The 72,089-nt window shown below is 38.0% G+C and overlaps 2 protein-coding genes across 3 annotated transcripts; one reads left to right on the top strand and one right to left on the bottom strand.

Annotated features, from left to right (window-relative positions):
- Positions 1-1,922: 1,922 nt before the first annotated feature.
- Positions 1,923-8,691, bottom strand: LINS1 (lines homolog 1). 2 transcript variants are annotated; one of them, XM_065872237.1, is made up of 6 exons: positions 8,293-8,691; positions 8,101-8,190; positions 7,119-7,260; positions 6,068-6,658; positions 4,665-4,836; positions 1,923-2,810 (listed from the first exon to the last, which is right to left on the bottom strand). In XM_065872237.1, the coding sequence occupies exons 1-6, from the start codon at positions 8,689-8,691 to the stop codon at positions 1,925-1,927; spliced, it is 2,280 nt and encodes a 759-aa protein (XP_065728309.1). In that variant the 3' UTR covers positions 1,923-1,924. The 2 variants fall into 2 exon arrangements, with proteins under 2 accessions (XP_065728309.1, XP_065728311.1); XM_065872239.1 differs by having other exon boundaries at positions 4,665-4,728; positions 8,101-8,188; positions 8,336-8,691.
- Positions 8,692-24,549: 15,858 nt separating this feature from the next.
- ASB7 (ankyrin repeat and SOCS box containing 7) lies at positions 24,550-71,335 on the top strand. Its single transcript, XM_065872475.1, has 6 exons — positions 24,550-24,958; positions 25,129-25,223; positions 31,858-31,982; positions 33,889-34,150; positions 55,316-55,921; positions 70,109-71,335. The coding sequence occupies exons 4-6, from the start codon at positions 33,940-33,942 to the stop codon at positions 70,246-70,248; spliced, it is 957 nt and encodes a 318-aa protein (XP_065728547.1). The 5' UTR covers positions 24,550-24,958; positions 25,129-25,223; positions 31,858-31,982; positions 33,889-33,939; the 3' UTR covers positions 70,249-71,335.
- Positions 71,336-72,089: the final 754 nt, after the last annotated feature.

The following is a 72,089-nucleotide window of genomic DNA, read 5'->3' as shown; positions in this document are numbered from 1 at the left end:
TATCTGTTATTTTGATTAGCCATCCTGTTTAGTTCCACTGATCTTCCCATTTCTACCTGAATGAGTACTACCCTGTTTTGATTAACACAGCCTTAAAATATATTTTAATGTCTGACAGGTTCAGTCTCCTTATATTTCTCTATAAAAGGATCATTTAAAAAATATTTTAAGGACATTTCAGACTGTCTTAATGACAGACTGACCAGCGCAATATAGTTATGCTCTCAGTATATAAATCCATCACAGACCTTGGAGATATTGTGGATTCAGTTCCAGATCACCACAATAAAGCAAATATCACAAGGTGAGTCACATGGATTTTTTGGTTTTCCAGTGCATATGAAAGTTATGTTTACACTGTACTGTAGTCTAGTAAGCGCGCAATGGCATTATGCCTATATATCTTAATAAAGAAATACTTTATTGCTAAAACATGCTAACCATCATCTAAGCCTTCAGCGAGGTGTAATTTTTTTGCTGGTGGAGAGTCTTGCCTCGATGTTGATGGCTGCTGACTGATCACGGTGGCTGTGGCAATTTCTTAAAATAAGACAGCCATGAACTTTGCCCCACTGATGGACTCTGCCTTTCATGAACCATTCCTCTGTAGCAAGCAATACATTTGACAGCAGTTTACCCATAGTAGAAGTGCTTTCAAAATTGGAGTCAATCCTCTCAATCCCTGCCGCTGCTTTATCAACTAAGTTTATATAATATTTTAAATCCTTTGTTGTCATTTCAACAACCTTCACAGAATCTTCACCGGGAGCAGATTCCATCTTAAGAAACCACTTTCTTTGCTCATCCATAAGAAGCAACTCCTCATCCATTAAAGTTTTATATTTGTAACAAATAATGAAAAAGTTTGAAATACTGCAATTACTAAAATGTGACACAAAGTGAGCAAATGTTGTTGGAAAAACGGCACCAAAAGACTTGTATGACACAGGATTGCCACAAACCTTCAATTTGTAAAAAATGCAGTATCTACAAAACACAATAAAGTGAAGCACAATAAAATGAGGTATGCCTGTAATGACATGAAAACTTGAATTTACTGCCTCCTCTCAAAAAGACAGAATATAATTATCCATATCACAACAATTTTAAATAGAATTACCTATTAAAACTCTTCTTAAAGAATACACTTGTGTTCGTAGACCACATATATACATATAGAGCTAATCACCTCTTTAAAAAACTGCTAAGATTCAAGTTTTTTACATATTACATTACACGTAAATACCTCAGGAGGAAATAATAACCATACTGGCTTAAACAGCATCCCTCCCCAAATTCACATCTACCCAGAACCTGTGAATGTAACCTTATTTGGAGATAGGGTACCTGCTGATATAATTAAGCTAAGATGCGGTCACACTGGATGAGAGTGGGCCCTAACCCAGTGACTGGTGTCCTTACAAGAGGGAAACTGGATACAGATAGACACACAGGGGAAATGTCATGTGACAACAGAGAAAGAGACTGGAGTGATGTCCAGGAAGCCCAGGAATACCAAGGATTGCCAGCAATGGCCAGAAGCTAGGAAGAGGCAGGGAAGGATTCTCCCCTAGAGCCTTGAGAGAAAGTGTGGCCCTGTAGCCATCTTGATTTTGAACTTCTAGCCTCCAGAACTGTGAAAGGATAAAGCTCTGTTGTTTTAAGCCACCAAGTTTGTGGTAATTTTTACAGCAGCAATAAGAAACTAATACAATAACTATCCCAAATTTGTGTAAGTTGAACTACCATAAATTTTGAGTGCTGTACTTGTATCAAGTGACTTATCATTTGATATATCTTTTTCAGTTACTAGGCAGCTTCCAAAAGGCAAAGGAAAAGCATGTTAGAAAACCCTTTTGAACTTTTTTTTTTTTACTGTTACCTCATTAAGGCACAATTATATTAGGGAAAACCAGTTCCTGTTTTACAAAGGAGTCATACTTCTATTATATATTGTCTCAATATGTTTTAACAACTTCAAAAGTGCTGTTGGATTATATGGGAACAGATTTTTCTTCTGCAAACGATAAATGGCACCTTGTAGCTCTTCAAAGCACTTTACTGTTCTATAAGATATTCCCACTTTAGAAGCAATGTTATTTGGGCCTATGTCACAATCAACAGAGAAGGGAGTATTAGATTCTTTGGGAACCAGAGACCTTGACTGAGACTCCAGGCTAAGTTCTTTTTTATCCCTACTTGTTCCAATTGTGTCCTGAATTTTCTTCATTGCTTCTTGGTGTAAAGACGTTAGTCTACTGTTTGCTAAACGCTGGTCTGTGGATTCTTCTTCAGAATCATCAGAGGTTTCGTAATCTACCAGACTTTGAGAAGTTCGTTGGGGAGACAGACTATTAGCCTGGAGTGTGGCCTGGGCCTCCTCAGACATCACAGCATGGTTCAGTGGTTCAGAAGATGCTTCAGAAGCCCAGGAGACCCAAGCATGAGCATCTCTGTGATTACCAAGAACAGCCAAAGGACTAGGCTCTGTTTGGTTGCTGCTTCTGTCTTGGACAAGTGAGGAGATACAACAACAAATATTTACGTTATCTTTAGATTCAGTTATATCAAAGTACTTGCAAATAGTGAAAAAATTATCCCAGTCTTTTTGCAATAATTTTAAATACCTAACAAAATACTCAAGAAAACAGGTTTCTGATGAAATCAAAAAATCAAGAAGAACGGTAGAATCAAATCCTATATTTTTTAAAAAGAATAAAAAAATACAGTGTGGATTATAGCCATTTTCATGTGTGTGATGGTTCCACATTTCTTTTTCTTGGGTCAAGCTTTCAGTAGCTTCACATTCTCTGAAAACAAAGAGAGCAGAGACTTCAGATTAATGACTGTTTACAAATACAAGTTTTGACAGATGTAATTCACAAACCATAAATTCTCCTATCAGATTTCTTTTTAATGTATGCATTATTTTAAAAACAAAAAAATTTCAAAACAATCTCTTTTTCCACAAACTCCATATAAATCTGATTCAATAAAATAAATAAAATCCATTGACTTTGGTAGTTCTAGTTTCTACCTGCCCAATTAAAGTCCTCTGTCTTCCTGTCTCTTGACATCAGAATTCCTTGCTCCTACAGGTAACTAATTCCCTGTGGTAAGGTGGGAATTAACCTCCTTGCTTTCCTTCCACACTTGCCTCAACAGGGGTGGGCATGTGACCCAGAATGACCAATCAGAGTACCCAAGCTCCTGGCCACCATGATTCCAACATGAATCTGTGACCCATGTAGGCTAATCAGATCTCTCCAGGACTTCTGCTGGCACCATTAAAGATTATAACTGTAAGGCTGCTGTAAGCCTGGCACTGCTGGTGGCCCTGTCTGAGAATTAATTCAGAGCCGTGAGATAGAAACAAAGAGAAATAATCAATGACATGGTTTGAGTCATATACAGTTACATCTGATGCCAGTTTGACCCCTTAGAATTCCCAATTAAGAGCCAATAAATTCCATTTTTTTTTTTGCTTAGACTAATGTTGATTTCTATCATTTATAGCCAATCACTCTTAACTAATACAGTTACATTAAAAAAAAATACATGTGACATGAGCACATGCCTCTGCGAGCACACTACATTCAAGCTAAGGAAGTTAGAAATTCACATACAAAGTAAATTTAATTCAGAGGCTTCCTCTTTCTTGAGGAGTAAGAAGTCAGCTTTGAATACAACTAAGATATACTCTACGAGGCATGTGCATTCAGACAGAATTTGTATTTGACCGTTTCTAAGCCTAATTCAAATCGCATGCAGGAATTCTGTGTTCTTGATTAGAACCTTTTGAAAATTGGCCCCAAACTCTTACAGTCTGAAAGCAGCCACTGCCAGCAGTGTCATAATACAAGTAAGAACTGGCAGCACAACACTGCACCGACAGTCATTAGTAAGAAATCCCTTTCTCTGAAGCCAAGAAAGAAATGGAAATAAAGCAAATACTTTAAGGTTTTAATAAAGCAGAAGCAGAAACAGTGTAAAAGGTCTTCAGTTATTAACTTCATTACCAATTACAGATATTTGCCACAAGAAGATTGACCCAAGATTGACCAAGTACAGCTGTTTTAATAAACAGAAATAGGATCAGTATAAAATGTCATCAGTAACGTAAGTTCATAATCAATTTCAGATATCTGCCTCAAGATGATATCAATCCCAGTTCAACTGTACACTAAAATGAAAATTTACAACAGCTCCTTTGATTACTTACAAGATTGTACTCACCTTTACAAAGGCAAAAATCACCTTACAGAAGTTCAATACAGATAAGTTAGTCTTAGAGGTGAAGAGAGTTCTTAAACATCAATTAAATTAAGACTTAGACAAGTGTATTAACTTATTCCTGATCACACAGGTAAAGCAAAGGTGGTGACTCAGCCAGAACCCATGCTGTCTAATACCAGTCTAGTTCTAATCCCTAGATAGATCTGCCTAGCCAGCCAAGTTTTCATAATCAGAACTCAAATGTAATCTATTTTCATGTAGGGCAGGGTTAAAGAAAGGAATTGGAACTTATAAGGAAACCACAAGATTGTTAGGGATTTTTTTTTTCCCCTAATGATGGAAAGTAAATAGTATGTCCAACACATTATTAAAAATGTTTTCTGCTTTCCTGGCATGTAGTTAGTATAATTACTTTAAAATATACGAACCTGGTCAACTTCAGGTAGATGCCCATTGCTGTTTTGGCAGCCTCCAGCATGTCATCGTCTTGTTCTATGAAGACCCTAGACAACCACTCACAAAGATTGTGTGATCGCAGAGACGGCTGAAGGTGAGGCTTTAAGAAGGTCAGTAACTCAGACATGAACCTCTGTAAATCAACTTCAAAAAAATGCAAATTTCAAAGAGCAAGCAACAGTTTATGAATGCATTTATAATAACTTGCCTATATATAAATTTATAATATCTAGAGTACTTTAAAATTCATTTTCATAATTCACACTTTCAAAAAGTTTGTGAGTTAGGGATTATCTCCACTCTGTATATTAGGAAACTGAGCTTCAGAGAAAAAAATGACCCAGTCAGTAGGATACAGTTAAAATGTATAGCCAGATCATCTACTTCCCACGCTGCCAAATAACTAATTATCTCTGAGAAATAAAAGTTACATAAATTCTTGCTAAAAGCATATAAATGAATGAGTGGTAGGCAACAGAAATCACTTCACTGGATGTCACATGGTTTGTTACTAGAGGCAACAATGCACCCAAACAAAAATAATTTGCCCTCAAAATAACAGAAAAAAATTTTTTTGTTTGTTTAAAATTGTTTAAAGTATTAAATGAAAGTACTACTATTAAGCACAAAAGTCAAAAAGGTTTTGAGGAGTTTTAACTGCAATTTAAAATTCTTGACATATAACACGCGCCATCTAGTGTTGTAACTGATAACTGCACAGGATTATATCTTGGATGTTGTTACTACAAGCTAAATGTTACCTAAAGCAATTCAGGGAAGTCACTGCTTACAATTCAGACCTTTCACTGAAACTCTATGCTGCTTGCTTAGAGACGTTTACTATTCATTTTTCTCAAATGAAACAGAGGACATAATCTTCCCCAGCACCTATACTGAATACTTTAAATGGCTCTCTTTGGACTCTAAGTTAACATCCTGGAAATTTTATACAAAAATTTCTTCATCACTATAACTTCTGACGTAATAGTTTCGATTCAACTCCTAATTGTCAAAAATCTGTATTAGTAGATATACCAATTTTATGAAGGAAAATATGAATAATATACTACAAGTAACTGAATATGAATTGACTTACATTGCTTACTTCGAAGTGACTCAACAGCATCTTTATTTTTTAAACACAATTATTAACTATACTATGCAAATTCAGTTTAGAGCACAAAACTGAAACTTTATTTCTTAAGGTAATTCTAGTTTTTTCTCTTTTTTTTGAAGAAAATTAATAAATTATAACTAGAATAACATATAGCTTAAATTGTGAAATTACAGTCCTGAGATTTGATAATTATGAATAATTTTACTTCAGTAAATAATTACCCATTACTTTGCATACAGAAGGAGTTGAGAGAGTTACCTTTCATTTCATTTGCTGAAGCACCATTTTGAAACTTGATTTCTAAGGATCTAATGATAAGTAAGCTCGCTGCTCTAAGGATCACATGATCTGGACCAGGGACACACTCACATCCAGGTTGGACTTCATCGCCTCCAAAGCAGGAAGGTTTTCCATAGACAGACAGTGTCCTCAAAAAGCCCAAATCCACAGCTTGCAGAACAGCATCAGCCAAAGCCAACAGGTCCACATCTAAAGGATGATCTGGTGCCATGAAGGTAGGGACGGATCCCCGACAAAGGTCTTCACCCACTTTGCAGAGAAGGCACTTTTTGATGAATATGATGAATTTCCTTTTGACAAAAGCCTGAATAGGCCAGGTAATAACATCGAACACACAAGAAGGTTTCAAAAATAACATCCTCTGGCAAGTGAAATGTAACTTCAGGTGGATTCTGGAGGCTATAAGAAGTTCAAGCAATTCCAGGAAACATATCAAGCTGTTTATTAGTTTAGAAGTATCTTGGTGGTTTTCAAAATGCTGAGAAAATAAGGAATTGTAAAAGACTTCAAAAATAGTGTCAAAAGGAGTCAGGAACTGCTTTAGAATTTCTGTGATAAAAAAAAAATAGTAATTATAAGCAACAGGAAAAACAAAGACTTCTTAAAAAGCAATTTTACAATTCAATTTTTATAATTATTATCCCTTTATAAGATGAAGAAATGGATTGGATTGTTTATCTCTAACATGAACAAATGAAGATATGCACACTAAGTAAGAGCTAATAACCATGGCTAATACCCATTTTACAAATATCAGTAACATCAGACGATACAAAGGATATATAAAAATGAAAAGCTTTAATTTCAATTTTTAATAATAGTGAAGTTTTACTTTTTTTCCTTTTAAAAAGGTATCCTCAATCAAAAAATATGGGGCACAATTCTTTAGTTTTTCATACTTCAAGACAGATCAGACGTTGTAAAGTAAGTTTTACTCTTCATTATATAAGTATAATGCTCCTTGGGAACAAGATAATGACCATTGTTTACAGGGAAACATAATTCATACCTGTTTTTTGTGAACATGTATCTTTAAAGATTTCTTTTATTACAAAGGTAAGCATCCAGAGGCAGTGTACTACTTTATCACTTTCAGAATATTCAGAAAGATTTTTTTGGCAAAAAGAAATCCAGGAATTACTCAATGTTATCTAGAAGTTAGAAAAAATTTAAAGGAGTAAGTTATAATACAATATTTTCTTTACAATTACAAATTACCTATTATATACAACTCAATACAACATTGCTTACTCCTTTCCAAAAAAAAAGTATGATAATATTTGTTAAAACAAGGACACAAATATCCTAATATTCCTTAAATCAAGAAATTCAATATGCCATAGAAATAAAAGATCAAAGGGAACATGAAAATATTAGCAGTGATTATTATCTCTGGTAGCTGGAATGATATGTAATTTTTATTTTGGTCTTTATACATTTTCTCTTTTCCCAAATTTTCTACTGTAAATACTGCCTTTTTTAATTCAGGAAAGAATGTTATTTTAAGAAAGGAACAAGCAATTATAGCTGAAAGAAGTCAGTAAATTTAGATTTGTTTATTAACTAATTCAGAGATAAGAGAAAAATCTGATAAGTTGTTCATATTTTTTCATTATGCTGAGGACCACTCTTAGAATTTATTTATGTTAAACCTGTGAAAATGGTCTTAGTCTCAAGCAGGGGTTCCTAAACCTTTTTTTGGAGGGGAGAAAGGAGGCCCACCTACTTCTTTGACAATCTGAAGAAAGTTATGAACTCTCTGACGTGAAACCCATCTTTTGGGTTAAAAATCTGATTTGTGAAGATTTACAACATATTTAAGACTCTAATCCTTGATATAAGCCATCATCATATTATTCTATTCTTACACTTTTGTGGATTTACACGTTATTGTGTGAGCAAATATTTTATTGATAAAATATTGAATGCCAGAGAGCAATTTTAAAGAAACTATAAAAGAAACAGTAACATAATTTGATTACTTATCTTACCTTTTCCTTCAATTGGAAATACAGAAGTAGTGCAAGGCATTTTGCAGCCATGTGAGATAACAATTTATCCGAGTTTTGGAATATACAGGTCTACAAGAAAACAAATAAATTTACCTACTGTTACTGAATGTTAAAACTTATATTTTAAAAATCTAGATCTTAAAAAAAAAAAACAAAAGCAAATGGGCTTACTAATTTAGAATCGACGTCAGATGATTTTAAAAGAATTTTAATTATATCTCTATATTTCTCCTTTGCATGCAATTCAGTTTCGACAGATAATATTCTGGTCATCATCACTTTAATCACTGTTAACTGAAGGAGCATTATTTCTCGGGTACTGTTCATCTGAAAATGTCTCTGCAAACACACAGGTGCTACAGAAGGGGTAGCCAAATTGACAGAGGATGGCTGATGCTTGCCCTGAACATCAAGGATGTTTGAGCAGTCTGAGGAGTTGGTTGTAGAGCAATCTTGATCTGAAAATGCTGGGTTGAGATAAAAGATGTAATCATGGCTGTCATTTTCAAGTGTGGCTCCAAGAAGTACTTTCCTGTATAATTGTTCTAAAACTTCAAAGAAAGCTTTCATTTTGATTGCCAAACATATCTTACAAGAAGGTTGACAAATCCAAATTGTAAATATTAATCTTAGAAATGGGATGAATCTCTGTTTCTTCAATAAAACCTAAAACAGGAAAAATAATTTAAAAATATAAGTGTTATATACATTACATTACAAGGGAAAGGCATCTATTTCCACTTAAACATTTAGTCTCTCAAGTTAAAGGTAATACTGATGGCTTAATTTCTAAAAATGAAAAATTGGTAATAAGATTATTTTAAAACAATAAAAATAAAATTTATGTTTTTCATATAGATTTAAGATCATAAAATTATTTTTAATTTTATTACAGTAAAACTTTAGCTTTCCTCTAACATTTTTCAATGGGTTGTCAGAGTTTCTCAACCTTGGCACTATTAACAGTAGGAACTGGGTAATTTTGCTTTGGGGGAGCTGTCTTGTACATTGTAGGAAGTTTTAGCAGCATTCCTGGCCTCTACCCACTAGATGCCAGTAGCATGCCCTTGGGAGGCAAAATCATCCAGGTTGAGAACCATTTGGCTAATAATTCAAATTCATTAACTTTTACCTTCAACTTATAGAGGGAAACCTAAAGTTAGATTGCTATGTGGTCAAACTATTATGGTTATTGCTGATTAACTCCCAACTTAAAATTATATGATAATATAAAGAAACCCTGGTTATCATTTATAACATTAAATTAAAAAATTTTAAATGCCATCCCAAGAAAAAGACAAGACGTTAAGCAAAAGCAATCCAAACGTGAGCAAACTGTATTTTGTATTTGTAGCTGGATATAAATTTAGACATCCTGGTTGCCCCAGGCTCCTTTGACTTGATGGAGACCAGAAAGAGTAGGGAGAAAGGAAAGGATCAGACGTGGCTTTTAAAGCAGAGAAATGGGCAATCAACTGATAACTGAATATTAGAGAAAGCATGTAGTTACTATACAGCAAGAGTGGCTAGGAAAAATGAAAGACTTTGGTGCAAGCAAAAGAGATTACTGAATATCCTTTCAATGGAATACTGGAGCCTCCGGGGAATTATCGGATCCTACTAGGGTTTGGTCTTTTCACTGCCTTTGAGCTATTTTACACCTTGGTAAATTGTAGGTGACTGATAGCAATGCAAATAATTCTTGTCTGAGGACATGCTCATAATTGTCTGGTGAAGGGGCAACCCTTCCTGCAGTGGGAAAAGCCAGTTTTGCTTCCATCTGTAAACTCATTTCAACATTCCTTTACTCTATATAAAGTCAACTTTTCTTTTAAAATGGATGTGACATTTGTCTAGTTCTTTCATTAATTAACTAGTTAAATAAAATCGTTGTTCCGCGTTCATTTTATATGGGTCATGATTTTGTCCTTTTAAAATTTATATTTAACAAAATCCACGAAATTCCCTCCTTTACCCGGACCCACTTATAAATGCCCATCTTTAACCTCCTTCCTTCCTCACTGGAAGAGACCTCATAGGGAGGGCTGTCACTTTTATCGGGTCTCACTTTTACTATAGGGCCTACTGGCCTGCCCTTGGTCTTCAAACCTCCCTCTCCACTGGTTTGTTCCCCTTGCTTAGCTTGTGAGGAATTTCAATTCCTGGTCACCCCTACAAGACAAAGTCGCCCTGTTCTAGTCCTCCAGTGCAGAAATAAATATTAAGAAACCTATAGATTTTAAGGTTACAAATGAAGCTTCTGTAAAGTTTTCACTGAATTCTATTTTCAAACAGTGGTGTGTATCTCACACAATTTATAAACACAACTTAATACGGTAATATCAGTAACCTTGTTCCATCTGACAATGTTAAAATTTACCTGAGCCCTGTGCTCCCAGAAAGCAGCCATGGTTAAGAAGCACTGAACCTTCTGTGTTCCAAGAAAGGGCTGACTGTATTTCCAGATAGGACCCACCTTCACCCTTCCTTACTGACTCCCTAGTTTTATAAAACTCCCCATTTTTTCCTTCTTTGAGAGGTTTTTCCATTAATATTCATTCTCCCTGTTGCAATAGCTTGAATAAAATCATCTCCTTAATTGTCTGGTATATTTTGTCTGTCGCATACTAGAAATTAGTTTTCATATTCTACTTCGAAGATGAATTCCATCATACTTATTTTACTTTATATTTTAGTTATAACATTTCTTCCCAATAAAACTACTGACATTTTTATATATATTCTATTACATAAAATATTCTGTGACAATATTTTTTATTTTAAAACTAATTTAATCAGTAAATCTATCTAATTAGGTTTTAATATTATATGCTCAACTCTATTAATATAATTTTCAACCACAAATGGATTTTTATTTCAATGTTATAGCAATAAAAATACTTCTAATAATATTCCTATACATCTTAAGTCCTTAAATTTTACCACAAATGAGAATAAAACTGCTATTTCAACTATTTTTCAACCTATAAAAAGACCCATTTCAAATGGTTCAATCATTTCAGCACACAAAACTAAAGTGAATGCCAATAAATAGGTAAACAAAAAAGCATTTTGGGGGTTTGGCGGGGGGGGGGGGGGTTGGAGGAGAGGATGGGCTGTTTTCTATCACGGTGGGACCCAGGACCTTGATAAGAGTGGTTATGAGAAATCAGATTGAAAAGTTATAAACTTGAAGATACAAAGAGTCAAAATAATGCTTTATAGACAGAAAGAAAAACAAAAGCATCAGCTAGGGGTCACAAATGCCAGGCAGATAACAAATGAACGAAGACAATAGGTGCTAGGCTGCTTCTACTGTGACTATTATAAACCCTTCCTAATTACAGTGTCTTTTAAGATATTAATGCTGGCCAAAGAAACCTGCATTGAAACAAATGTCTATGGTAACCCACTGAGAATTGAGAACTGCAGTTGTTGTTTTAAAGCAATCATAGCACTAAAGGAAAGGACAAATCCTGAAAAAACGAACTAGGGGATTAACCAACCACACTTTTTTCCTTGTAGTGGCTGCTAAGAGATTGGGACATCTCAAGCTGCATTACCATGCTGGTCTGGAGGAAGGCATACCCCTCGGACACCAAGCTCTTACGAGACATCGCCAAAGCGAAGTGTCTGGGGAAGGATGCTCAGAATGCTGAGAGGCTGTGGAGCCAGCTATCCTGGATAAATGAGAGAGATCTGTCTAGCCTGTAAAGGACACAAACATTAGGAGAGACCTAATTAGGAAAAGTGAATGAGCAGTGCTTCTCAGAGTTCTTTCAGAAAACACCTCCTGGAAAAGGAAAGTGAATTCCCACGTCAGGGGGCCTAAGGGGGTGCCCATTACAAGCACAAAATTTGTTTAAAGTCTCTCTTTTATAGTTTAAGGACTGTAAACTATCTGAATTTTGCAGTCAAATCCTAATAGAATCATGCTTAATATAAAATATATATTCCCCACCCATCTTCACATAAAATCAACGATTTAGGGATAATAATTGCTGAAGTTTATCGAGCGCCCACTATGTATCAGAAACTGTTTTCAGTGAGTAATAGCTTCATAACAACTGTAATAGGTGGGTACTTAATTACCACACCCATTTTATGATAAGGAAACTAAGGCACAAAGAGATCAAGTTAAGTGGCAGAATCAGGATTTGAACCCAGAAAGTCTAATTTCACAGCCAGTGCCCCTTCTCAAATTTCTTCTGATGTTCCAAAGCCTCAGGGCAATGGGTGAATAGAAGTTCTCTAATAAACTTCTCAAGTGTAAGGAGTAACTCGCACAGCCTAATCTTTAACAGTTTCTATAGGTACTCTCACAATACCTTAAAGCAGAATACTGATCCTCAGAATCATTTCTACATGCTGCACAAATTCTAAAATCAAGGCCAATTACTATACAACTTCCCAACTATGCAACTTCCCAGTGCAAACTACAATTAATTTTTTCAAATGATAGTCAGCAACCAAAGGTTGAAACATTAATCAGGACACCCATTTGACTGATTTTTACATTAAATTACTTTTAGTAGCTACATCAAACCCAGGGTGAAAAGCCTAACTATCATACTTTGATATCAGTTCATCAACAGTTTAAAGGCAGTATAAATAGAAGTGACTAAGACCTTGATTTAACTTCATTTAAAATAATTTCAACCTTTTACAACAATTAACTCAAGATGGATCACAGGCTTAATACTTAAAATTAACCTTTTAGAAAAAAAAGGAGAAAATCTTTGGGATCCAAGGCTAGGCAAACAGCTCTTTGACTTGGCCTTCAAAGCCCAATCCATAAAAGTAAAAACTGATAAACTGGACCTCAACAAAACTAAAAACTTTTGCTCTGTGAAAGACCCTATTAAGAGGATAAAAAGATAAGTACAGACTGAGAGAAAATATTTGCTAACCACATTTCCAACAATGGACTCGTATCTAGAATATATAAAGCACTCTCAAAACTCAACATTAAAAAAGATAATAATAATTAGGAAATGGGCAAGAGACATGGACATGTTCACTAGAGAGGATACAGAGCAAGTAAGTACACAAAAAGATGTCCAACTACATTAGCCATTAGGGAAATGTAAATTAAAACCACAGTAAATACCACTATCAATATGATTGAAATAAAAATTAGTGACACCAAATTCTGGCCAGAACATGGAGAAAGTGGACCACTCTACATTGCTGGTGGGAACACAGAATGGTACAGTCACTGGAAGACAGTTTGGCCGTTTCTTAGAAAACTAAACATACTCTTACCACGTCGTTCCAGCAACTGCACTCCTCGGTGTTTACCCAGAGGAGTTGAAAACTTATGCCCAGAAAAAAACCTGCATGTGCATAATTGCCAAAACTTGGCAGCAACGAAGATATCCTTAAGTAGGTGAATGAATATATATAAACTGTGGTACATCCACTCAACGGAATATTATTCATGCTAAAAAGAAAGTGCTATCAAGCCATGAAAAAGACATGGAGGAAACTTAAAAGCATATTACTAAGTGAAAGAAGTCAATCTGAAAAGGCTACATAGTGTATGATTCCAATTATATGACACTCTGGAAAAGGCAAGACTATGGAGACGGTAAAAAGATCAGTGGTTGCCAGAAGTTGGGGGATGAGGGGAGGGATGAATACATGGAGCACAAGACTTTTAGGGCAGTGAAATTACTCTGAATGATACAATGATGGATACACGTGATTATACATTTGTCTATTATAGTGTAAACCCATAGGATGTAAAACACCAAAAGTAAACCCTAATGTGAACTATGGATTTGGGTGATTATGACGTGTCAACGTAGGCTTATCAACTGTAACACATGTACCACTGTGGTATCCCATCTGCAGATGCTGATAATGGAGGAGACTATGCATGGGGGGGGGGCAGAAGGTATACAGGAAATCTCTGTACCATCCTCTCAATTTTGCTGTGAACCTAAAACTGTTCTAAAAAATATAGTCTTTAAAACAAAACAAAAAAGCTAAACATGCTACCATATGACCCAGTAATTACACTCTTGGGCGCTTATTCCAGCAAAATAAAGACTTATTTTCACACAAATACCTGTATGTGAAAGTTCGTAGTAGGTTTATTCACAGCAGCCCAAAACTAGAGACAATCCAGTTGTCCTTCAACGGATGAATAAACTGTGGTACATCCATACTACTCAATAATAAGAAGGAAAGAACTATTGATACATGCAATAATTTGGATGACCCTTAAGGGAATCATGCTAAGAGAAAAAAGCCAATGTCAAAAGGCTGCATACTGTATGGTTCAATTCTTGAAATGATAAAATTAGAGAGCTGGAGAGCACATCAGTGGTGCCAGAGGTTAGTGAGGGCCCCTCCCACTTGGTGGGTAGGGTCATAATGGCCTTGTGATAATAGAACTGATGCGGAACACGCTAACCTATATATGCGATAAAATTGCATTGAACTAAATACACACACGTAAATTAACAGAAGTAAAAGGGGAATCTGAGTTGGAGCAGCAGATTGATTGTATCAATGTCAATATCCTGGTTGTAATACTGTACTACAGTTTTGCAAGATGCTACCATTGGAGGAAACTAGTTGAAGGGTACACGAGATCTCTCTGTATTATTTCTTACAACTTCACGTGAATTTACAATTAGCTCAAAATAAAAAGTTAAATTAAAAAAAACAATTTCAGCTATAGACATCAGCCTTCTGATCCTTAGCAACAATATGCATAAGACTTCATTAATATCAACTAAAATATAAATGTAAACTCATTAGAACTTTGATTTTAAAAATTTCTAGACTGAAAACTGAGAATTTAAAAATATTTTAAAATATTTTCTTAAAAAGTATTCCTAAGAAATAGAGCTTTTAAGTGCATAGTCTATTCACTAGAAGACATTCTCCCACAACTTAATTTTAAAATTATCAGAAAACAAGCTGCTAGTAATTTACTCCTTTGTCTAAAAAAAAAAAAAAGATGACATTACTTTTAGGGAGTTTTTTTTTTTTTTTTACATAAACTCTACATTAAATTCAGAATACAGAAAAATAATTACTTTCATGGTCAGTATGTAAAGTAAAAAACTGCTTTTCTTTCTATGAGAAGCTAATGGTTTGCTAAGTGACTAGACTCTCTCAATACTGGGCTTTGGCCTAACGGAACAATAGGTTCAAATCTGACCACAGCCAGAAAGGTTACTTAATCTCTCTCTCCAATAACAAGGCTGCTGTGATTCTTGAGGCAGAAGTTGAGGCACTCTAAACAAAGGCTGCTTCTAAGATTCCAGTTCCTTCCCCCAACTGAGATGGCATTTACTTTGTCCAAAAAATTAAAGTGGGTCTGGTTAGACTCCACAGAAAGTTGGGAGGGGGCGGGGAACCTGGGTGGCAGTGCCAAGATTAGGAAAGTCTGAGAGGGCAGTGAAGGCACTGAGAAGGCCCAGAAGATGAAAGGACAGAGGTTCCCATCATCCATGTCCACCATCAGGGCCATCATAGCTGGCCAACTCTGATTTCAAGAGCACCTCTCTACCCTAGTGACAAGAGGGGGAAGGATATGTTCCAACAGCACATCCTGTGTTAGGCACCTTCCCTTCCCTCTGCTAGTTCTACTCTTCCCCTTTCTCTGCGTCCCAACATGCTCCTGCAGTAGATGGGGGTGGGAGGGGGGAGAGGGAGAGCAGGAGACTGTTCTTTCCAGTTTCAGGAACGGCTCCTTCTACTTACCTCCAGGCCTAGAGCAGGTACTGGCAGTTACCAGCCCCCAGGGTACACCATCCCTTGCTCATTTCCTTAAAATAAGTTTTAGCTGCCTCAGAATCACTGGCCAAGGCACGTAAAAGCAGACTGCAGGCCTTACCCCAGGAGTTTCAGATATAGCAGTTCTGGGATGGGGCCCTCAAATTTTTATTTCTAACAAGTTTCCAGGTTATTGTTAAAACACTAAGAACACTTAGACCCTGCCTCATGTTTGTAGATTGTCCTCCTATTAAACTCTTGTTGGCAGGACTCTGATCCAGGTCAGGCATTTTTTTTAGCATAAAGAAAAAGCCTGATAATTAAGTTATAGATAAAAGATAAAATGTATGATTAAGACAATACGTAAAAGTGTTTTTCTGTCAACGTGGTATACTGGTAAGAACCTGGGATCTGGGATCTAGAGTCATATGTCTCTACCACATCAGGGTCACCATGGGGCAAGCTACCACCTCAGCTTCAGTCTCCTTCCATGTTCAAGGGCATAATGACGCTGGGAGGGTTAAATGATTGCCTCCGTAATAATCCCCAGTGCACATCTGTCAGTGTTTCCTACGCCCCAGGTGGCCCTGTTAAACAAGATAACACACTGCAGGAATGACTCCAGGCCCTGCCCACCCCACTCCTTCCTTTTAATTCCTTTGCACTTCTATTTATGGTGTGAAATTGTTAAAAAAATGAATGAACATGATTTATTTTGAGAAAAAACAATGCTCCTCCCCCATTTTTTAAAGGAGTGGCAAGTTAAGAAAGGCGCAAATAGGAGACACCGTTTACCAGATTCTTTTTTTAATTGAGGTATAATTGATATATAACATTATATTAGTTTCAGGTGTACAACATAATGACTCTATATATATATTGCAAAATGATTACTACAGTAAATCCAGTTAACATCCATCAACATAGTTTCAAAAATTTTTTTGTGTGATGAGAACCGTTAAGATCTGCTCTCTTAGCAACTTTCAAATATGCAATACAGTATTACTAACCATAGTCACCATGCTGTACATGACATCCCCATGACTTATTTATTTTACAACTGGATGTTTGTAACTTTTGATCCCCTTCACTCATTTGCCCTCCACCTCCCCCCACCCCACCAATCTCTAACAAACACCGATCTGTTTTCTGTATCTATCTATGAGCTTGGTGTTTTTGTTATTTTCTTTATCATCCATCGACACATACTTAGGTTGTTTCCATTAACTGCAAGCAAAGGAATCAAGCAGCAAATGCAAAGGCAACCTACAAAATGGGAGAAAATATGTGCAAACCATATATCTGATAAGGGGTTAATATCCAAAATATATAAAGAACTCATATAACTTGATAGCAAAAACAAAAAAAAAATGGATTAAAAAACGGGCAGAGGATCTGAATAGACATTTTTCCAAAGACATACAGATGGCCAACAGGCAACACTAAAAGATGCTCAACATCATTGATCATCAGGGAAATGCAAGTCAAAACCACAATGAGATACCACCTCACACCTATCAGATTGGCTGTTTATCAAAAAGACAAGAAATAACAAGTGTTGGGGAGGATGTGGAGAAAAGGGAACCCTTGTGGGAATGTAAATTAGTGCAGCCACTATGGAAAACAGTATGAAGGTCCCTTAAAAAAATTAAAACTAGGACTATTATATGATCCAGCAATTCCACTTCTGGGTATATATCCAAAGGAAGTGAAAACGCTAACTTGAAAAGATATATACATCCCTATGTTCACTGCAGCATTATCCACAATAGCCAATACATGGAAGCAACCTAAGTGTCCATCAATGGATGAATGGATAAAGAAAATGTGATATCTATATATTTATATATCTATAGATATAGATATTATTGTTCAGCCATAAAAAAAGAACAAAATCTTGCCATTTGTGACAATGTGGATGGACCCTGAGGGCATTATACTAAGTGAATAAGTCAGATTAAAAAAGACAAATACCATATGATCTCTTTGATATGTGGAATCTAAAAAAAAACCCAAATTCATGGATACAGAGAACAGACTGGTGCTTACTAGAGGCAGGGGGTGGGAGGTGGGAAAAATGGTTGAAGGTGGTCAAAAATAAGTAAGTCATGGAATGAAATGTACAGCATGGTGACTATAGTTAACAATATTGTATATCTGAAAGCTGCTAAGGGAGTAGATCTTAAAAGTTCTCATCACACAAAAAATCTGTAACTATGTGAGGAGATGGATGTTAACTAGACTTATTGTGGTGATCATTTTGCAGTATATACAAGTATTGAATCATCATGTTGCTCACCTGAAACTAATAATAATGACTTTCTCCATCAAGGTTGGGTCCTCCTGAGATACTCTCAGTCTCCCAGCACCACTGCTGTCTTAAAGAATGTGTCACAATTGTACTTTAAGTTATCTGTGCAATAATTTGTTAACACTCCTGCCTTAAGAGGAGTCTGGTTCATCACTTCTTCCCCAGCTCCTAGCACAATGCCAGGTACACAGTAGTATTAACAAATATTTATTGAATATGTTCATGGCTGAATATTCTGCTTCAGTCAAGTTCTCAGGGATTTATTAACTTCATTCATTTAGTGTCCATGAGTAGTGTGTATGTCCAAAATAATCCTAAAATCAGTTCCAAAGTTCATTTTAGTACTGTTTTGATCTCAAAAAAATTTTTAACTGCTGTGTAATTTTTAACTTATGAATTTTAAAATACAATAAAAATTTCATGTCAAAAAATTATAAATGCAGTACTATCTATAGCAGGGCGTGAGTTCTGAGCTCGTTCAGTCTTTACTGTGTTACACACCTAACAATGTGCTCGAGCTGCACACGTTGAAGTCACAATAAAGTGCAAATTAAAACTACCGTTGAGGGAAAAAAATCCCTTAAATTAGCAAAATCAGGGCTACAAGAAGCTCAAGAGCCAGTAGTTAGCTTCCTTTCTTTCAGCAATTTTTTTTGCTGGGACCGTGAGGTCAAAGTGGAATTTCTCTATCCATCCCCATCCTCCTTTCCTGCCAGGTACTGCTGAACAAAGTTAGGCTAAAAGGCAGATAACGGGACTGCGTGTCTGGTGGCCCTATTTACAACACACAGGTCCCGATCTCCCTGCAGTCCCAAGAATGGTGTCTGCTGTCATCAGGGCATAACCTGCTTACCCTCTCCACCAATACTGCGTGCTTTAAGACACAGCCTCCTGGGCAGTGATTCTGGACTTCAGTCACACACTGAACTCTCTGGGGCACTAGGAAAATGCCTGAGCCCTAGGCACCAACTGAATCAGAGTTGCTGCAGTGGGGCTTGAGCATTTTTCCAACGATCAAGTCTGCTTCCATGCAGGGTATAAACTCAATTCAGGCTGAGTCAGGGTTTTATAAACTAAAACATCATAAGCGTTGATCCTGAATTATTTCATTTATATGTTGTAAAATTAGTGTTTCTATTTGTGTGAATTTGATATCACCTAACTGAATGGAAAATGAAGTATGTCTGGTGAAATCTAATCAATTTTAACTTGTTAAAAAATATTATGCAATCTAAACTTTTAAATCAATGAAAAGTTATAATTTAAGAATTACCAAATTTGAGAGCACCAATACAAGAAAGCAACTTAGAATTATCTAGTAGCACATTCTGTGAAAGTGTGGTAATACCATGTTCCCTGGTTGTGATATAATTGTATCTGTCAGTAATCTTAAAAATTGTTGCAACCTGAACAAAGGATTTCAAGTGAAAAATAAATGACCAGAGAAGTGGAAAAGCTAGGAAAAATTAGGACTCAACTCAGATACCAGTTTCTGTTAAGCAGCTCACAGACCTTCATGTCTTGGTTGAAGCAGCATTTTGCAAACACACTATCCAAACTGCGTGGGTGCTGAAGATGCTGTAAGACTGAATGTGTTCTCCATAACTATTCACATATTTATTCATTCCTTTCATTCTTTTTGGAATTCAAAAGTGCCTGATTCTATAATCAGTAAACGTTATAAAACTGAACTTATAACTTACATTCATACTAGTAAAATACCACTTTTAATAGACTTTTTTACATTGGAGTCCCACTGCTACGAAAATTTGAAAATCACTGGACCAGGAGATTCCTAAAGCCTCTACGCAATTCCAGAAACCAAGAGTACTAGGGATGTCAGGTAGCAATCCAGGTTCCCAAGAAGGAAGCAGTAATTATTTACGCAGAATGCACAAAGTCTAGAAATTCATGAGGTTTTTTTTTTTTTTTTTGGCCACGCCATGTGGCTTGTGAGATTTTAGTTTCTCAACCAGGGATCGAACCTGGGCCCTCCGCAGTGACAGTGTGGGAGTCCCAACCACTGGACTGCCAGGGAATTCCCCATAGCACAAATAATGTTGGAACCGTGTGAAATGTCTGAAGACAAAAAGAGTATGCAAAAATACAGTTGGGGTCTTCCCTGGTGGCGCAGTGGTTGAGACTCCGCCTGCCGATGCAGGGGACACGGGTCCGTGCCCTGGTCCGGGAAGATCCCACATGCCGCGGAGCGGCTGGGCCCGTGAGCCATGGCCGCTGAGCCTGCGCGTCCAGAGCCTGTGCTCAGCAACGGGAGAGGCCACAACAGTGAGAGGTCCGCGTACCACCCCCTCCCCCGCAAAAAATACAGTAGTTGGTGGTACTGAAGTTGAGGTATTGTAAGTTGTTTTCCAAACTTTTTGTGATGTTATTTTGTTTTTATAATAAACCAGTAAGAAATCATGGCAGAATTGAAAGATCAGAAGTTGCTAATATGTAATATCATTTAATATGTCTGAATATAACTGGTTTCTAATTATAATTCAGCTACGTACTTCAAGGAGGAAGGGAAATTTAGAAATTCAAAGTTATGAAATATTGCTGAGAAGTATAAAGATATAAAAAATAGCTTATTTTTTATTTATTTTATTTATTTATTTTTTTTGCTGTATGCGGGCCTCTCACCGCTGCGGCCTCTCCCGTTGCGGAGCACAGCCTCCGGACGCGCAGGCTCTGCGGCCATGGCTCACGGGCCCAGCTGCTCCGCGGCATGTGGGATCTTCCCGGACCGGGGCATGAACCCGCGTCCCCTGCATCGGCAGGCGGACTCCCAACCACTGCGCCACCAGGGAAGCCCTAATTTTTTAAAAATTGGAAATTATACACCCCAAAATATGTAGTAGCCTTCAAAGTAGTTTTTTTATGAAGTTACCTCCAAATAGAGTACCTCTGTTCCAGGCTCTTGTTGAAACCCCTTTGGAAACTGCTCGCGGAGTTTTGCACTGTATATTCTTTTGAATATACAGTTAGATATGATACTTTCTGGGTGGATTTGGTTTAAAGAAACAGCCAGAAGTAATTAAAAACTTTTCTTGTATAATTTGCAGCCTGGCTTTTAATAATACACAACTTTAATTTTTTCTAATCTAAGCAAATGTTTAGCAAGAATGTTCTTTTAAGAATTTGTATTTTCTGAAAAGCCTTACACAGGACAAGGGAAAGAAGTCTTTAGGGCTCACCAGATGTGAATATTAATTTAATCATCAATCCATAGAATTTCAGTGCCTTCTCTATCATGCATGAGGGTTCTCACTTTATAATGCATCTTTTCATTCCCCTCCCCCTGCAAGTCTCCAAGTTTTCTTCTTAAAAGGGGCTTCTGCTTACAATTTCATCAGTAGACTTGCTGGCCAAACGGGTATATTCTTTAAAGGAAAAATGGGCACATGTTCACACAGATAATAATTGTGTAGTCCTTCCATTAAAAATATTTTTGCCTTTTTCTAAACACACACTAATCCTTGACAAGTCAATTTCTCTTGGACTTCCTTCTTCCTCTCTGGAGATTCCTTCTCAGACACAGTCATTTCTGGGTATGAGACTGGTTCTGGACCCCTCAGGGATACCAAAATCAGTGGATGCTCAAGTCCCTTACATAAAATGGCGTTGTATTTGCATATAACCTATGCACATCCTCCCTTATACCTTAAATCATCTCTTACTTACAATACCTAATACAACATAAATGGTATGTAAATAGTTGCTAAGCTGGTGGCAAGTTCAAGTTTTGGTTTTTGGAACTTTCTGGAATGTTTTTCTTTTTACAAATATTTTTGATCTGAGGTTGGTTGAATGTGGAACCCTTGAATATAGAGGGTTGACTGTAGTCCCTTAAATGTTTCATGGACTTTCAATGTCTTCAATTAATATCTACATGCTAACAACTCAGAATCCACAGTTAGGTCTAGCTCTCTTCTGGGCTCCACACTCATGTATCTAAATGCCAGTGGAAAGCTGTACTTGGAGTTTCCACAGCACCTTCAATACAAACTCAACTCAGTCTATGGTCTCTCAAACTTGCCATCTCAGTGTACGGCACCTGTATCTCACAGTCACCCAAGTGAGAAACCTGGCTATGTCCCTGGACCCTTCCTAACCTCACTTCTCTCTATCCTCATTGCCACTGTTACAGTACACCACTCCTATCCTGGACAACCACAACAGAGTCCGTGCTAAGCGGCTGTTTCTTCGCCCACCCTACACCCACTTCCTTCTGAAAAACATCTCAACTTTCATTCGGATAAAGTCCAAATCCTTGAACATGGCTTAGCATGTCCTTTGAGATCTGGCTCTTGGGGTCTTCTCACCTCTGTGCCCCACAAACTTAGCTCCAGGCTTTCTCTGAGGGCCTCAGAAACTCTGTGCACTTTAAGGATTCCCAAGTTTTGCTTGGCCCATTCTTTCTAAATCACACTCAACCATTTCCCTCCCACTCTCAACCTTCAACTAGGAAACCTCCAGTCTTGGGGAGCCCTCCACATATCCAAGTCAGGATTAGAGGGCCCTGCCAAGTGCTCCCTCAGCCTATACACAGTATTTCTCTCACTGAATTGTCCATAACTGTTTTCTAGTTTGGTTCCCCTACGCTTGACTATGAGCTTCCCTGGGCAGGCCTGAACCCAGTTTGCCCACCTAAGCCAATAAGTAGCTCATGTAGAAGGCACCAAAACTAGTATTCTTGATAAATGAATGATAATGTACAATAAAATACGAGGATATCAATTTAAAGTGTTTGCAGTGACCCCCATCTGCCACAAAACATCTTAATATATTTTATTAAACAAAAACAGCTGATATGTTGAAATGCATACTTCCTTTATACCTTTCTTTGAGGACATCGGTGGTAGTCAAACGTCTGCTGTACTGGGTGGCTTAGTTTAAGGTAATGTCAACTACTGCCTGGACTACTACAACAGTCTTTCACATTTGCCTTAACCTCACTCCCAGCTACAGTCTTCTCCACTGAGCAGCCAGTGATCTTTTCAAAACATAAACAGATACGATAACTTTCCGACCACCCCGCTACAAGGTCTTGCAAGATCCGCAGCCTGTCGCACCCCCCTCCCCCACCCTCAACTTCATTACTAACCATGCTCCCTCTTACGCTGCTTGACTACCTGGCCTTCTTTCTTGCAGTTCCTGTCAACAGCAAAGATTATTCCAGCGTCAGAAGCTTTGCCCTTTTGATGTCTCTGCCTGAAAAATTCTTCCCTCAGTCCTTGGCATGGCTAGCTCTTCCTCACTCAGATCGATACTCAAATGTCACTTCCTCAGAGGCCTTTCCTATCTAAAATAGCCATCGCGCCCTAGCCAATCTCGATCCCATTATTCTGCTTTTCTTTACATAACCTATCCCTATCTGATAAATAATTTTGTTTGTCGGTCTCTCTGTTAAAGTGACGAGGGCAAATGATTGCATCTATCCTATCTTGTTCACCGTTGTCTCCCTAACGGCTAGAACAGTGACCGGAGAGTAAATACCGGCTAAACGAAAAAAATGCACTTAATAAATACGTCCATCTCCCATACTTTCCACTCTTTTCCCTTTCATTCACAGGAATTCGTGAGGGTCGCTGTTCTGGCAGGAAAGCCCTTGAAGCGTTACCGTCACCCCACAGAGAGTCCTCTTTGCCACGCTAGGCGAGGCACGCCCAGCCTGGGAGCTAGCGTAGCCTCAGGGACCGAGAGAGGAACCCAGGACCCGGCAGTCGCGTCTAAAAAGCTCTGAGGAGAGCGGCAGGACAAGGCGCCCCTCTCCTGGCTTCCTGGGGACTGAGGCCTCCGCAATCCTAAGCCCTGGAACAGCCTCTCAGTCGGCCGCACACACGCCTCCCCCGCCGCCGAGGTTAGCGGCTGCGCCCACTTACCTGCCAGGGATCTGACTCAAGCCACTCTGCTTTTGCACCGCCATTCGAGCGAACCCCGGCCCCTTCCGAGACACCGTAGTTCGCGGAAAGTACAAGGCGTTTCCTCTTCCGCATGCGCAGAGGGCCTGTTCGGCCTACAGTGTTTCTTAGCAACCGCTTCGAGTCCATCCGCCAGGGGCGGAGCAGCGGAAGCCAAGGGGAGGGGGAAGTGACTGAGACCAATCGGAGACGAGTCCTAACCTGATCGGCACGCCTCCTCTTACTGTCGCGAATGCATAGGCGGCTTTACGGCAGGCAAGGGGTGGGTGCTGCTGGGGTAAGGAGGAGGGAAGGAAGCAACCAACCAACCAAGTCGCCTCCACCCCCCACCCCCACCCACCCCGGACCTAGTTTACGGCTCCGGGCTCAGGCTCCAGTGCGGCCACTGATTGGCTGTTGAAGGCTTGGTCCCATCCCAGTGACCCCAAAGTGCTGGAGGGAGGGGGCGGGGGTGGATCAGTGCAAAGTGCATCCCGAAAGCCCCCTGCCTGGATACCCCGTGGCTGGCACTTCGGACCCTGAATGACCTGGGACCTTGCTGCCCCGAGACCTCCCGTGTCCCCTCGTAGCTGGGAGCCTCCGGCCCGGAGCGCGGCAGCCCCCTGCTCCGAGCCCTCAGACGGGGACTGCCCCCCCACCCGAGCCGGGACTTCCTCCCTGCACCCCTGCCCCGAGGCTGCCCGGCGGCCAGGACCGCCGCCTCCAGTCTGCTCGGCAGTCTGGATGCTAGCCGGGCTGGGGCCGTGAGGCATCGAGGAGGATCAAGAACACCCGTGTCCGGCCCTGCCTGGGCTGTTTCTTCAATGGAGAAGTTGGTGAGTGTGGAGGAGGCTGAAAGAAAGAAGAGAAGCAGCAGCTGAGGAGACAGGTAAAGTCAGTTACCTCCCCTGAGGGGAAGGGGGCTGGCCTGGGAGGGAGGAGAATCACTGCTTCTTCCTGCTTGCCTTTTACCAGTCTCTTCCTCTGCTCCCCCTTCCTCAGAGCCCCCTCCTCCTCGCCCCCGGGGTACTGCACGACTCACAGGTTTCTGATTTCCAGGTTTGAGCTGGCTAGGGGAGGCGAAAGAGCAGGAACGGGGCTGCCCACCCACCAGAGAAGCAACAGAGAGCCTCTGACCAGCATCCTCCATAAAGGTAATAAGCCAGCCCTCCCCTCCCCCACTGTTTATTCCTGGCCCCTACTCATTAAGCAGTGCTTTATTTTCAGGATGGTTACCTGGGAATGCAACGCTTTCCTGGTTCCCAGTTTCCCAGCAAAAACAAAAACACTGTCCGTGCCCCAATCCTTAACATTTTAATAACTTTTCTTTCCCAGGAACGTTTTTCCCCTTTCTCTCTGTACAGTGTGTTTCCGTGTTTTGCTTTATCTTTTGGTGCACTGTACCATTTACCCAGCTCAGAGACTTTGAGACCTTTTTGTAGCTCCCCCTGCTCCTCTTACTCTCATAGGAATTCCTCAGTTCCTTGTTAATGGCTTGTTAGTTCTGAATGACTCTGCTTTTCAGTTAAACCACAATTTTCTGTTTTCCCCTGTTCTTTCCTATCATCTTTCCTCTACCTCCATCAGAAAATCTTTTGAGTTACCTAACTGACAGGGGTTTGGTAGAGGATGGTACAGTAATAGCTTGAAATTTGTGAGTTTCAGAAAATAATGTGACTTTTTTTTCTCTAGTAAAAAGTGAATCTGTGTACCTTAGTAGTATGAATGGTATGAAAGCAATACTCCCTCCCGAAGCACTTATGTATAATTAACTCTTTGGGCTTCTGTGTGTTTCTGTGTGACAGATGTGGATGGGCTCTGAAACTCTTATAAAAAGATAAATCGTATTTGTTATACCTCATTTTCTAATACTTATAAAACTTTACAGAATATCTTGTTAATCATTTGACAGTCAGGAATTTTAAAACAAAAGAATGTTTTGGTGTGTTTAGAATCTAGGGTTTTATTTTGGCACTCTTCATAAGATTTCTCATTTCAAAACCTTTACAGAGAATTTGTTAAATTGAAATTTAAGCATCTAATTCATGTGATCACATTTCTGCTGCTGTATTTCGTTGCTGCCTCTGAAAATGCACTAAAGGTAGGTTTAGGACATTCATGTAAGTCCTAAAGAGGGGATATGAACAGGGAAATTCTGTAAGAGTTAATTCAGAAATTAGCCAAATGAATAGCTTCTCCAACATCCAATAGCAGGAATATAAAGTGACTTGTTAATCTCAGAGTTATTTTAATATCTCAGATTGTTTAGGGAATTTTAGGTACAAAGAAGTACTTAAAATAGCAGAAGTTGTTAGGAAATCTTTGACTTACTCTGTTCTACTGGACTTTCTGCCTTCCAGAAAAGGAAATTAATGTCTTTCCTGATTCTTCTAATTGTCAAGGTACAGCTAAAGAGACTTTTAAGGGGCTCTGAGGGTTTGCATATTCTTGAAACCTGGAACTGGACACCAAAATGAGAGCGTATGCTACTGAATGGGATTTAAAATCAGTATCTACCAATGACTATTACACAGTGAGCATTTAGGGCACCCTTTGTATGTATATGTAGTCCACTTCATTTCAGTAAAAGCTAGGTAGAATGCGTCTTTCATTATTTAAATATGTGAATCACTAGAGAAATGCCTAATGATTCCTTTAGAACTTTTAAAAAATGCTAAAATACTTGAAATATGTTTTTAAGGTAAAAATGAATTATGTATTTTTTATTCAGGCCTTCTCAGTTAAATATATTTCTGCTTTAGATTGAACTCTAGCATGTTTTCATTTCTGAGGGATATTATCACCTGTGCTGAGTCAAGTATGTAAGGTAAAGAGAGGAACACTGCTTTCCTCTGGTTTCCAGTGAGTTCATTCTCATTGCTTAAATGTTTCGTTGATCCTCTCAGCTTTTAATTATTTTTCTAAGTTTACAGAATATATATAAATTGTCAGCATCTGTTCTTAATATTAGCATGATTGAGAGTATTTGGTCTAGATTATGCCAGTCATGTAAAATATTTAATTTAGTACTTCGTTACCAACATCGCCAGTTAGGTAGTTTATCTTTTTCAATCTGGTAGTTAACTTTGTGTTAATTCTGTTGTCAGTCACATGGTTTTGAAAGGAAAAAAAATTTTAAACACCCAATTTTTTTGGTAACCAAGTAAGATTTATGATCACACAGGAAGAATCACTGATTTTAATTGAAGTGTTGTATTTTGAGTATGCTATGGCCAGTACTTATTTTCTTCATACCTAAAGTGGTGCCATTCACAATTATGACACGTACAATATCTCTTTATTTGATAACACAGAAGTACATACTGTCCCTAAAAAGTCTAAAGTCAGGTAGTTTCTATAAGCATATCTGATACGTGACTTTTAGCCTTTCATTTCATTCTCAACAGAAGGCATGCCTTATGTGGAATGCTTGTCTCATTTCTTACAAACTTAGGTACCAACGTGAGGTTGCTAAGGTGGTAATGCCAGACATGGGTTAATGAGATAAGACTGACAAGACTTCATCATTTATAATACTTGTGATTTATGCTTTGAATTGGGTCTGTGTAAGTGAATTACAAAATCTCCTCTGTTGCCTTGTCCACGTTTCATGAAATTTGTTGGTTTTTCTGTTAGAACTTAGGAGACTTATAGATTAAGTCTTGCATGATAATAACTCCTTATGTTATTTGGAGGCCCAGTAATTTGAAGGGATACCCTCACTTGTTTTGGAACCTAAACACTAGGGTGCTTTGTTGAGTGATACTAAAATAACACTTCTACTTCATTTTGGGTTCCAGGCTCTTAGTTATATGAGTAGACCTCGTTAACATCCATCTCACCCATGTTGCACACTTCGGGCATTGTAGTGTTTCTGCATCCATCTTCCTTCTTAGGACTTGTGAACTATTGGTTTTTTTGTTTTTTGTCTTTTTTTCTCTGCTCAGGGCCAGTATCCTTGGAGTTGCTGATTTTCTTTCCTTTCCAGCCTGTATCTCTGTTTACTCTGCAAAGAAATGCTTATTTCTTCTTTTGAGTAGCAAGCTGTTATCTTGTTTCTAGTTTGTGTGAAATCTGAAAGCACAGTTCTAATGTGTGTCACTTAATCAAAAAAATGTGTGGCCTTTTAGTGAAAATAATATGTAAAAAGCCATTAATGACTAATCATTTATGTCAAAGGAAACTGGGGACATGTGGACAAATTTGATGGAAGTTATATAATTTTAGACAGATCTTAAATATATTTTGTTTTATAGCTATTTTATTCTTTATTCTGTGAATATAGATTTCTTTTAATTATATGAAGCAAAAGGCTTTGGTTTTAACTTAATGAGGTTCATTTGGCATCTATATAGAAATTAGATGGCAACATTTTAATTCCTAAATTTATAGTTTCTAATACGGTCAACAGTATAAAAGCTCGGATGCCTAGATTGTTTTCTTTTTTAAGAAAAGTGTAGAGTAGAAAAGATGAATTCATAAAATTTAAACACACCATTAACATTGGGCAGTAAAATCTTATCTAAAAGCGATATACATTGGGAAGCAGCTCATTTTGATACATAATTCTGAAGTCTTCCTTGTTAGTATGTTTTTTTTTTCTTTTTCTGACTGTGAAACCTAGAATGGGATTTCTAAAGATTGCACCCTCAGAGTTTTAGTCATTCTGAGTCAACTTACATTGTACATATGTTTATTTAGAAAATTGCCTCCTTTGCCATATTTTTTTATTTTATAGGTCACTACCATGAGCTATCAGACTTTCAAACTTGCACTTTTTGAGGGGGAATAGACTTTTTTCCATTCTCATCTCTGGGCTTCCTTTGTAGTTTTTAATAGGTAACTTTACCGCTGGATATTATATTTACTAAGTTCAATAGTCTTTTTTCCCTGTACTTATACATACATGGATGGTTCTACTCTAGTAAGTACAAACTCTCATAAAATTACACCAGAATAAAATTAACTCGTCTGATGCTTTGAACTATTAGGATATTTTGGTAATAAGTCATTGGCCTTCATAATTTAAGGTATGCAGTTGACAGGGGTCATGTGTGCATGTTATGTGTGTCTATGTGTTTTTTCCCATAAAGACTGAAGCGCTTTTTTGGTTTAAACCTATGGTTATTATTTATAGAGCTTGGTATTGTCAGAAAAGAGAAAAAGGATCTTAACCATTCTAGGAGTATTTGATTCATTTGAAGTATGCAGAACTCTCTATTAAAGTTCTACCCAGGGATAATACCAGTGGCCAAAGGCTAGTAGTATGCCAGGCATGTGTCAGGCACTCAGTAGACTTTCATTTGTCTAATTGAAGCAGACCATGTGGGATTATCACAAGTTACTATATTGTTTGTGCATCTTCCTTATAAGAGAGAAATAGTTGAGTCACTTTGACTTTCAACAAAGCCTTTCTTGATATTATTAATAAATTAATACCATTTCATATTCTCCTCAACCCCCACCTCACATGTCCTCCCCACCACTCCACTGCATTCATGGAAGTGATGATGGCTATATGGAAAGCAACAACAAGAACAAGGACTCTTAAAGACTCAAGACCGTAGAGGGTCATCTCCACTTTTCTTGGGAGGCAGGGAGTACTGAGGATGCACTTAGAAGTAAGGCATTCAGTGGTGTTCATTTTTGCACTGTAGGTGTAGCTCACATGTGAAGTAATCACATGTTCCTTTGTGGAAATGCTGCAGGCTTATCATTGGAGACATTGGTTTGCATTTTTTATTTTAGTACAGTTCTAGATTTATGGAAAAATTGCGAAGGTAATACAGAATTCCCATATACTGCACACTCACCTTCCCCTAATTAACATATTAATAGATACGTTTGCCACAATTAATGAACCAGTAATGAACATTCTTATTAACTAAAACCCATACTGTATTCAGATTTCTTTAGTTTTTACCTAATATCTTTTTTCTGTTCTAGGATCCCATCTAGGATATCACATTCCATTTAGTCGTCTCTTTAGGCTCCTCTTGGCTATGACTGTTTCTCAGACTTCTTTGTTTCCTTGCTTTTGATGACCTTGACATTTTGAAGAGTACTGGTCAGGTATTTTGTGGAATGCCCCTCAATTGGAATTAGTCTGATATTTTCCTCATGATTAGGCTAGGTCTATGGGTTTGGGGGAGAAAGAGCACAGAGGTAAATTGCCATTCTCATCATATCATACTGACAACATGACTTGGCACTCTTGATTTTGACCATGATCACCTGGCTGAGGCAGTGTTTTTCAGGTTTCCCACTGTAAAGTTTCTTCCCCTGTCCCCCATACTATCCTCTTTGAAAGGAAGTCACACTTAAGGAGAGAGGAGTTGTGCTCCACCTCCTTGAGGGGAGAGAATTTACACAAATTATTTGGAATTTTGCACAGGAGATTTGTTTCTTCTCTCCCTTTTAAAATTTAATTAGGTATTTATATCAATACAGACTTATTGATATTTATTCTGTACTTTGGGTTAGACTCTAATAGTACTTTGACTATCTTCTTGTTCGAATTGTTCCATCTTGGCTATTGAGAGCTCTTTTGGTTGGCTCCTGTGTCCTTTGACATACCCCCATCATTGCATTTTTCTTGGAGCACTTCCTTGCTTTTTGGCACTATGAGATGCTCTAGGCTCATCTATATTTCTTGCCCAGTCTTAGAATCAGCCATTTCTGTAAGGATAACTGTGCATTTTTTACAGCTTGCCATGTAGGAGTTGTTCTGATCATGCCTAGTTCAGTTAGAAGTGTTAAGCAGAGTTTTAAACCAAATATTATTTATTTCCAAGTGCATGTTTGCAAAGTCTTTGGCCTTCCTTGAAGAAATTTGACAAGGAAAAATAAGGTGTGAAAAGAGGAAAGGTTCAAAGTAGACCATACTAATTTGGATTGGTTGAAAATTCTGGTCTGTAGCCACCACCACCTATGACTGTCACTTTTCTCCATAGCTCATCAGGTTGCCAGGCAGCTTGACCATTCCTTGTTTAAGTGATGGAGGGCTTATTAGCACATTCACCCCACTGGGATGGGGTGGCAGTTCTCCCAGTGAGTAATTCCTAGAGGGATTCTGGTGTAATGCATGGAAGTCACTTTGCCTGTGTTCTTAACCTTAATGGAATTCACAGATCTAGGATTTATTTGACATGGAGAAAGATCCCTATTCTTTCAGTTGTAGAGAATTTTTTCAGAATCCATATGGAGAAGCTGGCAAGACTGTTAATCTTTTACCTAGTTTGGTGTATGCATAAAGGAATAAAAAAGTTTCAAAATTATTAACGTGATGCCTTTTGCATGTATGAAGAACCAGCGTTTAAAGAAAATCTCCTTTTAGTTGTCATAGATTTCATTTTGACCCTGGCCACCTATTGTATTGAATGCAGATATATTCTCATTTTAATTGTTTAGAAAGAGTAAGAAATTTGCGATGTCAATTAAAAAGTAATTCAGTACTGAAAATATATTTTGAATAGAGCAAAAAGAAGAATTTGTGTTTGCATCCAAATTCCAAGTGTGTGATTTATTATTTTCCTTATTCATTAAAAAAAACCCTGCCTTTTTAGAAAAAAAAAATTCCTGAAAATAAGTCATATCCTGTACCACCTTGCGGATTAATGTAGATTTGAGATCATTTTTTCTAAGCATTGATTTAAGTTCTTTCTTTGCTCTGTAAGTTTGTTGTAAAGTGCTAAAATATAAGCTCATCAAAAGGTAGACTACTCAGGCAGCTATGTTTCTTTATTTTTTTAGAAAATTTCTCGTGATTGTTATTTCATTCGTTTTTAGGTTAAGAAAGAGCTCATTGACACTGGAATCTGGACACACTCTGAGCCCCCTACTCACGATGCTGTGTGTGCACAATGGTTATTAGGCAATCCACGTATCAGGAAAAGGGGCATTCTTCCCGTAAGGTAAGTGACTGAGGGTCATAGGTCATCTGTGCTGTTTTGGGGGAAAATCCATTTAGCTTTTACTTCTCCTTCAGATCACCTAATTCATACTAAACACAGCACTTGCTAAAAGAAAATCCAGGTTTGTTTTGATATTGTTTGAATCTTTTTCCTTGCATAGTATGCCTTAAGTGCCAAGGTGATCATCCCAATTAAAAAAGAAAAATCTGTTAAAGATGATTGTTTTGAGTATATGGTAGTAGTTTCTATTAACTCCTTCTGATGGTCTTCATCTTTCCTTATAATGCTAAAAATAAGCAAAAACCTATTCTAAAAGGATTCTTGGTTTTAAAATTTCTAAGACAAGAGACTTAATTTTAGTGTCAGTTGAAAAAGTAAGTGAAGAGATGGGGGAAATCACGTTTATTAAGAAAACAAATTGTCAGGAAATTTCTAATTTCCCAATTTTCCTTGAGGAGATAGCCTGATATTTTTAAATTACATTACTTAGTAGTGATACTTAGGAGTTTTGTAATAACCATTTCCTATGTATGAAACAAAGTAGGATATGTGATTATACTATTAAGCTGTGATAATATGACCTAAATTATGACCTAAGTTAGGCTTAAGTTGACCTTTGTACAGTCTATAAGGAGAAGTCTTAGAAGGTAAACTATTATTGGTAACGAGATTATCCCAAGATGTCTAACCTACATATGAGACCAGAATGTCTTTAAAGGACTTTCACATAATTTTTTATTTTTAGAAATGGAAGCTACTAATTAGGAGGTGAGTTTAATCTATACCTTAAAGTTAGCCCAGATGGAATGGCTTCCTAGAATTATGTAGTTTAAGTTTCTGTATGTATTTAAAAGCTTAAAAATGCACTAAAAAAGTTTTTGTATACACACATATAAGATGTAACTTTTCACCAGTTCAGTTTGGACTTCCCTGTTTGCATGAAGGAGATCTCATTTTACATTGAGTTTGAGTACACACCTCTCTTGTGACTTATTAGAGAGTGTTGGAATTCTATATACTGCTTTTACCTTTTTCATGTGGTTAATCAACAGATTGTTTAGATTCCTTTAGTTTTTAAATATTTTGTATGATCTTGCTACTTTGAGTATTTGTAGAATAAAACTTCTGGAAAATGGAAATTAGAAAAGTGCAAAAGAAATGTGGCAGAAAAAGAGTCGTAGTAAATTGTGCCTCAGAGGACATAAAGTGGGGAGGATAGAAAGAGACAGAAACAAAAGGAAAGTAAATATAATCTATACATTTTCGTCTAATTTACTTAAACCCCGCCCACTTCCCCTTCCCCCCAACTTTCCACTCTTTGGGGCTAAAAATAAAATATTGTTGAAATACTTTAGGGGACCAGCCTAAAGGTTTTTGCTTTTTTAAAATTTTAGACTACTTCTCATAGCTGGAGGTCTTTAGTCCTAGTCTATGAATTGTCCATTTGATACTCGATATGTACTCACTGATCTGTGATAGAATCCTTGAATGGTTTATAACTTAAATTTTCCGTGTGCATCAGGTAAATGCGAACTTCTAAGACAAGTACTCATTTGCTTCCTCTGTTGTCTCCATCTTCAGCTACCTAGCATCACTTTCCATTTTACCTAAAATAAATGTTGTGTTCATTGGTGTTTGCTTTGAGTTTACAAAAGGCTGCAGAAGAAATTTCCTGTTTTGGCATTTTAGGGCTTTATGCCTCACTTTCTTTTTGAAATCTTTTATAATCTTAGGGAAATAACTGAAAGTTTTGGTCAAAACTGTTACATGTTAATTTGTTATAGTAGTATGAACTGTCATCACTAAAGTTTACATGATTTAGCAATGGAAACTTCTGTGCTATTTAATGAACACACTGTCAGGTGTCAAGTATTCTAAATTTTATGTATTCTACCTACCCTTCAAGGCTGATCCCTGTGACCTAATGAATCCTTTGTAAAAAGTGGACTCAGCTAGGATGTTACACCACCATTGTCGAAGGAACCCTGAACTCCAGGAAGAGTTGCAGATTCAAGCTGCAGTGGCTGCCGGGGATGTTCACACGGTACGAAAGATGTTAGAACAAGGCTATTCTCCAAATGGCCGGGATGCTAATGGCTGGACCCTGCTTCATTTCTCTGCAGCAAGAGGAAAGGAAAGATGTGTTCGAGTATTTCTAGAACATGGAGGTGAGTTTATTAGAAGCAAACCCTTTTTTCCCAAGGAGAAACTTAAAATGAAATTCTACTGAGTTTAAAATATATGAGTGCTTGTGTATATAATTTCTAATGCTTCTTTTTGCTAATACTCGACTTCTTATTCTCTCCTTTGTGAAGATGTGTTAAAATTATGCTGAGTCTTGTTTAAAACCAGATTGTCTAAAAAATCAGTTTGTTGAATGTGCTTTTTTCCCCTTGTAACTCTAGTTTCTATACAGCCAGATTTCCCCAGATTATTTCAACCAAAAGCAGCCCTTCTTCAGGTTGTCAAGTTGCTTTGTTTCAGAAGCAGAAGTGGCTGTGGTCCCAACAACTGAGAGTTGCTCAAGCTCCCCTTTTGAGACTTGCTCAAGCTAACTGAGCTAACACAGGCCCCCTGATAATACCATGGCCTTCAGGATACCCTACCTTTTGAATTTACCTCTTCATAAAAAAATTTTAGTTGCTTTTATTACTGTTTTAGAGCACTTGCCTTTTCTAGAATTGTACATAGTTTCTAGGTATCCTACAAGATTGGTTAGCTGAGGTCTAATTTTGTGTAAACATATGCAGTTGGAAACTACATTTGACATTTAATGTTTTTGCTTGAAAAACTGTCCATTCCTGTAATTAATAGTAACTAATTGTCTTAAAGTAGTTTACTTTTTTCTCCCATTATATTTTCACTTAATTTATTTTCCTAAAGATGAACAAGTGTATTTTGACATTTGTACCCATATTATTTTTGTAAATTATGGTGTAAAACAGCTTGGTTGGGACTCAGGATCCATTATGTACCATTCTAGGGCCTGGATTGCTTATTAACAGTCATTTAGTTCCATTTCTATGGTGTACTTTGTTACAAGACTAGTCAAACTTACTTGCAAACTAATTTGAAGTACAGAAAATGTTAGAAGTCACACAGCTCTCTTAGGGTCTTGTGAATTATGTGAAGATAGGAATACAAAGGCTATAAGCATGGACTTACTGCAAAGTCCTGCTGTACCTGAGACTAGGAATCATCACACATCCGAGTGGCCCTGAAATAAGAATTATATCCCCGAAATAGTTGACTGTTGACAGGACACCACCATTTGCTAGCCTGTGCCTCGTTTGTAGCCATCCTCCATCCCTCCCTGACACCTTTGCTCATATCTCATTTCACCTTGAAACTTGAAAACCTCAGCTCTGAAGGCAACGAAGGAGAAATGTAAGAGGAATGCCAGGAGAAAGAGCTGAAAAAACTAAGAAGTGGGTGTAGGATCAGAATACTTAAAATTCTGGCAGTGCTTAGTAATATTAAGACCAAGATCAGAACTCACATTTTTAAATTCTACCTAGTCCTGTTACTTTCCTGTTTCTGCCAGCCTTGCTTTTAAAATATTTTAAATATTAATTAAGAAAGAAAGTTCAATGACTCAGGTAATATATGAACTTGTCTCCTTAAAACAAATAAAATACATTTTCAAATAAATTACAAATAAAGCCAAAGTCCCCTTTGGCCAACTCCCAATCCTTATCTGCCTACCCCTGCCCAGACGTAACTCATGGGTATGAGTTTGGTTTGGTCCTTATCTTTCTAGATCATTTCCTAAATGTAGTTATAGAAAATATGTCTTATTGTGTTGTGTGTGGTTTTTAGAACATAAATGATATCATACTGACTGTATTATTCTGCAATTGTTATTTTTTGCTCAGCTGTATATAACTTAAGACTTTTTTAATATTGGGTTGGCAAACTTTTTCTGTAAAAGGCCAGATGGTAAAGATTTGGGGCTTTGCGAGCCCTCCTGTCTCTGTTGTTAACTACTCAACTCTGCCTTTGTAGCATGAAAGCAACCATAGACAATATGTGGATGAATGAGTGTGGCCATGTGCTGATAAAACTATATTTATAAAAACCAGTGGTGTGCTGGATTCGGCCTCTGGTCCCAGTTTGCTGAATCCTATTTCCTCACCATCCCCCTCTCTCTTTTTGTGTATGTATGTGTGTATAGATATTTTTAACAGCTTTTATTGAGATAGAATTCACATATGTTACAATTCACCCTTTTAAAGTGTACAATTCAGTGGCTTTTAGTGTATTCATAGAGTTGGGCATCCATTACCACAGCCAATTTTAAAACATTTTCATTACCCCAAAAAGGAACCTTGTACCTATTCAGTATTAATACATATAGGTTTACTCTGTTCAACTGCTAGATATAGTATTTATTAGTATGGATATACTATCGTTTGTTTAAACCATTCTTTTTTATTTTTTGAGTGGATGAAATTTTCTCAGTAGGACATTTTATTAAGGAGGTAACACATACATATATATACATGGTTAAAAACAAAACGAAAGGTGATACGGACTGTTCAGTGAGGGGGAAATGTCTGCTCTTCAGCACTGGCCCCTCCTCTCCTTCCCAGAGGCAGTCACTCTTACTGGATTCTTTTGTGTCCCTGCAGAGATAGTCTGTGCATATAAGTGTGCATATTTTCCACCCTCCATCTTCTAGCCTGCTTCTCTTTTGTTAATCGTCTGTTCTGCATCTTGATTTTTTTTACAAAACAGTTTCTCTAAGTGATAGTTCCTTGTCATTGATTCCATTGTATAGATGTAATTTATTTAAACTTATTCCCCATTGTTGGACATTCTAACTTTTCATTTTTCTGCTTCTAGATACAGTATTACAGAGAATGTCCTTGACTAATCTTTTTACATATGGGATCTCTTGGATAATTCCAAGAAGTACAATTGCCACATCAAAGGGTTGTTGGGTTTTGTTGTTGTTGTTGTTGTTTTGATGGATATTGACAAATTGTCCTCCAAAGAAGGTTGTTAATGGCTCTGCCCTTAACCAGGTGGGAGGGTGCCCAGTCCCCTGCCTTTGCCAGGAGTGTATCACTAAGTGGTTTGCTCTTCCTCTGTGTGATTTGCTTGCCTCCTTTTTTCCCGAAAATGACATATGAGTAACAAAGCATTGCAAGACTGGGCTGCTTGCTTGTCTTTTTCTTATGACTTGTAGGAGTTGTTTATGTATTCTCTGCTGTTAGTTATATGTTGCAACAGTCTTCTCCCAGCTTGTAGCTTTTCCACATTGTTGTTTTGCTTGTTTTTTGGGAGCAGAAGTTTGCATTTTAAGTAGGTAAACTGTATTTTTCTTTTGGCTTATGGTTTGTGCTTTTTGTGTCTTGTACATCATACCACAGGGTCATTATTTGCCTATATTTTTTTCTAAAATGTTTCATGGCATTTAGGTCTTTAATCTATCCAGAATTGGTTTTGGTGTATAACATGAGGTGGTCAGGTACAATTGCATACATAAAGGTAGCCTAAATCGTCCTTTCTTTCCTCATTGTTATGTCTTGCCAACTCAGGTATAAAGTTTTTATATACACATGGTTCCGTTAGTTCTATTGTCTGTTGTTATATCCCTGGGTCAGTATAATATTGTTGTAAATTATTATTATTCTCTAATAAGTTTTAATATCTGGGGGAGCAAATCTCCTCTCCTTGTTCTTTAAGGATATCTTGGCTATTCTTAGCACTTTACATTTCCATATAAAATTTTAAAACAACAAAATTACATATTTTGCAGAAGCCCCTCACTTATTCTTGTATAGCACCTTTTACTTCCTCCTTTTACCCTAGTACAATAAGAGATTCAGGGAGTAGTTTTTAATAGCACATTATGTATCGATTTGGAAACACAAATAGGAGAGACTTCCTCCTCCTTGCTCCCGTTGGCCACATGTGCTGCTTAGACTTGCTCTGTATTTAGTCTAGGCCTGGCTTCTGATTTCTAGACCAGTGTACCCAGCTGCCTGTTCAGCTTCTCCACAGTTGTGGCTCACAACACAGCGCAGCATGAGCTGCTGCTTTGACCATGTTCTTTTGCAGTAGATGGCACTACAGCCTATGACTGCTGTGCCAGAAATCTAGAAACCATCCTTCTAAATAGTTGTCAGATCTTTTCACTTCCTTTCGTTGGAGGCACTGCCCCACCTTTGGGCAAGGAAACCTTGTTCCTCACCAGGACAGTTATGATGTCTCTTTCGTCCTTGCTTCCAGTCCTGCCCCCTTCCAACCAGTCTCTAAATGGAGTGATCTGTTAAAAATGACAATTAAAATATTTCCTTTTAAAATCCATTGGTGGTTTCCCACTTCTCTTGGGACAATATTGAGTCCTTAATGTGACCTACACGGCCCTGCAGCGTCTGCTCCTCTGCGATATCTTTCCAGCTTGTCTTTGAGCCGCAGCCCATCTGCGTTCTTTCAGACTCACTGAGCTCAGAGGCGTGTGCCCAGGACCTGCTGGGTTTCCTCTGCTCCCTGCACTGCTGCCACCTTCGCCTGGCTCCTACCTGCCTCTCCCTCACTTCTCCCTACACTTTCTCAGGGAAGCCTTCCCTTACCATCCGGACTTGGTCAGATCCTTCTATCATGTGATACTATTGGGCTCTGTACCTTTTTATTGTAGTTCCTATCACAAGCATAATGAATTATTTTTGTAGTATTCTATTTAATTCTATTCTTGTTAGTCTGAGGCTTCATGAGGACAGAACCTGTATCTGTACTGTTCTCAATGAGAGAGAGAAAGAGGAAACAAACACCAGTTATCTAAAATAATTGTTCCCCAGCCTTACAGAGACAAGGCTGATCCTTTTCTTTTTTTCTTTTTTTTTTAAAGAAGATGTTGGGGTAGGAGTTTATTAATTAATTAATTTTGCTGTGTTGGGTCTTCGTTTGGGTGCGAGGACTTTAGTTGTGGCAAGCGGGGGCCACTCTTCATCGCGCTGCGCGGGCCTCTCACTATCACGGCCTCTCTTGTTGCGGAGCACAGGCTCCAGACGCGCAGGCTCAGTAGTTGTGGCTCACAGGCCCAGTTGCTCCACGGCATATAGGATCTTCCCAGACCACGGCTCGAACCTGTGTCCCCTGCATTAGCAGGCAGACTCTCAACCACTGTGCCACCAGGGAAGCCCCTGATCCTTTTCTTTTTATTAAAAAGTATTGATTGAAAATGGGCCAGGTGGGATTAGAAAAGTCCCTGAATTCATCATACCTGCTCTTTTCCTTAAACCACAGTTTCTTTAAGAGCTTATAAACTTCCAGTTAGATTGATCCCCTCCTGTTAATACGTTTATTTTGTGATGGACATTAAGGTGAAATGCAGTCAAAGATTCAAATATGGGAAAGTGAGCAAAGAAATGCACAAGAAACAAGGGTTCACCTTCCTCTTTCCCTCTCTCTCCCCTCCCCCACCTCTGAGGTAGAATTCATATAGATAGTTAGATGAGGATGAGGTGGCCAGTTGGTCACTTATTCTTATATTTATTCAGCAAATATTCATTGAGCACGTAACGTATGCCAGGCTCTGGCCAGGCCCTGAGATACGGACGTAATCATTGTGCTCGCCTTCTGGCACTTCATAGTTTAGTGGGTGGATGGATTTGTAGCCAACATTTGTTGAGCATTTAGTATCAGCCTAATTCCTCACAACTATTCTGTGAGGGTAAGTAGTAATTTTTCCACTGAGAAAACTGAGCCACAGGATGGTAAGTAATTTGCTCACAGTCATTCACTTCATAAATTGTAGAGCCAGGATTCAAACCCATTGTCTTAACCATGATTCTGTATGACCTGTAAGAAAACAACGCAGTCCCAGCAGAGTGAGCTAAGCGCCGTGTATAAAAGACCACCCCATTTTTTGGGGCAAAGGCGGTGGGAATGGCATGGAAGACTTACTAGAGAAGGCATGGTTTGCATCAAGGTCTTGAAAGGTGAGGCTGCATGGGGTGCTGGAAGGGTGGAGGTGTGGGGTTCTTTCAAACACAGAAGACACTGAGTAAAGAGCTGAAGAAGAAAGGGAGCATGTTTGGTTTTAGGAACTGAAAAAAATTCAGTACGATTGGAGCATATCTGGTCATTTATTTGGGGGACAGTGGTGAGCCATTTGACAGAGAGGAGTGGGAGAAACAGCTGTGTGTTGTAGAAAGCTCACTGGGTGTAGTATTGGGAGCTTAGTGAAAGGGCCCAAGACCTCAGGCACTGCTGCCTGGTCAGGACTGCAGCCTCATTTCCTTGCACCCCACACGTATTTATTGAGCACTGCTATGTGCCAGGCACTGTTCTGAGGGCTGGGAATACAGTAACAAAATAAAGTCACTGCTGTTGTGGCATTTACATTTCAGTAGTTGACAGTAAATATATGATATCAAGTCATGAAGAAAAAGGAAGCAGAGAAGGGATAAAGAGGTACAGGCTTCTGTTTTAAATTAGGTATTCAGGGAAGGCCTCTAATGTGACATGTTAGCTGAGGCCTGAAAGAAACGAAGAACAAACCATGTGTGTATCTGGGAGAAAAGTGTTAAAGGAAAAGTGTTAAAGTAAAAACTCTAGGCTGGGAACATGCTTAGCACTTTCAAGAAAAAGCCAGGAAGACAGTGGCTGGAGCAGAATAATGGGAGAGGGGGGCAAACAGGGCTAAAGAGAGTCAGCTGACATGTTCTGTAGCTCCTAGAAGGCATGGAAAAGACTTTGGACTTTGTTCTGAGTGAGAATGGGGGTGCCATTGAATACTTCTCAACTGAGCAACAATATGAACTTACCTTAAGGGCTCACTCTGGCTGCTCTGAGGAAGATAGATTGTGGAGGAGCAGAGGAGAAGTAGGAAAACCTGTCTGGACACTTTGGAATAGCTCAGGTGAGAGATGTTCGTGGCTTGGGCTACATGATAGCAGTGAATGTGTTGAGAAGTGGTCGGATTCTGGATATATTTTGAAAATGGAGTCAACAGTATGTGCTGATAGATGGGCTATGAGGTGAGAGGGAAAGAAATTAAGAATAACAGGTTTGGGGGCTGAGGATCAGGAAGAAAAAAAAGAGTTGTCATTTACTGAATGAGCAGGGGAAAGATAGCCAAAGCAATTGAAAAGAAGAAAGGATATAGATGTTTAATATCAGCCATTTACCCTACCAGAAATTTTTAATCTCAAGTACATTAAAGGAGCAGACCTTACAATTAAATGTGTACACCTGCACCATGAAACCACCAATGAGTGATCACACAGAGCTTTCAAAACTCAGAGCTAAGAGGTTGCCTGTCTCTGTGCTGTGGTGACAGCCATGTGACCACAGAGGGAAGCCTGGTTGTGGAGCAGGTATGTGAAGTATGCTTGCTGCTGCTTGGGAGAAATCCAGTTTCATTGAGGAAATGAGCAAGTTTGACTTGAATTGCTAATACTGTCTATATTCCAAAAGGAAAAAAAAAAGTGAGGCTCTCTTTAGTTTAATCTAAACCTGTGCTGTCTGTAGCACATGTGGCAGCAGGCATACCTCAGAGGTACTGAGGGTTGGTTCCAGACCACCACAATAAAGCAAATATTGCAACAGAGGGAGTCACATGAATTTTTTGGTTTCCCAGTGTCTAAAGAAACAATGTACATATCTTAGTTAAAAAATACTTTATTGCTAAAAAATTGCTAACCATCATCTGAGCCTTCAGTGAGTCATAATCTTTTTGCTGGTAGAGGATCTTCCCTCATGTTGATGGCTACTGAGTGACCAGGGTGGTGGTTGCTGAAGGCTGGAGTGGCAATTTCTTAAAATACGACAAAAATGAAGTTTGCCACCATTGATTAACTCTTCCTTTCACGAATGATTTCTCTGTAGCATGCAGTGTGTTTGATAGCATTTTATTCACAGCAGAACTGCTTTCAAGATTGGAGTCAATTCTGTTAAACTCTACTGCTACTTTATCAACTAAGTTTATGTACTATTCTAAATCCTTTATTGTGATTTCAACAACCTCCACAGCATCTTCACTGAGAGTAAATTCAATCTCAAGAAATCACTTTCTTTGCTCATCCCTGAGAAGCAGCTCCTCACCTGTTAAAATTTTATCATGAGATTGCAGCAATTCAGTCATATCTTCAGGCTCCACTTCTAATTCTAGTTCTCTTGCTAAGTAATCTGTAGTTACTTCCTGCACTGAAGTCTTGAACCCCTCAGAGGCATCCATGAGGGTTGGAGTCAACTTCTTCCAAACTCTTGTTAATATTGATATTTTGTCCCCTTCCCATGAATTATGTATGTTCTTAATGGCATCTGGAATGGTGAATCCTTTCCAAAAAGTTTTCAATTTACTTTGCCCAAATCCATCAGAGGAATCACTAATTATGGCAGCTGTAGCCTTAGGAAATGTATTTCTTCAATAATAAAACTTCATAGTCGAAATTACTCCTTGATCCATGGACTGCAGAATGGATATTGTGTTAGGCATGAAAACAACATTAATCTCATTGTATATCTCTATCAGAGCTCTTGGATGACTAGGTGCATTGTCAATGAGCAGTAATATTTTGAAAGGAGTCTTTATTTCTGAGCAGTGGATCTCAACGTCGAACTTTATATATTCAGTAAACCGTGTTGTACACAGATGTGCTGTCATCCAGGCTTTGTTTTTCCATTTATAGAGCACAGGCAGAGTAGATTTGGTAGAATTCTTAAGGGCACTAGGGTTTTGGGAATGGTAAATGTACACTGGCTTCAACTTAAAGTCACCAGCTACATTAGCTCCTAACATTGAAACTTTGAAGCCGTGCTTTGACTTCTCTTCTCTAGCTATGAAAGTCCTAGGTAGCATCTTCTTCCAATATAACGCTGTTTCATCCATACTGAAACATGTTGTTTAGCGTAGCCACCTTCATTAATTATCTTCTGGATAATTTGTTGCAGCTTCTACATCAGCACTTGCTGCTTCACCTTGCATTTTGATGTTATGGAGTTGGCTTCTTTCTTGGAACCTCATGAATCAACCTCTGCTAGCTTCAGACTGTTCTTTGGACGTTTCCTCACCTCTCTCAGCTTTCACATCATTGAAGAGAGTTAGGGCCTTGCTTTGAATTAGACTTTGGCTAAATTAGGGAATGTCGTGGCTGGTTTGATCTTCTATTCAGCCCACTCAGACTTTCTCCATATCAGCAAAAAGGCTGCTCTGCTTTCTTATTATTCCTGTGTTCACTGGATTAGCACTTTTAATTTCCTTCGAGAACATTTCCTTTGCATTCACAACTTGTCTACCTGTTTTGCACAAGAAGCCTAGCTTTTGGCCTATCTCAGTTTTCAACATGCCTTCCTCACTAAGTGTAATCATTTCTAGCTTTTGATTTAAAGTGAGAGACATGTGACTCTTCATTTGAACAGTTAAAGGCCTGATTTCAATATTGTTGTGTCCCAGGGGACAGGGAGGCCTGAGGAGAGGGAGAGAGACTGGGGAAAGGCTGGTTGGTGGAGCAGTCAGAACGCATAACAGCATGTATTGATTAAGTTCACTGTCTTATTATGGGCGTGATTCATGGCAACCCTAAATAATTAAAATAGTCACATCTAAGATCACTGATCACCATAACAAGTATAATAATGATGAAAAATTTTGAAATATTTTGAGAATTATCCTAATGTGATACAGAGACAGAAAGTGAGCAAATGCTGTTGGAAAATGGCACTGATGGACTTGATCTAGGAGGGGTTGCCACAAACCTTCAATTTGGAAAAATTGCAGTCAGTATCTCTGAAGTGCAATAAAGTGAAGTGCAATAAAATATGTGCCTGTATTTACATTTAAAGTAAACAAAAAATTCAGTTCTGCAGGCACGCTAGCCACGTTTCAAGTGCTCAGTAGCCACACGTGACTAGTAGACATATTAGACCTTGTAGATACAAAATGTTGGCCTGTGCAGATAAGTGATATTTTGCTGCTTTACTTTCAAGTATCCTGCTTCAAAATGATGAACACTTAGGGTTTTATAATGTCCAAAAATATTAGTGTTTCTAAACACAAATGTGATGCATATAATAGTACCTCTGTCCAAATCCTGGTAATCTTTCTGACCAGGTTAGTGTGCTGTTGGAATTATGGGGAAGAGTCACTACTATAAGAGTGTGAATTTTAAGAAACCCACTATTATTATATTTATTTTTCCATTTTGAATCTTTCTGAAAATTCTAATACTACACTGGACATTTCAAGAGAGTAACATTAAGAGACCCTATATTAGCTAGTGTGTTTCTTTATCTTCAGATTCAGTGTTTATGCAAACTGACCTGGAGGGCGGTCAGCTGAAGCTCTAGAAGTTAATTCCATAAAACACATCCCTGGAGGAACCTGAGATGAGACACCTGATAAGTGTCTCAGGTCTTCTCTTGGTACAGTAGGTAAAATCCTCTTGATGAAACACAAGAAAATAAATGAAAGAGATAAGTGATTAGAAAAATCCATAGCAGAATGGTGAGAAATTATTTTTAGCTTTTCAAAAATGAAAGATTTTACAAATGGTAATCCCAAATGTGATGAAACAGGAACATTGATGGTAGAAGTTTATTAAAGCAGTTGTGGAAAGAAGTTTAGTAGTATGTTAGATCCTGAGAAATGGGAGATTTTTTTGCCAATATATCTACTTCTATTAATTTATTCCAAGGAAGCAGTCTTAAGTACAGGAATTATTTTCTGTATGAAAATTTTACCCTTTATTATATATAATTTTTAAAATGGAGGCATTTTCAGTGCCCAAATATAGAGGAAAAATTAAGTAATTAGACTATGATTACAATTACGAGTAATTTTTTAAAATGTATAGAAGGAAAGCTGAAAGAAGTCTATCATCAGTGTTGACAGTAGTTATTAGAGAATGCTGGTTTTTGCTTTGATGCTTTTCTAAATTTTTAGTTTTTCATTAACAAAAAAGTAATATTACTTGGGGAAATTCTGTTTGGGAACATTATACCATCTGACTTTCTGGCTCTTTGTTCTGTGTTGAATTATTAGTCAAGTTTTAGGTTTTTGTCTAGATTTTTTTATTTCCTCCATCGTTGCTTTTTTTTCCTGTAATAACATGGCACAATGCATACCTGGTTTTTAGAACTCCAAGCAGTGCCTGTGCCTGTGTAACTTAGCTAATTGCATTTGGTGCTTTCTAAAACTTTTAAGAAGAGTAATCACATAAATAGTAAATTATGGTACAATGCTTATACATATATTTTGTAAAATTCTGACTTTCCTGCTTTTAGGATTTTGTAATGTCCAAAAGTATTTGAGCTTTTAGACACAAATGGGAAGCTTATAATAACCTCCGTACAAATCCTGGTAATGTTTTTGAACAGTTCAGTTTATATATTCCAATCCTCAGAGTAACCAGTAAAAAAAAAAAAAAAAAAGATAATGCAAAGAAGTATAGCTAAACTGTCAATGGAGACATTAAAATGGAATGTTAAAAAATGTTCTGATAGTACAAAGAAAAAAAATGGTAGTAAAGGGAAGAAGAGGGACAATAGAGGAGACAGATGGAAAACAAATAATAAAATGGTAAATCTAAACTCAACTATATCAATAATTATATTAAACATTAATGGACTGAACACTCCAATTAAAAGTTAGAAATTATCAGAAAGGTAAGTAGACAAAACTCAATTACGTGCTGACTACAAAGATAATACTTTAAATATAAAGGTACAGGTAGGTTGAAAGTGGATGAATGGATGGGATATATCATGGAAATATGTCATGCAAATGGCAAGCATGTGAAGGCCCGAGTGGCTATGTTAATATCATATAAAATAGATTGCAAGACATAGACTATTACCAGAACTAAAGAGAGACATTTCACAGGGACATATGGGGCACTTCATTAGGAAGAATAATAGTCATAAAATGTGCATACACCCAGGAAGAGAACTTCAAAATACGTGACGCAAAAAATTTGAAGGGAACTTCAAAATATGTGTTAAAGGGAGAAATGGACAGTTTCACAGTCTTGAATGTTGGAGATTTTAACATCTCTCAGCAATTGATAGAACATCTAGATATAAAAAAATCAATAACTATAGAAAAATCTAAAAACCATTATCAAACACATTGACCTAATATTTTTGAAAATTGCATCCAATACCTTCAGAATATACATTCTTTTGTGTGCATGCTGTGGACACTAGGATAAACCATATGCTGGCAATAAAATACGTGTCAGTAAATTTTAAAAGGCTGAAATCTTAAGGGTATATTCCCTAACTGCAATGGAATTCTGTTAGAAATCAACAACAATAACATGTCTAGGACAAACTCAGACATTTAGAAATTAAACAAATTTTGAACTGAATGATAGTGAAAATACAATATATCAGAATTTGTGGGATGTACTAGAGCAGTGCTTAGGAATTTATAGCTATAAATGTTTGAATAGCAGAGAAGAACCATCTTAAATCAATTACTGAAGTTTTTACCTTAAGAAACTTGAAGAAATTGAGCCCAAAGTGGCTGTTGCCATTTACCCTCTCTGCTCCCCAACAATCTCTGTGTCACATTATCATGGGATCTGGAATCCTCCTCGATGATGGAAGGGACTGACCTGATTTTGGAGCCCATGGAAATTCCCCATGCCTGGAGCATTGTTGAAAATAACTGTGGTCTTGATCTAGGTGGCAAACAAACTGGAAAGGCCAATAGCAGTTGGACTTTCTGAGGCTGTAACTGAGGCTGTAATACCAGTTGGGGCAAGCAACAGAGCAGCCTCACATTTAACAGGAGACCTGGCAAATGAGACAGCCATGTGGGCTTTGATAAGCTACTACATATTTCTGGGAATTTGGCAGGCTGATACATACTTAAGAAAGGCCAGAGAGGGCCCCAGTTATCTACTCACCCCTGGCTGAACATGAGGCCAGAAAATGGAAGCTGTAAATTGTAAATTGTCTGTTTATTGAATGTGTGTCTCAGCCTATACACAGATCTCTTGGGCAAAGGGTGGAAGCCTTACTGGCTCAAATTGTTTAAGCACAACCTCTGACCAGTTACTGGTCAAACGTAAGTTATTCCTAGGAGCGGCCCCTAGAAGCCAGACTTTAATAATAACAACTGAGCAGAGACGTAAGTGGCTGTATGCTATAAGGGAGACAGACTATGTAGAATTAGTCTAGGTAATTCACTAAAACAAATAGCAACAGCAGCCCACCTGGAAGAGGTGAGGTTCAAAATCCAGGGGTGCTATGATATAGTCTAAAATCTTCAATTTTCAGTAAAATTATGAGACATGCTAAGAAACAGGAATGTATTGCTCATACACAAGAAATGAAACTAGCTAATAGAAAGTGTTTATGAAGGGGCCCAGATGTTACACTTAGTTAACAAACTTCAGAATAGCTATTATAAATGTATTCAAAGAACTAAGGACACCATGTTCAAAGAATTAAATGAAAACATGTGACAGTGACAAATCAAATAGGAATGATCAATAAAGAGAATACATATAATTTTATATATGAAAATGGGAATGTATGTATATACATGTATATAAATAGAAATTCTAGAGTTGAAAGTACAGTAACTAAAATGAATTCATTAGAGTGGTTAACAGCAGATTTGAGCTGGCAAAAGAAGGAATCAGTGACCTTGAAAATTTATCAATAGACATTATCTAGTCTGAGGAACATATAGAAAAAAGAATTTTTAAAAATATCAACAACAATAAGATATGTAAGACATCTTATGACCAAAATAACTTATGTTTGACTGGTAACTGGTCAGAGGTTGTGCTTAAGCAATTTGAGCCGGTAAGGCTTCTACCCTTTGCCAAGGAGATCTGTGTATAGGATGAGACACATTTAATAATCAGACAATTTACAAGTATGCCCCAGCTTCCATTTTCTGGCCTCATGTTCAGCCAGGGATGAGTAGATAACTGGGGTCCTCTCTGGTCTTTCTTAAGCATGCATCTGCCTTCCCAATTCCCAGAAATATGTAGCAGCTTATCAAAGCCCACATGGCTGTCTCATTTGCCAGGTCTCCTGTTAAATGTGAGGCTGCTGTGTTGCTTGCTGCAAGCAGTATCACAGCCTCAACTCAGGCCCCCATAGACCTGTGGAACATTATCAAGCATACCAATATATGCATGAGGCATAATGGGAGCCAGAAAAGAGAGGGGAAAGCGAGAAAGGGAAAGAAAAAAATATTTGAAGAAGAAATGATTGAAAACTTCCTATATTTGATGAAAAATGCTAAACTATACATCTGAGACACTCAGTGTCTCCAAGTAGGATATTCATCTAAGAGATGTAATTGTCAAACTGGGGAATGTTAAAAACAAAGAGAAAATCTTGAAAGCACCTAGAGAAGTGATGCATTATGTACGAGGGATCCTCAATGATAAGATTAACAGCTGATTTCTCATAAGAAACAACAGTGGCCAGAAGACAATGGGATGACATCTTGTAATTACTGAAAACAAATAACAGTCAACCAGCAATTTTAAATCCAGCCAAATTGTCCTTCAGAAATGAAGGTGATAGGGCTTCCCTGGTGCTGCAGTGGTTAAGAATCCGCCTGCCAACGAAGGGGATATGGGTTCGAGCCCTGGTCCAGGAAAATCCCACAGGCCACGGAGCAACTAAGCCCGTGAGCCACAACTACTGAACCTGCGCTCTAGAGTCTGTGAGCCACAACTTCTGAACCCTCACACCTAGAGCCCGTGCTCCGCAACAAGAGAAGCCACCACAATGAGAAGCCCGCACACCACAACAAAGAGTAGCCCCCACTTGCTGCAACCAGAGAAAGCCCACATGCAGCAACAAAGACCCAACTCAGCCAAAAATAAATTAATTAATTTAAAAAAAGTAAAAGCCAATAAGAATATTTAAAAAAATTTTTTTAAGTGAAGGTGATATAAAGATGTTTCCAGATAAATAAAGGGAATTTGTTGCTCTCAGACCTGCCTTACGAGAAGTACTGAAAGAAGTCCTTCCAGCTGAAAGAAAAGGACCATGTGTAAATCCAAATTCACAGAGCAAATAAAGATCACTGGTAAAGGTAATTATGCATGTAAAAAACAGTATATTTGTTTTCTATTGCTGTGTAACAAATTACACAAACATATGACAATACAAGATATACTTATTACCTCACAGTTTTAAGGTGTTGGCCAGACTGTTCTCATCTGTAGGCTTAAATGGAGAAGAATTTGCTTCCAAGCTCATTCAGGTTGTTAGCAGATGAATTCCCTTGGATGTACAGGACTGAGGGCCTCAGCTTCTTGCTGGCTACTGGCTGAAGGTTGCCAGTAGTTCCTAGAGATAACCTGCAGAGTCTTGGCCTGTGGGCTTTCCCACCAAGGCTCCTTAGTTCATCAAGGCAGCAGTGAAAGTTGCTACAGTAAGTCTGCTAGCAAGATGGAGTCTTGTGTATCATAACATAACCACAGTAGTGACATTCCGTCACCTTTGCCAGATTCTATTGGTTAGAAGGAAGTAACAGTTCCTGCTCATACTCGAGGGGAGAGAATTACACAAAGGCATGAGCATCAAGAGGCAGGGATTATGGGAGGGGCCCCCTTAAAATTGTGCTGCCAGAGACAATGGAAATATATTCCCCCCTTTTCATCTCTTTTAAAAGACAACATAAAACAATAATTATAAAACTATTGTTGGGTTTATATAAAGATGTAATATATATGACAATAATAGGACAAAGGAAGGGAGAGGAAAGGGGGCTATCTTGGAACAGTTTCTATATACTGCTACAATTAAATTCAAAGTAAGAATAGGAATGAAATAACAGAAGAAAAGAAATCAGTGGAATTGAAAATGGACAAATGATGGAGAAAATTTATGAAACAAAGAAAAAGCTGGTTCTTTGAAAAGATCAGTAAAATTGATAAATCTCTAGCTAGACTGATGAAGAAAACAAAAGACACATACCAATATCAAGTATGGAAAAAACTGTTTTCACTACAGATCTTATAGATACTAAAAGGATAATAAGGAATATAATGAACACCCTTCTGCCATTTAGAAGAAATGAACAGATTCCTCGAAAGACACATATGGCCACAACTGACCCAAGGGAAAAATAGAACAATCTAATAGTCCTACATCAAAGAAATTTAGTTCATAATTAAAACTTTACACTAAAAGTCTTTAGGTAGGCACAGCTGCCTTTTCTGTTGAAATATTTCAAATATTAAAGGAATAAACAATAACAGCACTACCCAAACTCTTTGAGGAAACACTTCCAAACTTACTGTATAAGGCATATAGTACCCTGAAACCAAATAAAGACATTGCAAGAAATGAAAACCACAGACCAGTTTCACTCATGCCAAAAGTTAGAAATAACCTTAACAAAATACTACCAAATCTCATCCATCATTATATAAAAAAGAATATTACATCACGACCAAGTAGTGTTTATCCCAGGAATGCAAGCTTTGTTTAACATCTGAAAATATGATGAGTAATTTACCCTCTTAATAGAATAAAAGTAAATACCAAATGATCCTTTCAATAGATGCAGAAAATGCATGTGACAGTATAGTATACCCATTCATCATAAAGACTCAGCAAGCCAAAAGCAGAAGAAAACTTCCAAACCCTAAGGAAAGACACCTGTGAAAAACTACAACTTACATCATAGTAAATGGTGAACTGCTGAATTCTTTCCCTCTGAGATTAGGAACACGGCAAGGGTATATGCTTTTACTACATTTTGTCAACATTTTATTGTTCAAATAAGGGTCCTGGGATTGGAAAGGAAGAAGTAAAGCTGTCTTTATTTGCAGAGAACATAATTGTATGTTTAGAAAATCGTAATAAATCTCAAAAACATTCTAGAACTAAAAAGTGAATTTAGCTAGATTACAGAATACACAAGTTGGTATACAAAAATCAATTTTATTTCTCTATACCAGTAATTAACATTTAGAAAATGAAATGTAAAAACAATTCATTATGATAGCAACAAAGTTTAGTAATAAATGTAATGAAAGATGTGCAGTACTTGTATGCTGAAAAGTACAAAACATTGCTGAGGGAAATTAAAGAAGACCTAAATAAACAGAGAGGTATTCTGTGCTCATGGTTTGGAAGAATAAATATTATTTAGATAATTTGGGGCAGATTTACATTTTTAGAGTTGGTAGAGTTCCAATCAACATTGTAACAGGCTTGTTTGAAGAAATTGGTAGGTTGATTCTAAAATTTATTGCCCAAAACAGTTTAAAGAAGGTTGGAGAATGTTACCTGCTATCAAAACTTACTATAAAGCTGCAGTAATCAAGACAATCTGGTACTGGTATATGGATACACTTTTAGATCAGTGGAACAGAATAGAGTTCAGAAATAGATCCACACTTGTATGGTAAATTGTTTTGTGGCAAAGGCACCAGGATAAATTATCGAGGAAAAAGTAGTTTTTTAAACAAATTGTGCTGGATTAAATAGATATTTATATGGAGAATAATGAACGTTGATCTGATCTTACACTGTACACAGAAATCAGCTAGGAATGGACCATTGCCCTAAATAGAAGAGTTAAAAGTATAAAACTTCTAGAAGAAAACAAAACCTATGTGACATTGTGTTGGGCAAAGATTTCTTAAACAGGACACAAAAAGCACAAACCATAGAAGAAAACAAATGACAGTAGATTTCATCAAAATTCAAAACTTTTGCTCTTCAAAAGACACAGTATAGGAAATGAAAAGGCAAGCCATAGACTAGGAGAAAATACAAAACATATCTGACAAAAGGGCTTGTATCCAGAATATATACACAATTGAGTTTTAAACTAATAATGAGAACAACTACACAATAAAAATGGGTAAATGATTTCAACAGACACTTCACAAAAGAAAGTATATGAATAAGCCCAGTATCAGAATAAGCCCAGTATCAGTAGTCATCAGGGTAATGTATATTAAAATCCCAATAAGTTACCACTTTATACTCAATAGAATTGATAAAATTAAAATTACTAATAATGCCAAGTATTAGTGAACATGTAGAACATTAGGAACTCTCATACATTGCTGGTGGGAGTGTAATATTGTATAGTCACTTAGAAAAACAGTTTGGCCCTTTTTTAGGAGGTTAAATGTACATTTAACATATGACCCAGCAATTCTCTCCTAGGTATTTACCCAAGTGAACTGAAAACATATATCCACAAACAGACTTGTATATGAATGTTCACAGTAGCCTTATTCATTATAGCCTAGGAATAACCCATTTATCCATTTGCTACTGACTATATAAATAAATAACTATATATCCATATTATGGAATACTGTTCAGCAATACAAAGGGATGAAATTTTTTTTTTACATCTTTATTGGGGTATAATTGCTTTACAATGGTGTGTTAGTTTCTGCTTTATAACAAAGTGAATCAGTTATATATATACATATGTTCCCATATCTCTTACCTCTTGCGTCTCCCTCCCTCCCACCCTCCCTATCCCACCCTCCCTATCCCACCCCTCCAGGCAGTCACAAAGCACCAAGCTGCAAAGGGACGAACTTTTGATGAACCACAACAACATGTATGAATTTCAAAAACATTATGATAAGTGAAATAAGTCAAATACAAAAGCCTAATACTCTATGATTCCACTTATATCAAACTATAGAAAGGCAAAACATTAGTGGTTGCCTGAGGTCTAGGGTCTGGGCAGGAAATTGTCTGTAAAGAGGCAGGAAGGAACTTTTTGAGATGATGGGAATATTTTGGTTGTAGTGGTAGTCACATGACTGTATACAATTCATCAGAGTTCATCAACCTGTATACTTAAAATGGTTCAGTTTTATTGCACCTCAGTAAAGCTGTTGGAAAGAAAGAACCATATTGGTAGGGAATGTTTGTCTGCTTTTATTTATATATGCTTTCAAACTTTTCAAATGGGTTTCTTGAGACTGATACAATTTGTATTAAATAGGTTGCACCTGGGGGGAGAAAGCTTGCTAAAGTGGACAAAGTTATGAGGTGATGGGGCTACCATGTTAGTGTTCAGCGAAGGATTTTCTGTTGAAGGAACATTTGAACAGACACAGAGGAAGTGAATTCAGTTAAGTCAAAAAAGGTCTCTTCACATGTGCCCTGCACATTTCTTATAGAATTTATATCTAGGTGTTTTGTAGTTTCTGCTACTATTACAAATAAGATCTTTTTCTTATCTTATTGCATTGGCTAATAATCCTTAAATTAATTTTTGTTTTCATATTTGTCTTATATTTCCTATTTGTTAATTTCTTGAGGAAAGTAACTATACAGATTTTATACGTTGTTAACCTACAGTCTTCCTTCTGTGCTGTGTTTCCAGTGTGTGCTCAATTAATGGATTTTAGTGGTTTTTACTTAGACTAAGCAGATCATTGCTGTATTTGTTAATCTTTGTTTTTCCTAGCTCAGTATAGCACCAAGTTGTAGGTAGAATCTAAAAAAGACCTGAGGTGGAAAACTAAAGATGCCAGTGCAATTTTATGTAACATAATTTTAATTTTACTGTCAAACAAAGCGAGTATAGGATGCACATGAGACTGTTTGCTGGCAACTTTAAAGGCACCCATGGTGGATGAAAGGTGGGAGAAGTGAAAAAAGGTATTCTTGAATTTCACTAACAGATTAAAAGAGAATGTCTGGAAGCAGTTGATTGGTCAGATATAGATTAGGAATGGCCATCTTGGCAAGATTTACGGTTTTATTTGAATAGAAGGGGTTCTTTTATATTTCATGCCTGTCTTAGTCTACTTTAGGTAAGTGAGGTATCTGAAAACAGATTTGAGGGCTCAGCATCATCTGTCAAAATGGCAACAGTAGCTCATGTTCATGCCTTACCAGTAGATGGCAGCAATGTGCATTGTTTAAATATTCTTGCTCTTTTTTTAAAATTAAGTAGTGAATAGGTACTGTATATTTTTCTTTTAGTGAAGACCAAGGCAGATATGATACCCTCATTTTCTTTAAACACATAAAAGTCATATTAGTGTTGTGTAATATCAGTTTATATGAAATAGTCTTAGAAATTCAACTGATATAGCTTACCTAAAAAGTGTTAACTTTTTATAGCTTTTGTTGTAACTATTTCTTAATTGAAATTTGTATTCTCCACAGTATTATTACTATTTTAGATACAGTTTTCTGCCTCAGGTTTTTCTAAGAGACCAAGCTGTCATAAAATGTTCTAGGACTAAGCAACATTTTACTAAACAAAACGCAAGTGTTTAATCACATGACTGTGGAGGCTTTTTGTTTGTTTGTTTGAAGAACACTTATGAATTTTTCTCTTTCATGAACAAGCTAAAAATTAATGGTGACTTTTATAAGAAGAAAGTATTTTAATCCTTGGTAGTTAGGTCCAACCAGTTATCTTCACACAGAATTGCTGGCCTCCAGGAAGTGACCTACCTATAGCATATGAGGGTTCTTGCCCCTTTTCTGCCCTTGTCCAGGAAGGCTAGTGGGATGAGAGCTGTGTAGAACCGACCCTCAGCTTTAGGAAAGACTGGGGGCAGGTGACAAAAGTCTGTGACTTGAGGAGTCACACAGCAGATAAATCATTTTAGTTTCTTCTCTTTTATTTCTTTTTTTTCTTCCAGAAATCTGTCGATTTAGGAGAGAGGTTTGGAACTGTTTTAGAAAATAATATTTATTCAGTGCTGAGGTTTCTCCCAATTTTTCACACAATGTGTGCTGCTTAATTCTTAAAAACTCCAAAGTTCTTGTAAAACAAAGAATTCAGAATAGAGTTTTATCTTATAAAAACATGATTTATCAAGATCACTTAACATATATCTTACATGTTTTGGAATTCTTACAGATCACAGAAAACCTTTTTTTTTTTTTTTAATTTTTACCTAATACACCCTAAAACAACACAGTCTGCCAGACCACAGTACATCCGTAATTTAGAGCAGCAGATGTTGCTACACATGCTTCTTTTTAAGACCAAGAAGCAGCAGAAGAGAAAATAAAACAAAAAGTTCAAAACAGAAGAGCAACATGAAACAGTACAGAGATGAGGGAGTTGGGAAGCCAAGGGCAATTGGTGAAATTAGCAGAGAGGGGATGTGGTGATCTGGACTCTGTGTTTTTTGTATATAGCTTTTAAATGCTTTGTAAGTCATATACTCATCCTATTAATCGATGTTTGATAACTTTCTACTAAAATGTTTTTTCCATTAAAACGGTATTTCAATTAAGCTGAGGCAAGAAGGACTTAATATTCATTATAGTGTTTAATCATTTCACATTTCATATGAGAATTGGCTAAGATGTGCTGTGCCATGGCAGAGTTCGTTGCTTTGTCTCAGAGTCTGCTAATGTTTTCATTTTGGTTTTAACTCTAGCTGATCCCACAGTTAAGGACTTAATCGGAGGCTTCACTGCACTTCATTACGCAGCCATGCATGGCCGGGCTCGGATTGCACGCCTGATGTTAGAATCTGAATACAGGAGCGACATTATTAATGCAAAAAGCAATGATGGCTGGACTCCCCTTCATGTGGCTGCTCACTATGGTAGGGACTCATTTGTCCGACTCCTACTGGAGTTCAAGGCTGAGGTCGACCCGCTCAGTGATAAAGGTACAACGCCGCTTCAGCTCGCCATTATCCGAGAGAGGTCAAGCTGTGTGAAAATCCTCCTGGACCACAATGCCAACATCGACATTCAGAACGGTTTCCTGTTGCGATACGCTGTGATCAAAAGCAATCACTCTTATTGCCGAATGTTCCTTCAGAGAGGAGCAGACACAAACTTGGGTCGCTTAGAAGATGGACAAACTCCTTTACATTTGTCTGCCCTTAGGGATGACGTGCTTTGTGCACGGATGTTATATAATTATGGAGCGGACACGAACACAAGGAACTATGAAGGACAGACCCCACTGGCTGTTTCAATAAGCATTTCTGGAAGTAGTCGACCGTGTTTGGATTTCTTACAAGAAGTCACAAGTATGTAATTTAATTATTACTACTATTACATTTTTTTTTTAAATTTTGCATCTTCTGAGGAGCTTAAGGTATTTTTACAACTTAAAATGACCAGACATTAATGATTCTTATTAGCCTTGCTCATTCCATTCATCTGAACTGAAAAGAAAGCTCTATATCACAGGATTTCATTAAAAATTCAGTTGTGTTACTAAAAGTAAATGGGGGTAGATAGGGTGTTAGAACACCCTCGATGTTAGATGTTAAGATCGATGCTAGAACAAGGCAGTTCCTACTGGTCATAAACATAGTCTTTCCAGGCTTTCCTGGAATTGAGACTGAGGAATTAGGAGAATTTTGGACCTTAGCATCCATAGCTATGGAAGTGTCCTAGAATTTGTGCTTTATTGCTAAGCTGTTGCTCATGTTTTATTGTTGCTTTTCTTCTTCTTTACAATGTGAACACACATGAAATGGAACAGCAGTGTTATTTATCAGACATCCTAGTAATGCAGGTTAAGGATGATAGAAATCAGAAAGTGTTGTAAAGAAAAATTTGCTCCCAGTGGAAAATTTGGTGCCACTGTCTCTGGCCCACACAGGACTGTATAACTGACCTGTTTTTGTGTGGGCACTTTTTTTTAAAGCCAGGAAAAGTGTCTGACCCATTGTGTGTAGTGGTGCATGTGTTTGTGTTGTTTTTCGGATAGAGGTATTAGTTTGTGTGGAGTAGCCACCCTCTCCTATCCGACTTCCTTGTGACCAGTTGAGTATGTGTCTTAGAGCTTAACATCACACATGAAGCCACAGTCTATAAACAGAACATTTGTCTGCCACACTTTTTAATGAATTCCCCTTCCTCACCTAAGTTTTATGTTTCATTCATTGTTATGGAAGAAGAAACACATTCTGGGTACCAGGTACTGGAGGGTGAGGAGTTTACTTGACCTGCTTGTAAATAATCCACTGCCCCCCTGAGAGCTGAATTTGGGAGTAGAAAACTTCTGAAGAAATGAAGTGTAATTTGTATTTTGTTTATTCATAAGAAGGGAAGGATGAAATTATTACCACTAAGTATGTTCAGACTCAAGCATAAAAAGAAATCACACTCAGGATCTAACTCATGCTGTCCAATAGAACTTTCTGTAATGATGGAAATGGTCTCTGTGCTGTCGACTGTGGTAGCCACTAGCCCCATGTGGCTGTTGAACACTTATTATGTGGCAAGTGCCACGTAGGAACTGAATTTTAAATTTTATTTAATTAATTTAAATTTAAACATCCACAAGTGCCTAGTGGCTGTCGACTTGTACAGCACAGATACGCCTGCCTTGGGAGAGGTGTTTTGGGCTATCTGGTAGGTGGTCCCTTGCAGAAAGCTTTTGAGGCACACTGATGTACCCAGAGACAGGAGATGTTATGTGTGCTGATTCCTCCCCAGCTGACCCTTCAGATCCAGGCCGCATTTTAGGAAAAGACTACAGCAAAAATTCAAATGCTGATTCTCTCAGCAAATGTTCTAGCAGTTTTCATTTATATAGACCAGTAGGGGTGTTGGTGTAGTGAAAGATAAGATTACTCTTGAACTTGAGGTTAGAATTCTGTCGTGGTATGTAGCCTATAAAGTATATCTTATTCTTAATAAATTCTGAATATATTTTTGTTGTTGCTGCTATTGTTGTTGTTTTAACTTTAACACTAGAGGCTCATGGTTAAATTACCTTGTCTGTCTTCAGGAAGGCATGTTATACACATAAATGCCGCAGCCTTGTTTGTTAAATACTTTGCTCGGTGGTTAATGGTGGTAGACTAGGGCTAGACTATGTTAGACCAGCCGTGACTCTACCACATATTAGCTGTAACTTTGGGTGGGTTAGCTAACCACTTTGTGCCTCTGTGTCCTCATCTTAAAATTGGGGTAATTATATCTGTCTTAACAGGCTTGTTGTGAGGATTGAATGAGTTAATATTTATAAAGCACTTAAAACAGTACCTGGCACATTTGAAGTGCTATATATGTTTTTTTTAAATAAAATAATTAAGTGAGGGTAGATGAACAGCAAGAGCTGGCTTGCTACCTACAGAGTGAATCCCTTAGATTCTTATTCTACCCTAGCCTCTATTTTCAAATCTATAAACTGTTGTGTGGTCTGCATCTGGAGACAGGCAGCCAGGGGGATGGGGGGAGCTGCCCCGTTGTCCCCCGGCCCTTGGAGCTGCTCAGTTCCACCATGGAGTGCTGCTGGTGAGCAAGAATGTTGCGTTAAAAAAGGGATTCACACATACCTTTAAAATTAGGGCAGATAGAAAAGTCGACGGGACTGCCTCTTTGTGTTTGAGTTCTCCACTGCACCTAGAGCAGAGCCATACACCTAGTAGGTCCTCAGTAAGTGTGGGTTGGTTATTGGCTGCATCCGTAAGGATGGTAGCTGAGCAAACTTGGGATGCTTTTCAGAAGCGAAGGACCATCTGTCCTTGGAAGGCTGCAGTTATCCTCTGTCTTCAGGTGATGCAACATAATTCATTACTTCTTGACTTTGCTGTCAGTGGTGTTTCCTGCCAAAAGCAAATTAAGTGTTTCTGCTTCACCTGTGCATTATTTATTAGATTTTCTTTTCCTAGTGAGTAATTATGTGCTAGAAGGACCAACTGTAGCTGATGCCCTCTGGAGGTCTGTACTGGCTCTCTTGGAAACCAGAGTGAGGACTTCCCTGGTGGTGTAGTGGTTAAGGATCCACCTGCCAATGTAGGGGACATGGGTTCGAGCCCTGGTCCGGGAAGATCCCACATGCCACGGAGCAGCTAAGCCTGTGTGCCACAACTACTGAAGCCCACGCGCCTAGAGCCTGTGCTCCATAATAAGAGAAGCCTGTGCACTGCAACAAAGAGTAGCCCCCCACTCGCCCTAACTAGAGAAAGCCCGCATGCAGCAATGAAGACCGAATGCAGCTAAAAATTAATTAATTAATTAAATAATTTTTAAAAAAGAAAAGAAAACCAGAGTGAAAGATGGTTGGGTGGTTCAGGGAGCCAGCAAGTCAAATCCCTGAGTTCCTTTCAGTCTTTACTGCTGCTGAGAGCTACCGCTCTCTAGGCCCCGAGTCCTTGGCCTCACATCTGAGAACTCAGACTCCTGAGGTGTAAGGACAGCAGAAATGCCACTTGGTGGTCTTTATTCAGGGCCATTTTACTAGAGAGCAAGTTATTTAAATTGGAATAACTCAAGACAATCATAATCCTAGAATCTAAAAGCTACTGTGGCTTTTTAGAAAAATTGCCATAAAAACTCTGATACACACTCCATAAAAACAGAGCAGGTCAAGTGGCTTAGTTATAAGGTAGTATCTGTGGGTGCCTTGTTGGTCACAGTAGAGGGAGAAGCCACAAAGAGGTGTTGTTAATTCTACAGACAGACTTCCAGAAACCTCTGCCTTCTAGAATGGCTGGAACTCAATGTGGTCACCTCCAGAAAGCCAGTCAACTGAAGGAGCAGCTTTTTGGTGCCCTGGAACGGTAAATACAGCTAAGAAGAGCCAAGGATCCTACCTGGAGAATGAGGATCACCTTGCTGAGGGAAAGGTGTTTCCTGCTTAGAGAAGCCAGTTTTTGGTCTTTTAGTTCTTTTACTAGATAAAAAAAGAGTGGAGCAAATAAACTAAAGGGACAACAACAGAGAGGGCAATGAAGATGTGACCGACGACAGGTAGAAATGGTGGTGATGACAGACAGCAGCAGACGTTCTGATGGAGGCCCATTGATGGAGGATGATGGAGGTCCGTTGATGGAGGTCTATTGGAGACACTCATTCTGAGGGTCTTGTAAATGCATGCAGTTAATTAAAGTAGAATAATTTGTATGTAGCGTTTGCACAGACACCATTTGGAGCTAAGAGGATCATGGAAACTCTGGCATATAGGAATGGGCAAAAATTCTCTAGCTGAAGATAAAGAGCAGAGATTGTAGGAATGTTTGCCCAATTCAAAAGAAAAAGTTAACATTTATGCACAAGAAAGGGCGAGCACAAGAAAATGTTGTTAAAAGAGGTACAACGTTAAAACTTCAAGAAAGACTATTTCATAAGTAAAGCTTACCCTGAGAAATGGTTAAATAATAATAGAACTCTCCTTGAGCAATGGGATTGTAATCTAGTGCTCTTTTCCCCTTATCATCTCCCTGCCCTACAATGTAAACTTTCCGAGTCAAGGAGTTACTCAGAATATGAAAGTTTTTTAAGAAAGAGAGAGATTTCATGAGAAAGCAGTTTTGCCCTCTCCCCTGTTTCATGCCCTGCCCCCCACCCCCAAATACCCACACCTTGGTGAGCTAGGAGGACTGCAGTGACTGGAGTCAGAGAAACATTTATTCTCCAGGTGGGGTAAAACTCTGGTGAAGTCTCTTCCCTTGGAGAACAGACTTTGTTATGAAGTTTCTGAGTGTATGTCAGATAGTTATTCTCACCCTCCCCCTGGCAGAGCCATGAGGGGGTCTTTATTGGCTCTTCATGTGAGAACCTGATGGGGTTCCTGAACGGAAAGCTCAGAACATCGGGTGTTTCCTAAGGCTGTGGCTCTCCCTCTCAGGCTGGTCCATGCACAGCTCCTGGCAGTTTGTCAAAATGACCATTTAAGTGTTCCTACCAGTTTGTGCCTCCAGTAGCTACTGCTGCAGGTGCACAGATTTCAGCTGTGACTCTATATCTGATTCTCTCTCCAGATTTTATGGTGGAGGTTTGCCCTGTGACATCAGTTTACCGATGGGTCCTAGATAAGTCATTAATTTCAGTTTGTTTGGCTTTTTCTTCTTATAAGGACTGGAGTGAGGACTTCAAGTTCATTATATGTTGGAGCTGAAACCAGAAGTCTATTCATTATTTTTATCATTTTTACTTACAATGCGAAAATCATCCTATCCATGGTCCCTTGGGCTGAGTAGAGTTTTGCCCACTTGTATTCAGAGGCACATGTATCCTTTATAGCGTCCTGAAGGTTTCTCAGCTGTGCCTGTGTCATGGTTGCTGTTGAATCAGCTGAGTCTGGTGGTGGAGAGAGCAGTTAATGGGCTCTTGACCCAGTGTCTGACTTACCTAATAAACTTGGGCAAGCTGCTTAGCCTCCACCTGCCTCGTGGGTCTGTTTCCTTCTCTGAAAAATGGGGGAATTAGACCATAGTCCGTGGAGTCCCTCCTTTTAAAAATTCTTGCCAATAAACACTCTTAAAGGGGATGATATCCTGCTGCTTGTGGTTTTATTTTATTTTGTTTCTGGATTCATGTAGAACAGTGTGGACTCTTGGGGGTCCTCAAGACAGTTTTAGGTGCCCATGAGGCCAAAACTAATTTCATAACAATACTAAGATATTATTTGCCTTTTCTTTTTTTTTTTTTATTGGAGTAAAATTGCTTTACAGTGTTGTGTTAGTTTCTGCTGTACAATGAAGTGAATCAGCTATATGTATATCTATATCCCCTCCCTCTTGGACCTCCCTCCCCCCTTCCCCCCCCAATCAAGGTCATCACAGAGCACGGAGCTGAGCTTCCTGTGCCACACAGCAGGTTCCCATGAGCTATCTGTTTTACACATAGTAGTGTATTTATGTCAAACCTAGTCTCCCAGTTCATCCCACCCTCCCCTTCCCCCCCATGCCCACATGTCCGTTCTCTGCATCTGTGTCTCTGCACTGACTTTTGCACTGATGGTGTAAGAGCTGTGGTGGGTAAAATGACAGGTACCTCAGCATTAATCAAGGCAGTAGTCCCAGAGGGTACTAGTAGTTGTGTTCTTCACCACAAGGCAGTCTCAGTAAAGACTGTTCCAGTTCCATTTAGGAATCTCTTTGATTTAATTTTATTAAATCTTATCCCTTTCAGTATGTACCTTTTAAATATTCTGTGGGATGGAAGTTGAAAGTATTCTTACTGTGTAATGAAGTGCTGTGATTGAATGGAGGAAAAGTACATCTGTGATTTGTTTGAGCTGAACCAGCAGCATTTTTGGTGGAATACCATTTTTACCTGAAGGATGGATGGACAGCCAAACTATAGCTGTTTAGGCTTTGGTATTTGGTAGACATTTTGTTGAAAATGAATAAAGTGCATTTGTCACCTTAAGGAAAACAACTGACAGTATTTATGGGGAGTCATAAAATTTGAGCTTTCAAGTGAAAGTTAGAATTTTGAAAAGCTTGTGTTTTTGTATTTGCCACTGGGATATTGCCAGTTTCCCAACATGTAAAAACTTTTTTGAGATTAGTAGAGATAATAACAAAAGTAATTTTTTGATATCATGTAATAAATTGGGTCAACATTTGGAAGATCTGCATAATAACCCAGGTAACCAGTATTTTCCAAATGACTAATGCATGATGTTACAAAATCATGCATGGATAAAAGATCCATTCAGAGGGCAAAACAGACCAATGGATTTTAATGTGAAAGAGTATAAAGAAGTTCATTGTTGTGGTTTCAGATTCCATACTGCATCTAACCTTTAAAAAAACAACTCTTGTTGAGTTTTGGTGAAGTATCAAAGAAGATCCATGATTATCTAAAAAGGCCATTAAAATATTACTTCCTTTTCCAACTACCTATGTGAGTCTGGATTTTCTTCATCTACTTCAATCACGACAGCATATTACAACAGATGGTACGCAGAAGCAGATCTGTAAATCCAGCAGTCTTCTCTGAAGCCAGACCTAAGAGATATTTGCAGAGATGTAAAACAGTGCCACTCTTCTCATGAAATCTTTCTTGTTTTGAAAAGCAGCTTTTTCTTCCCATAAAAACTTATTTCAACTGATAATAAATTTATTATTATTTTAAGTGAATCAATAAGTATTTTTAAAATTTCTGAAGTTTATTTTCTAGATATGATGAATATAGATGGATATAACACACATAAACAAAAATTCTTTGAGGTCCTATAATTTTAAGAGTGCAAGTCAGTTTAGAAGACTAGTACCCTGGATTCTAGATCCCAGTTTCAGAGATTCACCATGCACAGCAGCATATCAGAGGTGCCAAGGAGTCCTTGAGTAAGTTAACGACTTAACTGTTCACTAACACATTTTTTTTTTTTTTTACATAGCATAGCAGGCTCTCGTATAAATTACTCTTAAGGCAGAGAATATGCCAATTGGGTTTGTGTTTAATATCCAGAGGAGTCTAAGGTAATGCACTGATCTGTGTTTCTAGTAGATGCTGTCCAAATACTTGAAGCAGCTGCTCAGTATGCTTCAGTGGTAGGTAAAAGGTAGTGCTGGGTTGTATCAATATTTTGATTTGTATGTTTTAAGGAATTAAAGGAGTTAATAAAAGGAATTAATTATTTAAATTAAATTTTAAATAATTTTAATGTATTTAATAATTTAAATAATTTTAAAATATTTTATTTAAATAAAATCTTTTTAAATAAGTAAATTGACCAAAAGGAATTTGAAAAATAAAGGGCTCATACTTCTAAGAGAAAAAGATTAGGTAAATGGGAATGAGTTGGATAAACTGTTTTGCAGAAAATTAATCCATCAAGTACTTAAGATTGTTACTTTCTAGAACATCAGTTACAGGCATTTAAAAATACTATTTTATAAACACTACAGTAACCTGAAATCATGGGCATTTAAAAATACTATTTTATAAACACTATATGTTTTTATTTAAATATGTCTTTATTTAAATTTTAGTCATAGTCAAGTAGTATGTTTTAGCTGCAAAGTTTTAAACTTTAAAAAAAGTAAGAATATAAATCATGACTTTAATTTTAAGAAAGTGAAATTTAGGCTGTGGCTTTCTCAGCTAAGTCCAGCACAGCAACAGGTAGGTATGTAAGCAGATGACCCCATACAACCCCTCGGCATCAGGTGCCCTTACTCCTGTGTTCCTTTCAAATGCTTCTTTAATCAATTTCTTTGACTTTTTTCTTTCTTTTTTTTTTTAGTATGACTTACCAAAATAGTGTTACCTTAGTATAACTCTTTGGGGAAATAATTTGTGTAACACATTTTAACTAAGGTTATTTTTGATTATTGATTTTTCTTCTCATTGGGGATTTTGCTACACATCTACATTGTAGTCTTATTAGGTTATTTAGTCCCAATGATTAAAATCACTTTTAGAAATAAATAGTACACAGTTTTAAGTCAAATTACACCACATTTTAAGATTCTTTGATATGGAAAGTATAACCATATTCTGTACTATTTCTGTCATATTTGTATTACTTTCTATTTTTTATGTAGGCTTCTAGGGATTTCTGTTATTTGTTAGGAAGCAATATATGCTTTTGTTTGGCTTACTGCAAATGAGAAAAATAGGTCAAAGCTCGTGTGCCTGTGAAGAAAAATGTAACAAGTGGACAGATGTCATCAAGGCTGACATTGTGTACTTTTGGATTCTATCTAAGAGTTAAATCAGAGTAGCCTTTTATTTTACAATACCATGATCTTTATTTTGAGGTGAGCTCGCAACTACCTTTTTCCTGTAAAATAAGATTTAACACATTTCATAGTAAGTCCCTGTGAAGGGAATTCAGAGGCAAGGGCAAAGGAATAAAACGTGTTTATGGTAGGGTCTTAAAATGGGAAACTGAAATAAAACAAAGAGGTATTGGGAGACCATTCCAGATGTTGACCAAAGATGGAGAGTGCTAAATAAATAAGTTTAGCCTATTATAAATGCAGTGGTGGTCATGTCAAAAGGAGGTGCTTTAGGATATTTAATTTTCAAAATTATGCTGCTGCCCTGGTTTTGTAATTATACTAGACCAGACCCTTCAAAAGCTGATTTCCTATTTTATACCAGCCCAATTATTACTAATGATGGGCTTCTTTACCAAATGGAAAGACTAATAACCCTTTGAAGTATTATGTAATCCCATTGTAGTTCATTAGTATGAATAATAGTTTGTAGTGTTTCTGCATCCCCCATAGTGTTTATAATTCCTTAAATTTTACTCTTTTTGTGAGATGTCCCCCAAGGTCTCCCCTGTCATCCCATGGACAAGGCAGTTGCTATTTAACAGGACAGGAGTAATTTTCTAAGACACCTGGTAAACAGCGTGCACGTGTGTTGGTTTTTTGCTTTTGTTCCCTTTATTCTCTTTCTCTGCCTTCTTTTCCTCTGCCACCACCTCCTTTCTCTTGCCCCTTTAATCTCTGGGACAGTGCATTTTTAAGTACATAGTAGGTGCTCAGTAAATACTTTTGAGTGATATATTGACAAGAAAATAAATAATAGGCACATCTGAGAGATACTGCAGGTTCTGTTCCAGACCACTGCAATAAAGTGACTGTTGCAATAAAGCAAGTCATACAAATTGTTTGGTTTCCCAGTGCATGGAAAAGTTATGTTTAGACTATATTGTAGTATATCAAGTGTGCAATAGCATTATGTCTAAAAAAACAATGTGCGTATCTTAATTTTAAAAATACTTTATTGCTAGAAAATGCTAATCATCATCTGAGCCTTTAACCTAGTAGTAACTTTAAGAAAAGGATCACTGATCACAGATCACCATAATAATATAATAATAATGGCAATGTTTGAAATATTGCAAGAACTACCAAAATGTGACACAGAGACATGAAGTGAGCAAATGCTGCTGGAAAAATGGCACTGATAGACTTCCTCAATTCAGGGTTGCCACAGACCTTCAATTTGTAAAAAATGCAGTATCTGCAAAACACAATAAAACGAGGTATGGCTGTACTTCTTTTTCAGTCATAATCTTCTATTCCTAATATGATATTCTTGAAAAAATGGGTCCTTAAATAGTCTTAGAAATAACAGTCATTACAATTAGTCTTTATTACTCTTTATTATGTAGCCTGCTTTTCACTCAGTGCTACTACCTGGCAAGGTGAGGGAATATCTGTATATTTGTGGAGCAGTAGTATAACGACACAACCTCACTTCATCACTGCACAGCTTTTTTATACAAAGTTCTCACATCTCTGCCGAATCCAGGTCATGTAGTGATTTCCAGAATATGATTTCCATCAGTTTGCTCAGCACTGTTTCCCAGGACTAGATTACGAGTTGTTCTTTTACTGTTAAGTTGTCAGCTAGTTTTCTTACCGTCTTAACACCAGGAAGCTTCATCTTCCAAAAAGGAGCCCTCTACTATTCTGAGAAGGGGAAGCAAAACATACCCTTACAAGTATTTAAAATTACTATTTTAACATTTATTTACCAAATACTCTATAGTTCTTACTATATGCCTGGGAACTATTGTAAGCACTTTACCAAAACTAATTCTTTTTGTGCTTGTAAGGCCTATTATGTAGGTGGTGTTATCCTTAGTTCATAGATGCAGAAACCAAGGCAGGAGGCTAAGTAGCTCACCCAAGAGCTGCTGGGGCCAGCAGTTGATGCTGGCTGCAGAGTTGATGCTTTTAACCACTCTGGCCTTTACCATTCAAGGTCTTTCTGCAGACAGGAATTATACATGGTCAGGAAATCTTCAAAAGATCACATTCTCCCCAAACATTAAAAGACTGCCACGACACACTGCTTAAGAAGAAGAAAATTCGGTAGCAAACTGAGTAAAACCTTCTGATATTTAGTCATAGAAAGTGCATTTTTCCCTGGGAAAGGCTAATGCACCAATAGCTTCTGAGGGTGGTAGTATTTCTGTAGCTGCCTCCCTTGAACTTATTAAACGATTAAAAGTCTCCCCTTTCCTCCAGCTTTAGTAACATTTTTAAAACTTTCCTTTAAGCCCTGACCAACAGCCTCGTCCAAGCTTTTCCCCCCTGCCTGGTCCCAATGACAAAGCCATCTATTTTAGATTTTTTTTTTTTAATGACAACCCCCTACTTCCACGTCCCAGAATCTCACTTGGTTATCTAATGCTGCAAATTTTAGTGGCTTAAAATAATAATAATTGATTATTTTACTTCTCTACTCCAAGCAGTGTCATCTGGAGCCACTTGACTGGGGCCTCTCCACTGTCAAAAGGGCTCACCCTGATGGCTGGCTAGTTGTGTGGGCACTTGGCTGGGAGCTCAGCCTGGATGTTGGGCAGTGACCTCAGTTCCTTTTTGTAGACTGCTGAGACTTCTTCATGGCATGGTGATAGCTGTGTGCCAAGAGTGAATGTCCCAAGAGCCAAGTGAAAGCTATGATCTGAGTTCCACCATAGTCATGAGCCCACCCAGTTTCAAGGAGAGGGAACCTAGATACCGTCTCTTAATGGTGGGGTATCCAGTCACATTGTAAAAAAAAGAGCATGAGGCATAGGAGATACTGTGGTCGTTTTTGGAGAGTATAATCTGCCACAAAATGAGACCATCAGAAGATCCCCTATTTGGAACCTGTTGTCTCCATCTTTTCTATCTTAGCTAAGCAAATTCCAATAATACAGGTTTTCCACATTGTTAGATGATATGTTTTCATTTAAGTACACATGTATATTTATATATGTCAATTCTATGTCATCTGTTTTTTGCCTGAATACATCATGGTTGTTCTTTTCATTAATATTATACTTGAAAAGAACCTGCCATCTATTAGGAAAATCAAATTCTTTAAAAAAAGAAGATTCAAATCTGATACATATTCTGGTTTGCATTTGCAGATCAAATACTATAAGCATTTATTGAAAAATGACAGTGATAATTTATTCTCTTCCTAAAGGTAGCCCATGAATGGTGATGAAAAATAATTCAAAACAGGTTAGAAAATGATTTGCCGTTGACATGGGTGTGTTTTGCAATGAGTTATACTTTAAGGACAAGCCTATTAAGTGTTCATTTGTTCAACTAGTATTTGTTGAGTATTGTGTTAGGCATTGGACTTTTGCATTGGCAACCAGAAATCATCTTACCCTCGTGGAACATGTGAGGAAGATGGACATTAATGGGTAATCACCAAGTAAATGTAAAATCATAGCCTTGTTAAGTACTGTAGAGAAAAGGAGCTTGGAGAGAATCTGATGGGGAACCTGACCTCATCTCCCTTTCAGCAGTGCCCTTTTAGTAGAGATCTGGACGATGAGGGGGACATACCTCACCAAGAGACTCATGAGTGAGTGCTACAGCCTCACAGGGATCCTTATGCAGACATCCACAGATACACGTGCCCCTAGCTTACAGCCATTTTTAGGAAAGCAGTAGCTTCAGCTGTGATTCTGTTAAGAGACCATGTATTAAGTACCTCTTGGAAAGCACAGGCCTTACAGAGCAGAGGTCTAAGTTTTAAGGACTCTTTCTCATTTATAAAGAATTACTTAATTTTGAATAATGGTGATGCCTGTAAACGAGTACTATTCAAGTAAGTACTAAGTATAGCAGTAGTACTCCATGTATGGCCTGGGGACCTCTGGAGTTAGCCAGACCCTTTCAGGATATCGAGGTCAAAGCAATTTTCATAATAATACTAAGACATTATTTGTCTTTTCCACATTCCTTCTTTTATGAGAGTAAGTGGACTTCCCCAGAGACTGGATGATGTGGTTTCATCACAACAGATTGGGTGTAGGAGCATATATGAGAGTTCAGCTATCATCTGTTAAGCCAGACCTTTAAAAGGTTTTCAGAAATGTGAAAGAATGCCATTCTTCTCATTTATTTTTGAAAATATTGTTACCTTCATAACTATGGTATTTATGTTAACTAACATATAATGGGTTTATCTTTGTTATTTTTAAATGAATTAAGTATTTCTGAAATTTCTGTTTTAACTTCTAATATGGTGAAGTGTAAAGAGTTTTTTTTTTTATTATTATTTATTTATTATTTATTTATGGCTGCGTTGGGTCCTCACTGCTGCGCACGGGCCCCCTCCAGTTGCGGCGAGCGGGGGCCACTCTCCGCTGCGGTGCATGGGCCTCTCATTGCGGTGCCCCCCCGTTGCGGAGCCGGGCTCCAGGCGCGCGGGCCCAGCAGTCACGACCCACAGGCTCTAGATCTCAGGCTCAGTAGTTGTGGCTGGCAGCTCTAGAGCGCAGGCTCAGCAGTTGTGGCTCACAGGCTCTAGAGCCCAGGCTCAGTAGCCGTGGCGCATGGACTTAGCCGCTCCACGGCACGTGGGATCCTCCCAGACCAGGGATCGAACCCGTGTCCCTTGCATTGGCAGGTGGATTCCCATCCACTGTGCCACCAAGGAAGTCCCTGTAAAGAGGTTTTGAGGCCAAGAAGTTTGAGAATCGCTGAAGTATAGCATCCTGCTTGACTTTGAGCATGTTACTTAGAGATGCAAGCAGTCTGTAAAATGGGGATGTTGATCAAAGTACTTCCCTCGTAAAAGGATTAAACGAGTTAGTATATGTCGGGAGCTTATAAGACTACATGGCACAGAGTACACATTCAACATATGTTAGTTTGTATTATTATTACCATTTAATATGAAAGTAGAATTTATGTGAATCCAAACACTTCTGAGGCTCTGTGGCAAAGAATTTTTGCTTGTGTTTGTGGTCATCTGTATTGATTCGGTAAAACAAAGTATTCAAAAGTGAAAGAAATTGCATTTTGTAATTTTTCTTTTGAGTTGGGTTATAGCAGAGGTTTTTATTGGCAGATGGTCAGGGTGGCATGTCTGAAGAGATGGGGATTCAGAATAGCTTGGGGTGCTTTTTCTGCCCCCTCCACCCCGCCCTCCCAGTCCACGCTCTCCCCACAGCCAAGTTCTGCTGTGTCCAGAATCATGGTGAACAGCGGGGCAGATGGCATTTGGGAGAGATCCCCAGGATTGTGTTCTGTGCCCTGGACAGTGAGCTGACAGGAGGAGCCATGTTAGAAAGCATCTCTTTTAGTTCTCTCACTTTTCAGGTTGAGAAACTGAGTGATTTGCCTCACACTGGTTCACCCAGCATATTAGAGGCCTACCTGGGACAATAACTGACATTCCAGTTTGTACTGGTAGGCATACCAGGCTTAGAGTCAGAAGATCTGGTTTTAGCCTCTGTCTAAAAAGCTTTAATTGGTCATCTGACATTGAGCAATTGACTAAAATCCCTGATCTTTAGTGTCCCTATTTGTAAAATGGAGGTGAAAATATCGACCATCCCAGGGATGTGAAAAGGATCAAATGAGATGCCATATGAAGGTACCCAGGACATGTCCTCTTAGCTAGAGTCTCTCTGATCCTTTGCATGTAAAGTCCACAGAGAGACACTTCCCAGTGAAATAAACTATTCTTTTCAAAACCTTAAAGCCCGCCTTAAATGTTGTGCTTTTCAGCTTTGTAACATTTTCTTTTTTCTGTCTTTATAGGACAGCCCAGAAACTTGCAGGACCTGTGCCGAATTAAAATTCGACAATGTATAGGCCTTCAAAACCTAAAGCTACTTGATGAACTACCAATTGCCAAGGTCATGAAAGACTACTTAAAACACAAATTTGATGATATCTGATATACACAGAACTGTGAGCAAGATTAGGAGTTATATTCCAGATACTTAAAAGGCTTTTTGCCTTGCACAAAGTATATCCTATGCAATTTCTGATTTGCTGTGAAATCAGAAAGCAGGTATACACTTTTAGGTTTTGTTTGTTTGTTTGTTTGGTTTTCATTGTAGGGGAGGGATGTTTTTATATATATAAACACACACACACACACACACACACACACACACCCCACATGCTTGAAGGTCTTAATTTGGTTTCTTGGTCCAAGTTTACGAGGTTCAAGCTTTCTATACAATATTGCATTTAAAACAATTGTTTTTCCAAAATGACACAAGCAGGTTAGGAGTGGAGAATTTACCCTTTCCAAATTTATGGTTTCATTGACGTGCACAATATTATAAACCAGCAGAGCACTTGTTACAGTTTGGAGGCACAGTTTTACCCGGGGCATCCTGGGTTCTACTGGAAAATGCTCTAAGAAAATTTTAAAGTAACGCTGTCACCTCAGTCATTTTTAATGAGTACAAATTGGCTGTTTCAAACTGTTCTTTTCCTAATTAATGTAGCTTTGGATGACATAAATCCATTACCTCTGCTTTCCTGTTGGTGTGCTCTTGTTTTAAACTTATTTTTTTAACAACTGTAGTACACTACCCAGAGACGTTGCGTCTCAACTTCTGTCTCTAGTTGAATTGTGCTTTTAAAAAAAACTAATGGGAAAGAAAATAACTTTATAAAGCCCGTGTATTCTGTTTTTAAAACAGTGCCTCCAGTGCAGTACTCTTTCTGGTGTATTTTATCCATTATTTCACTTGATGTTCCTCATTCCACAGCTGGCTTTGACATGCCTGTGAGAACAGGAACCACCACTAATTTTAATTGCAGAACCATAGTATGTCAGTTGCAATTTCCATTTTAAGCTTTGTCTTTTACTTCACTTTAAGCCCAAAATTTCATGTCCTGGTGGTAGAGTATTCCCTAAAAATAGCCCCAGATATTGTTAAACCATTTGGCTTTAATGGTTAAATAATTTGGGGTGGTTTCATGGTGTTTTTTTCCTCCCAGTTGAAATAAAATTTCTAAAGGGTAAAATTTCTAATGGGTGCACATTTGTAAATCTGGTTAATTCCTAATATGCTAATTAAGCATTTCCTATCTATTTTAAAGTTATGCACAGTGACGCTCTTCAGAACAGTTATTTTCTGGGTTGATTGGCATATGTTTGCAGTGTAAACATAAATATGATAAAGTGTCAATAACAATGGTTCTAGAGGCATTAGAGATCTATGGTGATGCCCTTGGAAATGAGTTCTGTGCTTGATTTGTCATCATATTAGTTTCAGAAGAAACTTTAAAAATATCCCAGTATTGTTCTTAGTGCTTTAGGAAATTTCAGAATAGTTACATACCAGTAATAAATTCGTTATGAGAAGTTTACAAGATGAAGGGCTTCTCTTGTCTGAATTTCACCTGAAAATTAGGAGTCTACTCTGGCTTTACCCTTTTCAGAGCCAGCAGTGTTATTTCCTCAAGCACAGAGTTTATTCTCTTGGATGCAGAGTAGCTGTGGCATCAGATGTCTGATCTGCTGGGCCTAGGCTGGGTACAGGTTTCTGAAGAACGGGCAGCTTCGGGAAGAGGTTGTTGTGGGGGATCACGGATGGGCTACGTAGCCTCTTCTACAGAGAGCCACTAAGAGTGTGGCCAGTTTTGTAACCATCCCCAAACTGTAACTGGAACATGATGGATAGAAATGGGTGGTCTTTTTTTTTTTCCTAAAAATATCTCCAAAAAGTTATCTTCTGAGAGAGAGTCCTTTATGAAGCTAGGAGCTGAGCTGTGTTCT

Source organism: Phocoena phocoena, chromosome 2 (genome assembly GCF_963924675.1).
Source record: "Phocoena phocoena chromosome 2, mPhoPho1.1, whole genome shotgun sequence".
Taxonomy (NCBI): domain Eukaryota; kingdom Metazoa; phylum Chordata; class Mammalia; order Artiodactyla; family Phocoenidae; genus Phocoena; species Phocoena phocoena.
This window is presented reverse-complemented; position numbering and strand designations above follow the sequence as displayed.

Coding starts and splice junctions, on each gene's coding strand:
- ASB7 (XM_065872475.1), top strand. CDS start 33,940: ATGTTACACCACCATTGTCGAAGGAACCCTGAACTCCAGGAAGAGTTG. Junction 34,151..55,315: donor AGTATTTCTAGAACATGGAG/GTGAGTTTATTA, acceptor TTTTAACTCTAG/CTGATCCCACAGTTAAGGAC. Junction 55,922..70,108: donor TTTCTTACAAGAAGTCACAA/GTATGTAATTTA, acceptor CTGTCTTTATAG/GACAGCCCAGAAACTTGCAG.
- LINS1 (XM_065872237.1), bottom strand. CDS start 8,691: ATGAAAGCTTTCTTTGAAGTTTTAGAACAATTATACAGGAAAGTACTT. Junction 6,659..7,118: donor TACATGTTCACAAAAAACAG/GTATGAATTATG, acceptor TTTTTATCACAG/AAATTCTAAAGCAGTTCCTG. Junction 4,837..6,067: donor TTCAGCAAATGAAATGAAAG/GTAACTCTCTCA, acceptor ATTTTTTTGAAG/TTGATTTACAGAGGTTCATG.